Source organism: Scomber japonicus, chromosome 10 (assembly GCF_027409825.1).
Source record: "Scomber japonicus isolate fScoJap1 chromosome 10, fScoJap1.pri, whole genome shotgun sequence".
Taxonomy (NCBI): domain Eukaryota; kingdom Metazoa; phylum Chordata; class Actinopteri; order Scombriformes; family Scombridae; genus Scomber; species Scomber japonicus.
The window spans coordinates 23,792,580-23,864,668 of NC_070587.1; the positions used below are offsets into that span (position 1 = coordinate 23,792,580).

The window sequence follows — 72,089 nt, forward strand, 5'->3', positions numbered from 1 at the left end:
TACAGTTACAACCAAAAACAGAGCAGTCCTCTCTACAGTTACAACCAAAAACAGACCAGTCCTCTCTACAGTTACAACCAAAAACAGACCAGTCCTCTCTACAGTAACAACCAAATGAAAATGAACCACCACCTCATCTTTTCACTATTTTAATAACATAGCATTAGCGCTTGTTAACAGCTATCTAACTAAACAGTCTGTGTAGAGACTTTCTCACAAAAACATAAAGGCGACAAAATACTAATATTTAGTTTCAGTAAGTGAATAATATCATTAATATCATTTTAGTGACAGTGTTTGACCATCTTAAGCTTCCCGGTGTCTATCATTAAGTGTGTGTGTGTGTGTGTGTGTGTGTGTGTGTGTGGGGGGGGGGGACTTTTTTTCCCCCAAAGGATATATATTCAGTATCTGACTATAAAAGCTATTGAATTTTTTTTTTTAACTCTTAATTGAACTACTTCAGCTGAGGTCAGTGTGAGTCTGATTGTAATCAATATGTTTAACTGGAACAGGTGAATTGGCAGAGGCGATATGGGAGGACATCAGTGTAGGCTTGGATAAATGCAGTTTAAGATACATAAGCTTATTGAGGTCATTTGTAAGTAGGAATCTATTGTTAGACGTTTTTGTCCTGTGATGAGAAAAACATGTATATTGAGAGGATCAGCTCTTTTATTTTCAAATATTTTCTGTTTGAGAATTATACTTATCGCTGACTCTTTTTCTATTTTTTTCTTGCAGTTTTGATATTCCTTCATGGTACTGTTCAAGTTGTATCTAAACACTACTGCATCTCCAGTTTGAATGGTATTAAAATCATTCATTGTTCCCTAAAAAAGTTTTTGGAAAGAACATTTTTGGCCCCAGGCTCAGAGCAGAAGCTGACACTGAGGTTGTGTAAAGTTTTCTACATGCTCATTCCAATATTTTTTAGACTCATTTACCTTTAAACTCAACAATACTTCAAAAGGATTCATTTACCAGAATAGTATTCCTGGCAATGTGAAGAAGCTTTCAGTATTTCTAAAATCCTCACTATAGCTGTGTCTGAGCAGTGACAAATGTTCCATTTGTTATATAACTATATTAGTTTCATAATGTTATATAAGATTTATGAGAAGATGATTGTCAGATCTGCTAGGGTGCTGAAATCGTGCAATAATGGATAATCAAGATCATGTCATAGTAAAAGGTTACAGGCACAATCATAAAAAATATCCTGCATGGTTCCTTAACATGATATAGAAAAAATGTGCAAAGTTACACATTTCAGCAAACATCATCATTTCTTCCCTTTTCTGATTTTTACAATGCTCATGTGTTTTGGGAAACTTGGACCACAAAACTGTGATCAGTGCCATTAGGGATATTTTTCCAATTCTCCGTCAGAAGATCAACTTTAGTTGTTTTTGTTACTTTAGACCAAAAATGGCATGGGAAAATAATGGTTTCAGTAGATTTGTATGAATCAGTAGAAAATCTATGTCATAGGTGTTGGTGCAGGCAAGTACTATTATGGCACTCAAATTGTATTATGGTTTTAAGGGGGAATTATGAATTATTACTGTGCACGGCACAACTTAAACTTCCAGTGATATAATTCATGAGAGTCTGTATAATAGTCTTTGTCTGTATATGAATGACTGCACCTCTACATGCTCCTCTGTAAAGCTTCTCAAGTTTGCAGAATTTGTGTCCAGAGTAGACAAGTGTGGCTATCATCCTGTAGAATCAATAAAAACCTTGAATTAATACCCTCAGGACAGTAGAGTTGACAGTAGACTTCAGGAGAGGCAGTGTTGATCCAGTTCTACACTGCCATCGTCCAGTCCATCCTCACATCTTCCATCACTGTTTGGACAGGGCATTCAGAGGCTTTAGAGCATCATTCGCTCATTGGATCATTGGCTGCAAACTCCCTCCACATTGATCAGCTGCACTCATCCAGGGCCAGGCAGCATGCAAGCAAGAACACCTCTGACCCATCCCACCATGGACACAGACTCTTTGAACTTCCTCCCTCATGAAAAAGAGATGAGAAATCCCCACCAGCAGACACAGCTTCTTTTCCAGAACTTCTCACATTCCTTGTTTCCCTGCACTGGTCACTTTCATATATTTCATCAAACTGAATTTAACAATTCAACCTCCACTGTTACATCATTTAATTGTTTATTACATGTAACATTCAATTTTTGCACTTGTCAGCATTTCTTGCTCCATAGCACAGTCTATATTTCCTTTAGGCACAAAAAAGATTTTATTAGGTTTAGGGAAAGATTGTTATTAAGGTAAAACAAAAAACTGTCCTGAGCAGGGTTCATCTGCAGTCTTGCAGACCTACATGACATACCCCACCTGATGTTGTCACTGTAAAAAGGATGTTACATGACACACATCTCTAATCCTAAGTGGGTGTGTCTTGTAGACCTACTTCCACCTAAGAATGAAAATGTCAGCTTATATAGACGTCATTGGTCTCATGGCATCTAATAATGACACGGATGGGTTAACACTGTCTGTATTGTTGATGACTTGCAAGTTCTTTGGTTGGTTATTTGCGTCGCAAAATCACAATAATAGTACGTAAGTTGGTCCTAGCTAGTCTGTGGATGACTGGTTCTTAAAGGTGAGTTATGATAACCAGTGGTAAGGGATATTTTATACAGCCCACATTTGCCTTTTTTTCTCTCATTATTCTCACATGCATGATCTGCCTTCTGTTTATATAATTTGTGTGTTACATACTCTGTTACATGTGTGATTTTGTCTTAGGCTCTTTATCCTCTTGAAATTAATCAAATTAATCCTTCCCCCCTGTGGATGAATCAGTCTTTAGGCATTATGGGTCAGGCTTTTGAGGCATTAAAGCCAAAAGCTTTGAGCGTGACAAAGTTAATGGATGATGTTTTATACCAAACTGGAAACAAAGTGTGCTTTGTGTATTGAGGGTCATCCATTAGTCACCCAAACACCGGAGTTAAGAGAGGGACGGATGAAAGGATGAGTAGATGGATTGTTGTTTGGAGAGTTTTGTTCATTCTGTCTGAGTTTATCTTTCGCTCCAACTTCAGAATTCTGCTGGTATAAAAATCAATTTTGCTGCAGATCTTCTGAACATAAAGTCTTTAAGTGAATCAGAGACAGCGGCTGGATTTGGAATCAAACTCATTTTGACGGGAGTTGAACATCCTGACACTAATTTGAGGTGAGTTACAGAACTTTTATGAGTACAGCACAATAGCCGATATCTTGTCATGAATAATATGGAGGTTTGAGAGTAAAACATTAGTGTTAAGTCTCCAAATATTACATTTTTAAATCACTGTCAACTGACAGCCCATAAGCAAAACAGAACTATCTAAATAAAGAGTTACTTTTTGATACAAAAACAGAATGGTTAGAAATGTTACTTTTTCATCTGTTTTCATTTATCATATATTGAGATCTTTACATAGTGAAAGTAAACTCACACAATATCTGTTATCAGTGTGATCTTCTGAGATTAAAATAATTAAGTGAAAATGTATTTAACTAGCAAAATGCCATAATGGTGAAAGGCAAACAAATACAAGTTCAAAATAAATACTTTGAAGCTGTGTGTATTTATTTTTGGCCACTAGGGGGCAGTGGAGCAGGATGAAAGCCTTATGAAATAATTATTGCTAACTGGTTGCCAATTTACAATCCCATCAGATTATAAATAGGCAGTTGGAACAACATTAGCATTCATTTTCATGCAGTTGAGTTCTCAGAAGTTCTACCAGTTTCTGAGAAGAAAATATAGCTTGCTTTTCTCTAATTTTGTCTGTCTGTTGTCTGGCAAGTAGTATACAGTACAGTGTCATTATCAGAGTTTTTTAGATAAAACAGTAGCCTGTTTTAACTGAGAGTAAGATTGAAGAGAACAGACTTTGCAGGCCAGAAAATCTGAAATGCATCCATGAGTAAAAAAAAGAAAACATCTAATTTAAACATTTGGGTTTGCATGTAAACTAAAACAACTGAAAACAGCAATCTGAGTAACAGTATATTCCATAATGTCATGGTTTCCTCCAAATATTTACTCAACAGGTCACAACACCGTAGCTACACTACAGTCCTGTCCAGCACCAAACTACCATGCCTGTCACTGGAACTGGCTTCGATGACCAGTCCCTCAGTAGTGAAGGCAGTCTCAACCAGTTTTTAACATACAAAGAAAGTGCCGCAGTCAAAGGCTCATACTTCAAGCGTGCTCAGCTGCTCCGTGACCCAGAGGCCTCATGCCAGTCTCTTGATCCTTCCCAGCAGGCCCTGATCAATGTGGGGGGCATCCGATACGCCTTCCCTTGGAGCACCCTGGAGGATTTCCCCACGAGCCGCCTGAGTCGTCTGCGCTTCTGCTCCACTCTGCAGGAGATAGCACAGTTTTGCGATGACTATGATGAGAAGCGTCATGAATTCTTCTTTGACCGTGACCCTTTAGCTTTTCGGGCCATCCTCAACTACCTGGCAAATGGGAAGCTAAGGTTGGTGAACGAGCATTGTAACATAGCCCTGCACGCTGAGCTGGTGTACTGGGGTATTGACGTAAGACAGATGGAGTTCTGCTGCCGCCACCGCATGATGTGCTCCGTAGAGGAGATGGCCGAGCACCAGCGCAAGGAGGACGAGAGGAAGCGCAAGGCGAAGGTGTACAGGGCTCCCGTGGTGAAGGGTGGCCTGTTCTACATGCTTGGGGAAGCAGTGGATAACCCTCATTCAGGCCTAGCAGGAAAAGTGTTTGCCTGCCTGTCTGTCATCATGGTGGTGGTCACTGTGGTCAGCCTGTGCATCAGCACCATGTCAGACCACCAACAGGAAGAAGCCACGGTGTGTTTGAACCATGAACCAAAGAAATGCTGTGCATGAGCTAGAGAAACAAGTCAAAATGCAGAGCATTACCAACCCAGTCCTAAGCACATTACATCATTTGTTAAGAGTATTGCAGTCTTATGCTTACATTCTGAGCCCACCCAATGCAAAATGAAAGAATTACATTAAATGGGCCACAAGTAGTGTTTCTACATATTACAGGTATAAGTGCCTTAAAGTTCCCTGGAAATGTAATCCCCATGCTTGTGATGTTAAAGATGTTAAATGAACACTACAGCTACCATATTTCATCTTGTGTTGCCTCTTGGTGGATAGTTAATGTCTGAAGTAGGTAATGCGATCTGTCTTGTATTTTTAAAAAGTAATTCCCATGTTTTTAGATGTTTTAGCCCATGATCATTTTTCAAAGCTTGACGTAAGTTTCCAGGTGGCCAGCTGTCTTAAGCTAACTTTGGCACCCTTAGCTGTATTCTGGCATTGCAGGATGAAATAAGTAATGGCTGCTAGATTTAGGTTGGTTTTCAGGGCACAGATTTGATAGCAGCACATTAAACGAGCCCCACCCAGTTTGTGCCTCTCATGTATTAGCATATGCTCAGGTCACAGAGGTAACCATCAATTTCTCTAAAACCCTGATCATTTAAAACAAATTCACTGTTGCATTGAAGGATTTCCCTTGAAACTCTTCAAACCATCAGTAAACATTGTCTTTGTTTTCTCTACAGGGTGAATGCTCCCGAAAATGCAGCAGCTTGTTCGTGGTGGAAACTGTCTGTGTTGCTTGGTTTTCCTTTGAGTTTCTGGTGCGTTTTTTCCATGCACATAACAAGCTACACTTCACCCGTGACCCTCTCAACATCATTGATGTGGCTGCCATCATGCCTTACTACATCTCTCTGTTTCTGGAGATCAGGGATGAGTCTGTGCAGGATATTGTCGCCAGTGCAAGGAAGAGCACCATGGATAAACTGGGCCTAATCCTACGTGTGATGAGGGCCTTACGTATCCTGTATGTGATGAGACTGGCCCGTCACTCTCTGGGTCTGCAGACTCTGGGGATGACCATCCAGCACAGTATGGCGGACTTTGGCCTGATGATGCTCTTTATTTGTGTCGCTGTGACTCTTTTCTCCCCATTGGTCCACCTTGCTGAGAGTGAGCTGGTGCCAAATTCCGGCAAATCCCCGGAGTTTAGCTTCAGTAGCATCCCGGCATCATACTGGTGGTCCATCATCTCATTGACCACAATTGGGTATGGCGACATGGTGCCGTACAGCATCCCCGGCCAGCTGGTGGCGCTGGTCACCATCTTGGCAGGCATTCTCATTCTGGCTTTTCCTTCCACTTGTATCTACCACACCTTCCACTGCACCTACACCCAGATAAAAGAGGAGGAAAATAGGCTGTGGAAGGAGAAGAGGGGGGCTGAGCTTGCAAGTGAGGCTGAAGAAAGAATGAAAGAAAGAGAAATGTGGCCGGACGATTGGCCAGAAATTGACCCTTTTAACGGGTCTCGATGATCCTAATTTTCATGAAAGACATTACAGAGGCTGGCTCAGAGCAAGACTCACGAACCTCTACTTTCTCCAGTAGCTTTTTAAGTACTAAGAAATAATAGACTTTATATGTAGACTTTATTTGCAGAGCAGGGAGAGGAGAGAAAGTCCTTGGTTTACAATGTAACATTACATTAAAGTTGTCATAGCTCTTGTCTGAAAAATGTTTTTTGGTAATGGTTTAGAAATTAGATGTTTCAAAATCACATGTGTATGTTTGTTCAGGTGTCCACATATTTTTGGCAGAGTGTATCACTCCATTTTTCACATTTGTAATATTGGAACATATATTATTAAGTCAGGCAGCTAAGGAAATTGCATTGATGTATGTGAGCGCTTCATGTGTACAATAATACTGTATATGGTAAATTATTCAGGGATCATCATTCTGTGTTCAGCTGTTCCTCAGTTCCTGTCAGGCAGTAAATGTATTAAACCGTTATTACTATGCAAACATTGCATGTTTCAAACCGCTGCACACTGAGTTTGAATATATTTATGTATGAATGTTGCAAAAAAACAACAACTTTAAACCAAGAATTACTTGCCTGATGGGAAAAAGATAGCAACAATATGTTTATCATGTCAAGCCACAAGCGGCAGGCTGCTTTTGAACAATATTCACAGGCTAAAAAACACTGAGGCAGCACTTTTCATTGAAAATCAATGTTGCTGAGAAGAAGCACATTAGTCAAAGTCTGACTCCTCGCTGTGTTTTATCCACCAGAGGGCACACAAGTCCTGTCTCTTAACAGTCATGATGCATTGGAAAACGCATTTAAGAATAGGGACCATTTGTTTCCCCACAGACTGCAGTAAAATAATACCATGGCAGTAATTGTTTCAGTGATTACACCCTGAAGGAAGACATAAAACTCAAACTTGGATGCGCCCATGTTGTTTTTGTTCCATGTGTTACATTTGCTAAACACCGGGTGGAAAAATGAAGTAGTAATCCCATTTCCAATGTCTGTGCCAGGCAGGTGCAGCACACCTGGAAATAATCTGCAAAAGCAATGACTGTTGGATTCAGATTGCAGTGATTCTAAGACACTGAGAGGAGAGAGAGTAGGGAGAGACAAGCCTGTGGAATACATACAACACACTGCAGTGCTACTGATGGTTATAAAAGAATGGAAAAGAGGCCAGGAGTTAATTCTGCACACAGGATGTTTGCCCCTGAGGAGATTCAGTGATGCCAGGAATATACCAACAAAATCTGGGCTTTAAGATGGAAAGAAGAAGAGAGAGCCAGAGAGAAGGAGGAGGAACAAGAGAAGGGCAGTGGATATATACATGAGTTTGTGTGTGTGCGAGTGTGTGTGTTTGTGTGTGAGTCTGTGTGATGTGGTAGCCTCTGTTCCCTGTTCCCTGGCCAGAGCCGCTCCGTGGGCTCTGCAGGTCTGTCATTACATTTCACTGGTACAAACTCTGGTCTCCAATGGAATGTCTGCACCACACACACACACACAAACACACACACACGCACACGCACATGCACATGCACATGCACATGCACACACACACACACACACACACACACACACAAACACAAGCGCACACACTAAGCAGATCTCCGTCTGACTCACCGCTCATTCCACAGTAAACATCTCCACGCTTCACAACACACTTTCAATTAAAAAGGGTTAGTCCGCTCAATTGACCCTCACTGGTTATACTTAGAGTTAATGCTGCTGTTTATTTTGGAGTTTTCTCAGAGTGAAGATGCATCGTCACCCACCTGACTGTGACAGCAGTCATGCTCCAAATCAAACTGGTGCTAAACTGTCCAAATAAAACTCTGAAATGAATGTTTTATCTTTATTCTCTCACACCCTCACACATAAAGTTCAGTGTAATCAAATGTGAAGCAGGGTTGCAAAAAGTCAGACTTGAAACTTGATGTAGATTTGACAATGGCAAGACTTATTATAGAGTCACTGAGGACTCATTTTCAGGCTTAAAAGCAAAAACACAAACACATTTTTTAAGTCCTAATCTTAATACAGCCCTCACATGCTTATATGTCTATTCTGGTAATTGTTCCTCCTCTTCATACTGCCTGTGAAAAGATCCCTTTCTAAATCAACTCCAATGTAAGCGATGGGGGATGAAATTTGCATTCTTCTGCATTCTGTGCAAAAAGTCTATTGCAAAGTTCAGTTGAAGCAAATATGAGGCTTCAATTCTCTAAGTTTGACTCACCAAGAATTCATCCTTCAAAGTTGCAGTCTTTTTTGTACAAAAATCCCCCTTTGTGTTTTCTTAAGAAGATTTCCTCACAGACTGATGGGGCCTCATATCAGTATTAGCAGAACCTTTGACACATAGTTAATGAAAAAGGAATGGTTTGGATTTAGCCCTCATCACTTGAATCACATTAGGAAGGGATCTTGTATTGTGTAATTATTGGTGAGGACAGACTTGAAAAATTAGCCTAGTAGTAATAATGATATAAAAACATTTAATGACAAGCAGGTGTCTCTGTATTGAAATGAATCCATCTCGGTTATGGAAAGCACTGTTGACACCACTGTGAAAGAAACATGTTCAAAGCTGTGCTGTTTTAATAGTCAGCATTCAGAGAGAGTTGACTTCCAGTTTTCTCATTATGACTTGGATCCTCTATAACAGACGTCAGATTTGACTCTTGCTTTGACTTTAGACATGATTTGGACTTGCCCCAACATGATTTTTTGTTATCTAAAGTTCAGATTTCCTAGTTTGAACAGTTGCCAAATTTACACCTTCTTATATATGAACATGTTTCAATAAGTAGAAGCAGTGAGGAACATTATTGTGCTTACACATTTTTTTCACTCCATTATTGTACATTCAGTGTACCCTGCATATGTTTCAGAGCTCAGTTTAGTCTCCTGCTATAATAACTCCAAAGAGTCTATAAAGGGTATCATAGACCGATAATGCGTAAGTATCATAAATGTTTATAAGCCTATAAGGAGATCATGTAATCTTTCCAGTGGAGTTAAAACATAAAAATCACCACAAGTGCAGCTGACAGATTGGACTTGGACAGCAGTGATCTGTTAGATGTTAAGCCTGACTTTAGAGCTCCCTCTTCCCTCTGACCTCACGCCACACAGCATTTTAAAAATAAAGTTTTATGTCTGGTATCATTTCTGATGTGTGTGGATAACAGACTGGGGTGGTGCACTTCCTATGGAATTCCTCGAGAGGCCAAAAAGGCGGAGAAGAGGAATGCACAAAAAGAAAGACTGAAGAGAAAGAGAATAGAAGCTAAGAAAGAAAGGGAACAAAACATAACCAATCTTGAGCTGTGCCAGAGTGCCCAACAACAAATAGGAAGCCTAAAATGAACTCTGAAATGACCCAATATATCAGCTGACTTACTTTTAATCATGACCAATCGTGATATATTGAAGAAATATTCCAGAATGTGTCTCAGGAGGTGCAGAAGACCATCAATACTATTGCAACCGGCTACAGAGCTCCCTTGAAGCTGCACTAATCAATGTTTTTATCTTTATAATGGATCAAATTACTGTGTGTTAGGAAAGGGGAGTGTACTCATAGTGATAAACCCACACTGAATTATCACTTTCCACTTCTCCTCGCCCTACAGAGAGTTGAAGTGTTATAACAGCTGTAATTTTACTGTTTTGGTTTAGTCTCACATCTCAGGAGCAAACTGAACACACAGAGTGAATATTGGACTTGCTTTCATTAGGTGGCCAGAGAGACATGACTCTAAATATATGTTTCTCTGTGTCAGGTGGATGTGTTATGGGCAGCTGTTTGCTAACACATTCTCCACATCAGCATTATAAAGTAATAATAAGTCCATGTTGTATTTACAGCTTCTTCTGCTGTCCACAAGTTGGCAAAATGAATTGAATTAATGCTTTAAGATCATAAAGCAGCTTTATATTTACAGTGGATCACATGACTACCTATGTGTGAAAATGGTGCTCCATTAAAAATGTACATATTCACCATATCAACTCTTTTAATGTGTTTACAGCTTGTTGACTCCAAGTGACCCAAAAGTGCAGCTGTAATTTCTTTAAAGTAATAATGGAAATTTGAGAAAATTGATGATGATGAAAACGATGAAATAATTAATAACTTGAGTTCTCAAATGAGCATTTAAACGATGTATTTTCACTTTCATCTTCGACTTAAAAGACTGTATGAAAATGATTGGTCGATCTGACATTTTTGGAAGAGCAGTGGCCAATATTTGACATATTCTTCACCCCATATTTATATTTAATTATTTAATTCCAGCTTTCTCTTGAGCTGCAAAGAGCTGTCAAATCTGTGCACATCAAGTCGACACAATGGTGGTCATAACAGTTCACTTAGCGGCTCGAATACTTCTGTATCCTCTACATTTATGACCATTTCTCATGTGAAATCTATTTGATGTGAAAATGATTGTTCCATTCCCATACTAGGTTTAACCCTCCTGTTGTCCTCGAGTCAAGGAAGGAAGGGAGGAAGAAGGAAGGAAAGGAGGGAGGAAGGAAGGAATGGAGGGAGGAAGGAAGGAAGGAAGGAAGGAAAGGAGGGAGGGAGGGAGAAAGGAAAAGAGGAAGGGATGAGGGAAGGAAAGACAGACAGAGGAAATAAGGAAGGGAGGAAGGTAGGGGGAGGAAAGAAAGAGAGAAGGAGGGAGGGAGGAATGAAGGAGGGAAGGAAAGAAGGAGGGAGGGAAGAAGGAAGGACAGAAGGAAGGAAGAAAGGGGGGTGGAGAGGAAGGAAAGGAGGAAAGAGAGAGGAAGGAAAGAAAGACAATTTCTTGCACTATAAGTTTTTATGATTCAACATTTCTACACTGCACAGTACACTAATTTTTGTATGGCCCCCTAAAATCCCAAATGTTATCAGAATGATTAATACAGACTCAAATGAACCCATAACCATGGTTACACTATTCAGGCTCTACAAAAAATATAACACAAGGCTTGATCCATTCTTTTGATGTTGATAGTTATCGTCGCTGTCAGAAACCTTGTATGTAGTAATACAATATGGAGTTACAAGGTTTCAGCCCAACAGCAGTGATATCCAGTTGGAATCAAATAAAAGTCATTTCCAGGAAAATAAGGCTCATGATTGACTGTTTTATTTGTCAGTTTGATAGCTGGCTAAGTGATGATTGGTTTGCAGGTCACAATGTACTGTGCTGAGTTTGTATGAGTTTGTTTGAATGAGCATGAGTTTCAGTGACCTTGCCCATAACAGATGTAGAGTACTGTCTAATGAGTGTCACTTTACTTTCATTCACTGCCTCTTACAGGTGACACAATGTTAACTGGAAATGCACAAACTATAGCTCTTATAATCTAATGCCGGGCCAAGAAATGCTAAAAATCACTTCATATTAACGAAATATTCAAAATGTCTTAATCCCTTATAGGACCCCTCTGCTTTCACAGTTTACATGAACCCTCTGTGCCAGCTCAGGCTCACAAAGACCTTGCAAAATGGAAGGTGGCAGAGAGAAACTACTTAACCACTTAGCTACTACACCGAAATATAACTTCAAGATTACACGTTCTTATTTGGAGGGGAAAAAAAGGCATGAAAAAAACCCCCACTAAGACTTTTGAATGAGACAGAAAATCCATATCGTGCTCCCAAACGTGGCTGGATTACAGAATGAGTGAAACATCATCTCAGTATACAGAAATATCTTTAATTCATAAAAGATTTACAATATTTTACATATGACACATACTGTATATAAGGCAGGGTAAAATATCTTTGGCACACCTCAGTTTTTTACTGTAGATATAGACAGAAAACATACAAAATGTTTTTTAAAAAATACATCTCTATGAAGTCTTTTAATCTCTGCATTCAAAGATAAGTAGTAGGATTACTTTCCCTTTTTTCGGCTGATTTGTCTCTTATGTACAGTTATTGTCTCTATGTACATTGTGCTTGTTTATCTGGCAAACAAGTATAGCTGGATAAAAACACACACACACACACACACACACACACACACACACACACACACACACACACACACACACACACACACACACACACACATGCACACACTCTCATTCATACACACACACATTCCTTTGAATTCCTGCTGGTTAAGGCGACATCTCTGCTGAAATTTTTGGCTCAAAGTCGGACACACAAAGGCACTTTTAGGCGGAAGCTCTCCTTAACTCCAACATGTTAGAATACATGAAGATAATACAATGACAAACGTCTGTAATGCATAAGTATCACATGGTAAAGTGCACGTCAAATGTCTTTGGTTGAATAGTTTACTTCTCATTAAGTGAGTGACCTTTTGCTCAGAGAGAAGCCTGTCTGACTCTTATAAAATACTGTCTCCATGCTCAGCACATCTTTGGAAGCTTCCAGTTAACTTTGGCTTTTTTTTTTGGCTCTTTAGCTTTCTCAGCTGATTATGGTGAGTTGTTACATTTTTGAAGCAGTGAAGTCCAAAAGCATCACCCAGAGTTTGTCTTAAAAAGCCTCTTCTACTTCTTCTTCTTCTTCCTCTCTGGGTTAGAACTAGATGTGACACTGTAATGTAACTCAACCTGGCTCAAAATCCTGCGATCCAGGAGCTCAGCTCCCGATCCCCACAGTTGAGGTCTTCAATCCCATCAATATGAAATTAAGTGCCCTTGTTAAGAGAAATCTCCCTCAGGGTCCATGGAGATGTTGAGCTTCCTCTCACTTCTCATCACTCACGGAGCAGTCCGCAGCTATGATTTCCTGTATTTCTGTGATTTTCACCTCCTCCTCAGGGATCTCCACCTCCACCATGGGGATCTTCAGCTCCTCTTGGATCTTCTCTGCCGAGGAGCTGCGGCTGGAGAGTTTGTCCATCTCGTCCTCCATCTCTGAGATGCGCTCGGAGACGCAGTGGGCGGTGAGACGGGCCTCTGGGTCGTGGTCCCAGCATTCCATGATGGTGGCGCAGATCACTGCTACGCCCTGCAGAGGGAGAAGTAGAGCAGGTGTGAGCAGCAGTAAGTGACAAATGAGTGTAATTTTTCTGTTAAAGGCTTGGTTTATCAATCAACAAGACGTTTTATTAATTATCATGAAAGCAGTGCAATCAGATAGCCCTTTAAAAAATATTATATTAAATATAAACAATGGATCAAATGACTTTCCTGTAGTATATGAACTTTTTTAAGCCTATATTACCTTGTTTTGCTCATCAACCTCATTTCTATCATTTTCACACAAAAGTCTAATAAACAAACTGGAGACAACATTAACAACTAGCTGATGGACATACTGGTTTTGCAGCAATAAAGATAATTTTCTCTTTTGTAGAGACTGTAGAGACCAGCAGACCAACAGAGTTGATGGGAGAGTGAATATTGGAGTAATAATTATCAGGTGACCAGAAAAATGATCAATGTTAATGTTGCTCTGTCTGTTCTAAAGAGGCATCTGCTCAGTTTTGTGCCTCTGAGGAGTCAGTTTATGCAGCTTTGAGTAAATATGTGAAGAGATGTTTAAAACACTGTTGGCATGTATTCTAATGACTGACCGTCTGAATGCACACATCATCAGATCACTATTCTCAGCGCTGATGTACAGATTTAGTTTTCCCCTCAAATATATATGCAGAAAGATCAATAGCTGTGGTGTCTCCCTCCAGTATGTCCAGTGCAATAATGTGACTGACCTGATGCCTGAGCCAGGTGTCAGGGATCTCAGGTCTTCCTCTGTCTCTCAGCACGTTGTCCTTCATGCTCTCCACACAGGGGTGCTCTCGCACTTTAGAGCCATAAGCAGGCTCGTAGTCCTTCACCTCTGCAATCACAAACACAAACTGTGGATCAGATATGGACTGCAAGTCATCACCTGTGTCTCAAATTAAGCAAAATCACATTTTCCTTCTTCGTGTCATGTTGTCTGTTGCATCATGTGACGGTCATTTGCAACACTTCTCTGCAAGTGTGTGTGTGTGTGTGATGAGGTCAGGGACACTAAACAAGCGTGACAAGGTTTCTGACACAGTCACTTGTCATGTTATTACATTTTTAAAACAATATGAAAGAGGAAGACAGAGTGAAACAGGTGGTGTGTTGAAGTGTGAAAGCATCCTGGTATGAGGTCATCCTACCCCAAACCACTGGGCAGTGATTTTCTCGTGACCTGCCAGCTCTGTGCACTGGCACCAGTAATGCTGACAGAGGGAAATAAAATGGCTTTTATGATGTCTCCATGGGAGGGAAAATGTTAGCTCTGGCACTTGAACGATGATTGTTTCTAAAAGCAACAAATCAGCTTCCGCTAACAAGCAATTAGTCGCAACCTCAGACCATACAAAACAACAAACTCATAATCTGTGTTTTTTTGTTTTTTTTTCTTACTACAGAAAGAAAGAAAGAGTATAACGTCAAAACCATGAAAAATGAAACACAAAGTTCCGGGATTTGGTCCAGACCTCATGAAACCGAACTCACAACAGCTGCAGTCTGTCTCCAGGCCCGAAGAGAAAGCTGTCAAGATCTCACAGTTGCTGTGAAATGAGACACTAGTCACTGCACAGTCATCCTTGTTTACCCATCTGGGCCAGAAAATGATTCACAAATATTTCACCAAAAGTAGAAGCATCATGTTCAAGTACCTTCTCTCCTTCTTCCATGTAACAGTTTCTACTTCATGTATTTCACAACCTGTCAAACACTGAGTATTATTCACTTAGGTGTACTTTTTGGGTCGTGTTATATTTGGCAGCATCTGAGACTTTTTTGGGCATGTTCACTAAAATATCTTAAATATTTACTGTCAAGACAAATAACCACTTGAACACTAGAATACTACAAGTACTTAGTACTGTAAAACACAGCTGGTGTTCTGGTCCTTCCATCTGTGTGCTCGCCCACATAAAGTATCTAAGACTAAACATTACAACGCATACACCAACTTCAGAATTCACCTCCAATCAAATCAAACTTCCACTAGTCTTCAAACTTTACTCCTGACCTTGGGAACAGCCGTTGAGAAAATAATCAAGCCCCACTGGACATTTAGTCGCTGTTGTGGAGCTTTTAATCATATCACACCATCATCAGCAGATGGAGTTCGCCAAGTTTTCAAGAATAGACTTTTTGCTGAACCCCTCCATCTTTAACCTCTATGAATTCTACATGGATGACCTCTTACAGGGTTTATTTGTTATGAGTCAGTGAGAGCAATTTCAACCAAAACGTGGAGCTGATGTCAATTTAATTATCTATCAAGTTAAAACTCATCAAATCTGCTAGTGACAATTCTCATTTCAGCCAGCAAAATTAGTTGTCAGCAAGAAATGAGAAGCCTGCTTTCATTTCCACTATATCAAATCATGAATCACTTACTAAGAATTTCAAGTTGTAAATTTGTTACTGGAAGCGGAACATTTGCAGTAAAAATGTGGATGACTTGATAGGTGTTGCGGTTAAGGTTTAGTGAACAGGCTTTGTAGTTTATCAAATATCCATTATTTTCTGAGCATGTTATTTCATGGATCAATAATTCCATGATCATGTCATATGAACAAATGCTCCAAAACTGCTACTACACTGACCTAGACCTCTGCTTTCTCAGGTGCAAATACCATATGTTGTTCATGTCAATTAGCATTAAGATGTTATGATGAGTTCTAGGAAAAGGTGCAGTAGTTTCATATTAACCAGGCCTCTCTGGCCTCTGACGCTGTGTCTTCAAACACAGGAAGTGGGAAGGTTGGAGTGGAACCCCCGGACAGGAAGTTGGAAGGCTGGGATCGGGGCTGTGCAGAGAAGCTGACTCTACAGGCCCACACTTCCTGTTTTTGACATGTGGAACTTCCCCCGTTTTTAGCATTTTAAAACAGGACTGAGCTGAGCCCGGCCCATTCCCCTGGAGGTTATTTATGCCAGGGCTAGTATTGTGCTCTGTTCTCTGCTGTTTAGATCTCCTGCTGTGGAGCTGGTATAAATACCACACATTTTCCTGGACTCCTTACAGCTGAAAGAACAGCAGAGGGCTGATTCTAAAATGAGAAAGTCGAAAACAGAAATAAAAAGAGGTGGAGCACTTTTTAAACATCAAGACATGATGGATTGTAGAAATCTCATTTCATGCTCTAGTTGATTTGCCTATTACACACTTGTCCTCATGTCCTTATAAGTGATATCTGGGGCATTAAAAAAGTGGACACAGGGTCTATCATTGCAGTCTATGAGGTGTGGCCTGCGTCTCTTAAGGAGTTCTGGACATTTGAAAGCTATGAGAAGAATTTCATCTGTGGTTTGAGAACAGATTTCACAAGAGACTGCAACCAGAGCCTCAGTCTCACTTTTCCCTCGCTGTCTGGGGCCCGTAGTTAAAACCCTGGTATATCCAATCTAAGGGGCGGAAAGTGGTTTACGACAGTTTCCTTTTCAGATTATCTGTCTGAAACCTTTGTGGCCTGGAGGTTAGCAGAAACCTCTGTGGCTGCCTACACTGTCTGGGATCTGCTATCTCAAAAGAAACAGAGCTCTATGTTTGGCGTTCAAGAGATCTTAGACCCTCAACAGGCGTATAACATCAGACTGATCCCACACTGATGCAGAACATACTATGTCCTACATAGAAACGAAGCAGCAAAACCTCTAATGAACCCCACTCTTTCATCAAAACAAGATCACCGTCCAAACGGGGTATCCGCCCATCTCCAGAGAAGGTTTTGGGCTGAATTCCTGTGGCAGGTTTGTGGCTAACACATTATGGTGCTGTGAAAGTTTAACAACAGCACCACTAGTTTGATGGGGCTTAAATAAAAGTGGGAACGCCTTTGCTGCAGGCAGGTGAATGTAAATTAGTTGTATTTATGCCCATGCCTGAAAATGACTTCATATAGTTGCTGTTTTAAAAACTGTTTACGGCAAGTTCATTTATGATGCTGAACACGATTGACTCCACTCCTTCTAATCTTTTGTGCATGATCTTGAAACTTGGTGGTGAGGTGTGATGTAAGCAGTCGTACCTGCTTGCTTATGTAACAGGAGGCAGTGGGTACAGTGCTGTGCAGTGAGTAAACCTCATTCCCTGACACCTTAAAGGTGCAGTGTGTAGAATTTAGTAGTGGCTAGTGGAACAGGCTTGGCAGAAATGGAATATAAGATTCATAAATATGTTTTAATAAGTGTATAATCACCTGGAAATAAGAATAGTTGTGTTTTTATTACCTTAAAAATGAGCCTTTATATCTATAAAGGGAGTGGGTTCTTTCCATGTTTCACTGCCATGTTTCTACAGTATCCCAGGACAGTCAAACCAAACACTGGCTCTAGTGAGGGCCTTTCATGAGGGAAGGGGGAGGGGAGAGATATTCATTAGGTTGCAATCTGCAGCCTCACCACCAGATGCCACTAAATCCTACACGCTGCACCTTTAAGAGACATGCTGGCTACAGATGCTAGTAGCACCAATAGGTTTTAGCCTCCTTGTTAGTGCACCCGCCTCCCATGTCCGGGGGTTGTGAGTTAAAGGCCAGAGTTGGACTGTGCTTGTTTACATAATGCAGGTTACACTTACCTGTTGTAATTTTCTTGGTTCCCTTGTGTTTTTTTCACACTACTGTTCTGATGGTATTACCACCTGTTGCACTAATCATGCACTAATTATTATATGTCGCCGTGCTTTCACTGCTCGCGCCGTCTGCACGTTCTTTGCATTGTATAAATTGCTTGCATCATATGTTTCCTGCTATGCACAATGGTTGACATTCCGTTTTTTAGATTTTCATCCTGTTTACTTGCATTTGTGCTTCACTCGGCTTACCCTGTTGTCTGCTTTATTGTTAATGGCAAAATATACATATGAAAATTAGGCACATAGCTAATTTGAGCCACATATAGTGATGCTAATTAATGTGGTTTGTCTCTGAAAAAATAAGGGAGCAAGTGGTTTGACATTTTGGGAAATGAACTTTCTTAATGTGACTGAGACTACAAAACCACATCAGTTTCATGTCTGCATTAAGTGCAGCTAGAGGCAGGTTTTTTGCCTAGCTAAGCAGAAAAATTTGACAGGAAAATAGCTAGCTTTGCTTTCCACAAAGTTAAATAATCTCTACAAAAATAAAGAAGCAAAGAATTCGACATTTGGGGAAATGAACTTATGTCCTTTCTTAATGTGATTGAGACTAGCTTGGCTTTCTACAAAGTTCAATAATAAGGCTGTGAAAGCATCTAAAGCTTACTAGTTAACACACTGTATCCCATTTGTTGAATCCATATTCAAACACAAGTGCAAGAACATTTTGTTTTTGTCAGTTTGGGGGAGTTTTGTGCTTTAACTCTATTTTTTCTGTCTGCCCAGCACTTCTGTACAGGCGGCCTTAGGAACTCAATGTGCCTGGCTGTTATTCACCAAGAAATTGTTAGGCTACAGGACATGATTTCCATTAAATTACAAATTGTTGTTTTTACATTTCAGTTTGTGCTAAATGCTTTAATATGTTCACAATCTAGTGTATTGTCTGAAAACATCTGTCTGCTGTGGATGAAAAGTAAGCTATGAAAACAGTGAGAGTGAACCAAAACAGTGAAATTGTAGTCTACAAAACTGGAAGACACTATGAACCTCTGTGGGACTACATTACACAGTCATTTTATGTATTGTGACTTAAAAAAATATCGATTATTGCCACGTTAAATATGTGAATGAGATACAACATGTTAACTGATAACTGACTTTTGACAGAGCCAGGCCAACTGTTTCTCCCTGCCTTCAGTCTTTATGCTAATTAAGATAATTGTCTCCCATCTCCAAGAGTGTTACAGAGGTGAAAAGTGTCCTCTATCTCACAGCCCTTACACCAGCAGGATACTGTACAACGATCTCCCCTTCACCAGCTGTTGCCAGTGGGTGTCTCCCTTCGTGGACCGCAGGCCTTTTGCTTGGCACAGTCCAAACTCTTCGTCCCGCTCCATTACCCTGCATAACCCTCAGCTCAGACAGAACATACAGGCCCTGCCTCGCCCTGCAGGCTAATTCAGGATATGTAAATAAAATGCTCCGGGAGAATGTACTATAACTGACCACAACAACAATGCCAGTGCTGGGTAGTATTTCTATCCACCACTCTGCCCCCTGTTGTTGGGGTGGAGACAGAGGACACACACACACACACATATATATACACACACAATCCCAGACTGAGACATAGAAACAGAGCTAGATGAGGGCGTACCTTAATCTCTCTTCCTCTATCTCTATGTACCTCGCTCTCTGAAATAAACACACATACTAGACACATGTTGGAATGTGACTGTCTAGTTCTAAATGTCTCAGACTGTCTAGAAAAGCCCACTAGACTGAGGGAAGGAGGTGGACTGGAGAGACTCTCTCTCTCTCTCTCTCCACTCTCAGGAGAGCAAATCATTTGTGTGTGTGTGTACATCTATCTTTGTGAGGTCCAATTTGAGAATGAAGACTTGGGACATTTTTGGAAAGCGAGAACATTTTGTCCCGTTCAAAGGTTTCTTTGAGGGTTAAGACTTAATTTGAGGGTTGAGCGGTAGGTTTCAATTTTTTAAAGACATACAGTACTAAGTCATTGGTTGCTATAATCAGTCCAGCTGCCTAGATTGACCATGAAACAAGCCCCTCTCAGCAGATATTCAAGTTTATGAGTCTTCAGAAGTATTAGTTCAAGTACTTTTGTATCTTTGTTGTGGCAGTCAGTCGTTAGTGGCCAGTTTTTTGTCCTGAAAACAAACTTATATCACCAGTACATACCTCTGCTTTGCTTTTCTGTGGCATTTTGTACAATGCAATACTATAACTGATTTTGGCTAATTTAGACCGCTGAGGACTGTGATTTTCTGCCCACTTCTTTTACAATGAAGTTGCATTAGGAAGGGATATTTTCACAGCTCAACCCTGTCTCCCTCTTCATATACAGCTAAACTGCTTTCCCAATTACTTTGCACTGCCATATATTAATCGCTGCCTTATGTTCACAGGTTTTATGAATAATTGAAACACTACATTTACATATATACATATATATATATATATATATATATATATATATATACATATCACTCTGAAGTCAGAGGCAGGAGGTATGGGGTGGATGGGGAACATACAAGATGCAAGACTCAGGTTTAGGTTTACATCTTCAGTCCCATGTGTGTTCATGTTAGGCAACAAAATCCCTGTGGTTAAGGTAAGTGAAAGTTTTTTGGTTTCGCTTCAATGTGCATAAACATGTTGAACAAGTCACTGCTGACGTTTTTCTGCCTAAACATAACCGAAAAAATGATATAATGCTGTAGCTTCTAGCGGATATTGTACCGCAAGATCAGATGTTTTGATAGGTATGTTGTCCCTGGCTATGTGGCTCATATGTTCATTATTCATGTTTTTACAACTTGCCAAATATGTTAATTAACAAGATTTTCTCATTATGGTGAGAGAAAGCATTTTTCAACCAGCATTCAATTTCCAGCAAGACTGTATTTAATTTGCATACAGAACAAATTGGGACTAATTTTGTGCTTGTTCAAATTTGTTCAAACTTCTCTAAATATTGGGCGGTTGGGGTTAAGCATTTAGCTATAATGAATATACTTCCTATTATTGTGAGGACATTAATGCCTCATGAGCACAGACAGTCTCTCTCTCACACTCACACTCACACACACACACACACTGCTGAAACAGGTACAGTATCAACTCTCTCCCTGATTTCCTGCCCAAAGAAGGGCAACAGCAGAGTTTAGATTGTCTCTCTCACATATCAAACATTCCACAGATTCCCGCCGCAGACCTGGAGCTGAGGTCGAGGTGCAGTCCAACAGACAAGACCATCAGCCTCCCTGTTGACACACAAACTCTCATTCACTGCATAACAGGAAACAGTAGGCCTGTGCCCACTGCCTGCACTATGTAGGTCACAAACACACGCTCACACACACACACACACACACACACACACACACACACACACACACACACACAGAGACATTCAGTAGGCGCACACTGTATTGTGTGGAAGCAGTGGAAGAAATACTCTTTTCTTGAGTAAAATGAAAAATATGACAGTGTAAAAATATTCCTTTACAAGGAAACTTCCTGCACTTGAGTTAAGTTTCTAAATGAATCATCATCTCGAGAAAAATTCACAAGAAGCTGAGGCCAAGCAGTCGTTTTTATCACATGACATTACAGATGTTACACAAGCTGCCTCCACTGCTTCATATGAGCACTGATCCATAGGTGATACCTGACGTATACCTTTCATTATATGACAAAAATATCCCCTGGACAACATGACATCACCGCCGTCCAATCTGCTCGCCTGTTGAGCTTGTTACCTCCTGCTAACCCCAAAACCTTTGACATGTGTTGTCGCTCTTGCGTCATCTCGGCGGTTGACACTTAACCTCAGAGTGATTTGTTTTGTGCTACATGTGAGTGCATGTTTCGCGTTGCGCATGACATCACACTTCCTGGGGCTTCAAGGCAGGTAATTACTACGCTTGCATGTGTGCGCTTACCTCCAATCGCTTCACACCTCGACGTCATCTCCCACAGCACCAGGGCCATGGAGTAAATGTCAGTCTGTTTGAAGGACTCGATGTTCTCCAGATTGAGCCGGGCCTCCAGCACCTCTGGAGCCATGTAACGCGCCGTGCCCACCTGCGGTACGGAGACAAGAGGAAGGGGTTAACACACAAGAACTCACACATTCACACAGCATATTTAAGAATTCACTTTCCGTTCTTATGGCCTAATTAGATAGACAGAAATAAAATACAGGATCTTGTGATTTACGGTGCTGTTGCAGGAGCGGCCGTCAGTGACAGTAAATGTGACTCACTTCCTGGCTTCATTTATTATTAGATGAGATATTGGACGAGATACAAGACTACACTGGTAACAGGTTTCTTTTTAATGTAACTTAATTCTGACACCGCTGCAGTTGTACTTCAATTTTCAAACATGACTTTCTACAGTTTTCATGTCTGTGTTGTGTTGCAGTGTGTTTTGGTGCCATCCAGATGAGAACCTTGTATCTGTGAAGGGAGTTTAGCACTTGCAACAAGAGGTGACATAAAGTCATTGGGCCTCATGTAAGAAGTACTGTACTATAATATTATCTCTCCTGTGACTGCCACATGACTTGACCACCTCCCATATTAGTCACGGACCAATTTGCTTTAGAAAGACACTTGCTTTTTTGGCATCGAACCATACGTCGAACCATTCCCCCTTTATTTCTGTCACAGTACAGCATCACTCTGATGACACACTGCTGACTTTTTACTATTAATATTTTTAACCCTTACATTCCGTTCCGGTCAAATTTGACCTGTTTTGACATTTGACAGTTGTAAAAACACCCCAAAAGTCTTTTATCCTGATATTTGATTACTTTTCTATTGCTTATATTTTCATGTCTTAGGTAAAATAGGACATGACAATCTACAATGTGTAACTCTTTTACTCTTTGGAAACATTTTTGTGAATGAAACTTGCTCAGAATTGGAGCAGAGCATGTAGCATAATAATGGCATCTGTAGGAGCTTCCATTATATTTGTAATGAAATATCACAAAGGCCCACCTCCTCATGTACAGGTGGCTTTCATCACAGTGAAACAAGTGATTTATGACAACCTCAGAGAAAAAAGAAAGATAAGGTTTTGATGACGTGATGATGCTCGTGGTGGTTATTTCTACACTTCCCATAACAGCTGTTAATAATCACTGTGGTGGGATTTTATGTCTTTGTTTTTATTGGCCTGTCAGTCACAGTGAAAATTAAGAAGTTGTTTGTATTGTGTTGGCCAACGTCCAATTTCCTTTGGTTGGTTGCAATAATATAAATGTAACACTGATACAGTACTTCTGTAAACTGAGATTATTGCAAGCTTTTATTCAATAATCACGCATTGGCCTCCACTTTAAGCTTGGGGAGGATATCAAGTGAAGTCACGAGTATGGTTGAGTGACAAGTCGGTTTTGATTTTGCCTTAAGAGCAAGAAAGTCCTGCCACCCTGGCACAGAGTTTGGTGCCTCCCTTCTCCCACACACACAAAAATGCTGTTTAGGTTGATTGGTGTCTCTCAATTGCCAGTAGGTGTGATTGTGAGTGTAAATAGTTGTCTGTCTTCATGTGTCAGTCATGTAATTTACTGGCGACTTGTTCTTTTTACCTCTCACCCAGTGTCGGCCCCCCCTGCAAAACCTCGACAAAGACAAGTGACTATAACTAATGGATGGACTGCAGATTATAGCTTTGAACTTTTTAATAAATGACATTTTAATGAATCCACCAGGAACCAGGAAAACTGTAAACTTATGGTTGCTCATGTCAGAATTAAGAAAGTATGTAATTAAAATTTTATAAAGGCATTACTCTAACTGTTGGTTTCCAGCACTGCATGACTTCAAATCTATGAAAATACCTCTGTGGTTGTACTGATAAAGCTGAAAAAAGCTCCCTGCCTGTGTTTGAAAAATCTTATTGACATAACATCTGCTATTAGATGGGGAACACAGTTTTTGGAGCGAACTGAAAAAAGATCATGGTCACTCATGTCAGAATTAGGAAACGAAGAAACTAAAACATTGTAAATGCTCCACAGTATTACTTTTACCGCTGCTTTCCAAACCATCAAACAACTCTTAAGTTTGACTGTCAACATTGCACAACTTTAAATCCATCAAAATACCTTGGTGGTATGTGGTTAAACACAGAAAGTTAAACAAGATTGTTTGCTATTTTTGCAAAGTATTTTCTGACATAATACCTGCTGTTGCATGCCGAACACAATTTTTTTAGGCAGCAAAGAAAATTTTGTGGCTGTCCGTATGTTTCTAAACACATTTTTTCCCGAGCTGGACCCGCTCTTGAACACACACAGAGGTTATAATTACAACCTCCAATCTGGGAAATTCCAGCTTCCAATTGTGAAGGGGAAAACACGTGACAGGAAAGGATCATGATTTGAACATTTGAACGGATAAACTGATGCTGCAAATAGCACAGGAACAATTGTAGAGTATTGCACTGTTAAATTAACCACATGGTTTTGTTACACAGGAACATCTGAGAAGTTGTCCTTGGAAACTGTTGGTCACAAGCGCATAACTCAACGCCTGACAAGGATGGGCTCTGGCAGGATCTTGTGATGTTGTTGATCTCACCGGAATCCAACTGCCTCGCAAGGTAACTGCTAAACAAGAAGACTGGAGGCTGGCAGTAGTAGATGTGCAAGATCAAGAGCCAGGTTTTTCTGTGTTTGAATTGAATGTACTGTATGTGCGGATGTGTGAGTACAGGGTGGCAAATAGGGGTCACAAGTGTCTGTTTAGCAAGTTAGTCGACACCCTATCACCTGTCACAGTTGCATCTCCAGCCAGGAAACCATAAATCAAAAACAAATGAGGACAAAGTCACACGGACTGAGAGTGAGCTGGGATCTGCCTTGGGGACTTTGCATGTCACAACAAAAGCCTCTCTCTTTATCCCTTGATTGTCTGTCTGTCTCTTTCAGATTGCTTGTGTCAGCAAACAAGGTGTATCCCATCAAAACACACTAATAACAGAAGGAGTTAGATATAAGACGGCAAAACAAACACAGCCAGTTCATACCTCGCCAAAAACCCAGACCAAAGCCCCTCTAATGCAGGGCCTTGATGCCAAACAGAGAGAGTTACCATAACAGCAGATAATATGATTTCCCTACAAAAGCTGCAGCTTGTAGCCACAGATTCAACACCTGACAATGTTTGTAACTACTGCTGCTAAAGATTTACAGAGAGCTGTTCCATTTATACCTGCCAATATTTAGGTTTCTAAATACAGGAGACAATTTATCACAAAAACACATATCAGTTCATATGAACCCTCCTGTTGTCTTCCTGTTGACTGTGCAACTCAACACTGACCTGGTTTGACAGCATATCATCTAAATGTGCCAACTTCATTCCAACTTATTACCACAAGTTTTACACATACTTTTGGAAATTATGCTTAATAGGCCTCATTTAAATGAAATAATACCTCATATTTAAGTTAATGCATGTTGTCCTTGTGTCAAAATTGGCCCAAAGACGACAAGGAGGATTAACTCTATGATTCCATGAATATTATATTAATAAATGTGTCTATCTATGCATTTGCTTCTGCATCATGTGTGTTGTTGTTGTTGTGTGCTTGTAAGTATGTGTGTATAAGATAAGTATGAGCGTTTTCGATTTTTTAGGTGGAGCGCCATCCAGCACTGACATTTTTGCAACAGCTGCGCACACGCCCTTGGAATCCGGTTGTCGGTTGCCAGGTTATGGTGACAGATAAGTTGATGTATGTAGTGTGTGGATTGTGTAAGTGTAGATTGTGTTTCATAACTTGGCAACTTGGGACAAACACACAAAACTTATGGTTCCGTGTCTATGACGATTATTCATAATAACGTTTGAAGGCCGTGTAGATCACAAGATGGCCTTGAAATATGGGAGAAACACAGGAAAAATGGGAGTGGTGGGAGGTCTGGTCCCACTACATATATTCGTAACAGTAGTTCCAAACTTGTCATCTGACCTGTCCGCTGTTGGCGAGGTCATCCACGGACAGGGTGCTGTCCAGACGGAGTCCCAGTCCAAAGTCACACAGGCAGCAGGACAGATCGTTCTTCACCAGGATGTTGGAGCTCTTCAGATCTCGGTGGACTATGGGGACCTTCAGGCACAATCAAAGTAAAGGCGTCAAAAGTGCTAACTAATTTTAATTTTCAAAATAAAAATAAAAAACATGGTAGACATGAAGTGCACACAAATAGCATATACACACATTTTATGTTAAGTAACTGGCCTGGAATTCGCTATGGATAATTATCATGTGTTTTGTTGACCCCACCTGACCCTTCTTTTAGCACCACTGTCAGTCAAGTTCTGCCAGTGCAGAGGGAAAATGAAACTCTAAAGGGCGGGTTCCCACGTCAAGCGTCTGTCAAGCAGCCAAGAAAGTCAGACAAATACTAACCGCCGCAGAAAATAACTTTAATTGCTTCCAAGAGCCTGACAGGAGAGAGTGTGAATGCATGAGTGGGTGTGTTACAAGCTCAACTCAAATCTGACAGATAGGTTTTTTTTCCATTTTCTGTCTTATAATCAGTTGCGTCTTATGTTTGGGTCGATTTAGCGTATAAATCATCTAACCCTAACCCTAAACCATATATCGCTCAATGACAGGCATAGAGAGCACACAGATGTTCACACAGTCCTACCTTCGGGCGTCCACAGGGGAGGCGGTCACTGTGGAGGTGGGCGACACCTCGAGCCAGAGAGCTGCCCAGCACCTGCAGTTCCTCCCAGCTGATCACATTCCTTGTCAGGTGCTCCTGGAGGGAAAAGGGATGATGAGATTGGGAGTATTTTGAATTTTGAGAACCTTTCCTACAGTCAAAACCTTCAATTTACAACATAATAGTCGGCGTTACTAACTTGTAGGTTTCCTCTGGGGTGGAAGGCGGTGATGAGCCAGTACTGTTTCTCCACCTTCCTCTCCTCAGCCGTCAGGAAGTGGAGGATGTTCTCATGTCGGAGGTCTGTATTAGAGAAGATGTCCTTCTCGTTCTTCCATGAGGCGTACTCCTCATAGGGGAAGATCTTCACAGCCACCGTTTCAAACTGATCTGATGTGGTCTGCTTCAGCTTCCCCTTGTATACCTGGGCAAAACGACCTTTTCCCACCTGGGATAGAATCAAAACATTTTTGTTAGGATAGCTGAGAGCAGAATAGCTCAACATAACAACTCGAAAATACTACTATTGCTTTGTACCAGTAGATCCAGGTCTATAGGCAGCGGCTCAGTGTTGTGGTTCAGATTGTTGGCGTGCGTCGAGCTGCTGTCTGATCGGTCGTCATCCATCATGATGGCACAAGCATCGCTACAGTCCAATCCACCACCTTTTGACTTGCGCTTCTTAATGCTACTCTCCCATTCTTGGTTGAGCATGCGCCTCCGATGGGCTCGGTACCAGTAGAACATGCCCACAACCACAAAGAACACCAGCAGGAGTGGCAGCAGGGTCACTAGGATCACCGACACCAATGGATTGTCCGGAGTTGGATCCACAACTGGAAAAGAAGGAAAGAAGAAGAGATCAGTAAAAAGGTGGCAAGAATACCAAGAGGCTCAAATGGGAGGGTTAGGGTTAGACAATACTGGATTGTTAATTCAGAATAAAATGGGTTAATACGTGCACAACACGATGTAGTGAAGGGTAAATTTAACACACCATTCATGACATGCCAGAATTATATTTAGTTACTAGTAAGTTATAAAATTTACACCATGCAAGAGCTGAAGTACTTGTGTGTTCTTGGTGACATTAAGACTCACTTTGAACTAAATGTCACATGTCAGCTCTGAACATGTTTATGATGTAGCATGTGTTTATTGTGGTGAAAACTGCAAGCATGAGTCATAATGTTTTTTTTCTCATGCCCTTTTTTTCACCTAGATACATTAATGCTTGCATATGCAGGATTTCCCCTGCAGATCTAAAGTTAAGGTAGGCTGACATAGTGAGTTCTATAACCGCTAACATGGGGGCCAAGAGCTGCTGATGAACAAAAGTAGTGGTCATTTTGGGAATATTAGTGGGCTGCGATCTAAGCAAAGTGGATGCCTTGATGTAAAAGCAAGTAGAGGAGAAGAGATTATGGTTTTACTGTGAAGCAGCTGCAGGACATGTCAGGCTAGTTAGAAGTTGAACTACAGTTGCTTACAGAACTGGGCTAACCTGAACATCCAATGAGCAAGAGCTCTTTACAAGGGTGCCGCGAGAGAACCATGCCCAGAGCCCAACACACCCATTCAAAATTAAATTAACTCTACCTGTGCATGCTTGCAATGCCAAATATATTGCGTTTCCTAGGTGCGTGTAAATATACAATAATAATAATAACAGCAATGTATTTTATGTAAGGCGCCTTTCAAAGCACTCAAGACCACCTTACAAGACACACATGTAAACAACAACATTGCATCAGACATCATGAAAGGCACTTTACACATAACTTCCTTAAGGTCAGGGATCTTTTTGTTTGCTTGCTCCAGTAGTTCACCATCCATATCTGGCATAGTTGGCAATGTTGTTTTGGTTAGCTTAGCCATTAGGCTGAAATGTGTTATATATCTATGCGTGTATACAGCTGTATTAAAGTGGACAGCAAAACAGCAATGCTGGATTACATAGTAAGCTGTAGGCCTACTGATTCCTGTAAAGCTCTCGTACACGTGAAGGCGATTTGATTCCAGCCCAGTTGTGGTGGACCCTGCCATTAACAGCAAAAACTACTATTCAGAAACGTAATCACTGAATTTAAATTCAATATAATTGAAAGTCTAGCGCAGAAAAATGCCTAAATTATAAGGATTGTAACTATAAATCACTGAAATTATTTTAAAACAAGTTGTAAAGGCTGCAAACCACAAGTTACTAAAGAAGAATAAACATTGCCTGGATTCCATTTTTGCCTTGATAGTCCCTATTTTATCTGGTGGTCGTAAACATTTCTAAGGCTACCTCCCACTTCTTCTAAAAGAAGCAACAGCCCACTATTTCCACATATGAGTAACTGAAAGAGAAGGTAGTGATGTAAAGATAGGTCTTCAGAGGACACACAGCCTAATTTGTGTGCTTTGGGTGCTGCATGCAGCAGCAACTCATTGCAATTTCCTCTCGCTACCCATACAGTAACAGTCCAACACAAGCGAGGCCACCACAGGAAGGTCATTTTTGAATCCCATGCTATGAAAAAAATATGCTATTCCCCACTTCACAGAGAGCTGTAAATCTTGACCTTTTCAATGTAACAATGAGTTTAAAATACACAACCTATGAGTCTGTATATTAAAGTTTGTGATCTCAGTAGGGAGCTGACTCAGTACTCAGTCAATAGGCCTACAGTGGACACTGCCAACAGTGTGAGCAGCTTTTACAGCTTCATGAGCTATAGCATTAACTACCTCCTCTGACGCTGACTGCCAGCCTGGACAGACCGGCAGCCAACCCTCAGAGCTCCAGTGGCAGTGAGAAAACAGTTGAGAGCCTGTCTGCCTCGGCTTGGCCTGGCCCGGCCTGGTCTGCTCTGGCTGGGCACCTTTTCAAAGAGTGTCTCACTCAGTCTCTCAGGGGAACACTATACCCTCCTAAGCAAAGCTGCCACATTGGCAGGATGCAGGAGCTCCGACCAAGAACTGACCATTGAAGAAGTCTCACCACTCTGCACCTTTTATGAATCAGTACTTCAGGATTATCCATGTACATGACTCTGTAGAGCGACAGAGCACACATGCAAGAATGAAACATCTGTAACAGCTTCAACTGATACCCATGCTGCAACCTGTAATTGTCCAAACAGAGCTTAACAGCCATAATAAAGTACTGCCTGTCTGTTTCTCCACATATTAATGTGTATAGTGCTGTAATAGGAGCAATATACATTTGACTTCTAAAAGGAACAGAACAGAACATTCCACTCATCAGCTCTGTGAACATTTACCGAACAATACTTGACAATGCTGGGCAATGATAACATGACTATGAGTCAGTCATCAGGATAGAGAAATGTACAACTCACCACTTTGGAAACTTCCCTCCTGCCGACTTTGCTACTTGGCCGGACGAGGTTTTCAAATGTAAACATTGGAGTAAGCAATGTAAATATCGAGGAATGAGAGGAGGATAAACACCAGCTACGATAGCAACCACAGAGGACAGCAAGACCATCTCATCCATCTCAACATCAGAGGAAGCACAGGGGAAGACATGGAGGGTTTAAACACCAGCTCCGGTCACAGCCTCATGGATCCACTCTGCTAAGCATCCTGCTAACTAATGTACAGGCGTGGGATAATAAACTGGATGATCTCCAAGCTCACATGAGTTTCTAACAGCATATCAGGATCTCTAATGTTCTTTGTTTCACCGAATACTGACTTCACCACAAGGGGAATAAACATTGGATCACTGTTACATGCCATTAAAATATGGTTATAGAGCAGAATCACTACCTACGTTCTAGAAGATTGACCATGCAGCAATCTTGCTGAGGTAAACACACTACAAAGCACGTCAACGATGCCAGAGGTAAGGAAATGGTCGGGCCAATCAGAGGCCGCTTTACAGTCTGTATTACATGATACAGGCTGAAGCAAATACCAGGACATCACTGTTAATACCACAGATGACAAACAGATTCACTATTTCTGTGGTGGATGTAATTTGTAAAAGAAAAGAAGTACTCTACGCTACATTTAGATCATTGCACAGCTAGCCACCAGGGATTACCAGAACCATCCAGGATGCAATTAAACACACGCACTGCAGCCTACAACTATGCACTGCGCTCTGGAAACCTTAACACAAAGCAGCAGCCTACAATGTAAATAGGGGAGTAAAGGAGGCAAAAAGGGGACTGTGGGAAGAAAGTGGAACTACAATTCCAGGCAGGCAATCCCAGAAGCATTTAGCAAGGTCTAAAGATTATGTCAAGTGCTGATGTACCTCTAGCAAGCGTTTTGAGACCATCAGCAGCTAGCCAGCAAAAACAGCTCAAGCAGAGGTTAATGCATGGGCAGGTACAACTTTCATACCTATCATCCTTTCTGAGCATGACGCCAGAAGGGCTTTCAAATGTTTAAACACTAAAATGGTACCAGTGGACAGGTCCTCAAATTATGTGCTGACCAACTACTGCTGGTGTTCACAATGATATTTGAGCTGTCCCTGGATCAGTCTGTCATACCCACATGCTTCAAGGAGTCCAACATCATTCCTGTGCCCAAGAAAACAGGGCCAGCTTGCCTGAATGACTGCTGCCCAGTGGCACTCACCCTACGGTGATGAAGTGCTTTGAATGGCCGTCATCTGCCCGTCACTAACCAGCACACCGGACTCACTACAGTTTGCCTACCATCTCAACCAATCAACAGAAGTGGGTACAGCACACATTCTCCTCACCACCACATGCATGAGAAAAGGAACTATGTGAGATTGCTGTGCTTTGACTGCAGTTAAGCATTCAAGACCATAGTTCCCTCCGGGCTCATCACAAAGCTCAAGGATCTGGGATTAAACACTTCACCGTACATGTGGATTCTTGACTCCCTGACAGGCAGACACTAGGGGGTTTGGGTAACACTGGAGTTTGCTGACAACACAGCTGCAAATACCTCGGTGTCCACATCACTGCATCACTGCATACCAGCTCAGTGGTAAGACAGGTAAGGCAGGGACTGTTTCACCTCAGATGCTTAAGGAAATTCCAGGTATCTTTCTAACCCTGAACCACTGACAGCGTCCTCGTTGGGAACATTACTGCCTGGTACAGAAACAGCATGGAGAAGGACTGCAAAGCCTGCAAAGAGTGGTTCATTCAGCTGAACATATAGTAGATTGTGGCCTACTCTGCCCCCGCCAGCAACAGTTGTCATGTTAGCCAGCAAAATCGAGGGTAGATATGAAGCCTTCATTTGTCTACTGTACCTTTGTCTGGAATCAGAGACTCATAGTTTCAAAAATGACTAAGTGTGATGGTAAAACTCCTGCTGGTATCACTGAAAGGTGGATGTAACCTGTGAGAATGGACAGCTTTATAGGTGCAGAAACAATAAGCAGGCATTAGCAACAAGAAGAAGCAAAGTCTGCCCTACTGTGTGAAATAAACACATTCTCAAACCTTTATTATAATGATTGCTGTAATAGATGTAACTATTTTGAACTGCTGTGCCTAAAACAACAACTGACATAAACTTATACAGCCTTGTTAACTGTTAAGTACGTCTGATTCACATGCTTTAAAGTCTTCTTTTCTATGAAGATGTATTGCCTTTGAATACATCATCTCTTTATGAATTTACTTTGGGCAAAGCGGCGGACGCAATAAATCAAAAATACTGAACACAAACACATGCACACACATGAGTTTTGCACACACTTGAGACAACTTCAAAAGTCTGCAAGTGAAGTGGGTTGCGAAATAAGACTGCCAGACAGTCAGACACTACTTCTCAAATTCCATGTGTCTGTACATGTGTGTATGCTTTAAGGGTTTTAAGATTGCTTAGAGGTTTTTGAGGTTTTACGTTTATTTCCTTGCTGTCTTTCTACAGTGATTAGAGTGTGTGTATGAGAGCTAGAAACTCAGCCAATCAGGCAGTGCCAAGACAAACTGGTAATAGGACTCATGTTACTGCTTTCCAATCAGGATGCCAGAGTGTTCTCATGCACTGTTCAATGGGGTTTGACACATCATTTGGACTAATAGAGCAATCCTCGCCTTCGGTTTGCAGTTACACACATCATCAGTATGTAGAAGTGTGTGTTTCAGGATGTATATGCTAGGATTTTGAATCCTGCGACCACTAAATCTATGACTCACGCTCTTAATGCTCTAACCAGTTGCTAATTACTTGGATCCTCACAGTGTTTTGTGAATAACAAAGTTGTGAGTTGGATATTAAAGAGGAACTTTTCCCCCTCGGAAAATGACAGAGCCAGACATGATTTCATGTTCGAAACAGGTGATGGATGAAGAGATGGAATCCATTATAAACAGCGCAGAGGTTGGAATCACTTCCAACAGGTCTACACTGCACCAGTTTGTCTGTCGCGCAACTAAAAGACTTTTAATAAGGGTTTTTACTATCATTACTCATGTTGACTGGAGCAAACATTTCCATTCAAAGGTAATGGTAACATCCTGATGTACTATTTTGTCAACTGTCCTTGGTCACATCATAGGGAAAAGACTACTTGTATTTTAATTACGTTAGATTTTTGGAGTTTCTGACAGTTAATGTGCTGTGAAGTCTTCTTCATCTTTCAAAACATAATGAACGTCTGTTTGGCACTTTACTGCTGCACACCTGGGGTCAAACAACCGTAACAGTGATATGGAGATAACAGCTACCAGGTGAAGGATGATATCATGTCTAGTGCACGACAGCTTTATGATCATGTCTTAAAAATAGTTGCTATTTGCTGATAAGAACCACAACAGTAAGATAACTGACCTTGTGGCACTCTGATTTCCCGAGATTGTTAATGACGTGCATAAAAGTGAATGAGTAGAGGCTAAGAGGTTCCACGTCAGTATAAGAAAACTACAAAGTACACATATTTCACTCAATTTTGCACATATGCTCTGAGATCTGCTGAGTGTCTCATTGTTGTGGTTTCCATGCCTGCGTATTTTGTTTTCAAGCAGCAGCAGCAGTAGCAACAGCAGCTGTTTCCAGTGAAAAAGCCACTGATAAACCCACTGCACACACTACGAGTCCAGCACCAAACAGCAGACAGACAAAGTGAGCGACTTGCTGTCATTTAGCAGCTAAAGAGCCAGATGTTTTTTTTTCTCAGGGGTTGGTTGCACTGTTAAAAAATGTGACTGAATCCTTATTAAATCATTTGTGTGATGTTACTGGCATGGCTGATTTTTTATATATTTTAAATAAAGATTCAAATTTACTTCATAAGATGCTTTGTTTTTGTTTTTTTTAAATAGAACACTTTCTTCTTGATTTTGTAGCTCTGTTTAATATTTGCTGTTGGATAATCTCCAGTTTATCTCCAAGCAGTGTTTCTTGGGGTAATGTTTGCAATATGTATGGGTTTTATTACAGGATAGAAACCTCACACTGAAGAAGCTTAACATCAATAAAGTTGTTTACCATCTTTCTCTCTGGAGGTTTTACCCTCCTAAATGCATATAAATAACCTGCCTTTATCCAGGCTGGTATCATATTATGGCGGAGCGTGGAGGAATCCAGCCGCAGGGAGGCTGCTAGCCCTGACTAAAACTGAATATCAGTCACTATTTACTTGTTATGGTAACGGAAAGCCTTTACGACCCAGACTACTTCATTAACATGGCTCATATCTCTCCGGCTCTCTCCGTCTTTCCATCGCTGTGTCTCTCATCTACTTCCTTCATCTCATCTCTTTGTCCTGGACACCGTGCTGTTGTTTTGCCCTCCTTTTTATGCATCTTCAAGTTGGCCCGTCTGACTCATTTCTCTATAAAGCGGTCTGCTGTGTGACTGAATGACTGATGTACTCTCTGACGGCAAGCCAAGATTCCACAGTTAAGGAGGAACTGTAAAAATAAGAAAAAAAAGCAGCTTTTGGAACATGCACAGACATTTTTTTCCCTCTATATCCATATCTGTCTCCTTTGCCTCTTCCTCTTTGCAGGCTGCACACAAGAGGTGGCACTAATTTCTTATTTGTATCTCTTGTTCTTCTTTTTTAATCATCAAAATAGAAAGACCCCTTTGGCATCAAAAATCCCCACTTCTTCATGTCATGAGGAAGATTTCATTCATCATAACAGTGGCCAAAATAACCCATGAAATAACTTGGAGGAGATCAGGCGACATCTGTGCGAAAAACACCAGACAGTACAAGTGATGGAATCCGCGTCAGAAATGAATTACCTACATCTCATTCCTCACATACCGTTCCTCCGAGCATGTAAGACCGACTTTCACGAGAGCACAGCCATAAATACAGCACTAAAACAAACAGCATGTTACTATGACAAGGCAGCATTTACTATCAATGCCTCTCTTCCCACTAAAACGAGTTCACAAGCTCCAAAACACATGTGGAACTGACACTGGCTGAGAGGCGACATGAGCCTGCCCCAAATCATCTTTACAGCTTCTTAATTGGAAACAACTGCTGTGTCACTAATGTGGTTAGATCTGCCAATGTGTCAAATGAGATTTTGTCCAATTCTGTTTTCGCTTTACTTTCTACAATCTTGCTGTCCATATTAGAATTCAGAGTCAATAACAAACTAGAAGGCTCATACACACCTCCACTAAAGACACATAATCAACAAAAAGACTTGCACATGGATCCAGAGTTGCTTTCAGATGACAACTATTCAAGTTGCAGTTGTGGCATTTCCCACACTGCTTGCTAAAAAACAGATTTGGCTTAAAAAGAAAAAGAATGCACCATGAACATCTCCATAAATGCTGTCTGGAGGGTGTAATGGCTTGTCCCCAGCTTTGAAAAATAATCATTGTTTGGCCTAATTATGACACCAAAGCAATTCACCATTTAATGGGTCATTTTCATTAGTGGTGTGTGTGGTAAAGCACAAAAGTAATCTAGTATAAATAAATAGTGAACTCAGACCCAAGACAGTCAATTACTCAATAACATCATGCTGTGTGTTACATTGGTACTGCATGATTGTTAAGCAGGGTAACAGAAATTTACAGAGCTTTAAGGACAGTGTCACAGTTTTTCAAATCTGTCTTAAAATAGCAGTTGGGAGCTTAAATTAACATTGAAACCTGATTTTCTTGCTGTAATCATTCCTCCTGTTCATACTGACCATTAGAAGATCCCTCCATAATGCACTTACATTGGAAGAGATGGAGGACAAAATCCACAAAATTGTATTTAAAGTTGATCTGAAGCTAATATGAAGCTTCAGCTGTCCAAATGATTCAAATCAAGTCTTCTATGTTTCAACATTACAGTGTTTTTAGTGCCAAAGTTCCTCTTTTTGTTACTATACTTCCACCACAGCTCAACAGGGAAACATTAAGAGGGAATTTGATGCTAAGAAGACTGTAAATGTGTCAGATATCACTTGATATGACTAACTCACACTGCTGAAGCTCAATAGAAGCTGATCATCTACTTTTAAATGAGTGTGTGGACACACTGTGGATTTAGTACTCCATCACTTCCATTGAAAGCACATTAGAAGGAGATCTTTTATGAACAGGAGGAATGAATATAGCATGTCCATATGGACACCTCAATGCTGGTTTAGGACATGACTTGAAAAATTGTGAACTTATTTACATTCAAAAATAGCTTTTTTCAATAGCTACATCTCACACAACTGTGCATCCAGCCTTGAGCTGATTTGATAAACAGCGGCTACAATTTTATCACCTCGCTGACACAGTGACAACACAGCCCATGTTTCCCCCCCGTCTGATTATCTAACAGGCTTTCACTCTGCTGTCCATCAAACCACAACAAGCCCTGTTTGTGTCTGCCGCTGTGGGATCACAATGTTCACCGCCTCAAGAGTGACATTTTGCTGCACATGTTTGGATGGACAAACACACATACACACACACACACACACACACACACACACACATACACACACACACACACACACACACACACACCAGAACCCGCAAGTGTGACTCCCAAGCAACAAACCACATGCACAAACACTATTATGGGAACGTCATAAGAATGTAATGCAGGGGAAGAACAATGCAAGGCATTTGTGGAGGAATAACCCGTGGCACTGGTCCAATAAACAAACAGGGACTTCCTGCTGCATGTGTCCTCAATGGGAGGAAGGAACCACAACCCTTACCCTTAGGCCAGAGAGAGTGTGTGTGTGTGTGTGTCCCAGTAAGAGATACAGAGAGACAAACACAAAGATGGATTATAATTTACACAGACTAAAGTACACAGCCTTAATAGAGCTACTGAGATTGCCAAATTCAGTATGAAGTGCTGTTTTTTTGTTTGTTTTTTTGTTCCCAGACTTTCTTGTGACAGTACATCTGGTTTTTTGGTGTGTTTTTTTTTCTTAGGCCAGTGTTGTCTTGTCGACTCTTGTATGGAATCAATAACAGGAAGATCAGAGTGCAGTGTCAGAGATGATGGCGATAATTTAACAAAGTCAGAATTCCAGCTAACTGTGTGTATGACACAGCCTATTGAACCTGCCTACCAGTGCGAGTCAATGCCTATGCATATTTCAGTTACAGCGAATGTACTGCCCTCATCACTATTTGAATAATCGTAGCATGTAGATTCTTTAAAATGTGTCGCAAAGAGGATCATTTGGTAGCTGCGTTCATTATCATGACACTGATCTAAGAAATTGCCTCACTTGCCACAAGCAAGTGAGGTAAGCAACTGAGGATCAAAACATAGCAATTATAAAAGGCGGTGCAGAGAGCAAGGGTGCCACTTTTGATGTGTCAGTTTTATAGCTAATGTGTGCAGTTTACTCGTGTAGTGAGTAATGAATAGGGTATGTGGTGAATATGTACTTGTTATTTGTATATATTAAGAGATGGTGGTTCACTAAAATCACAAGACACAGACTTTCTCAGTTACCGCTAATGGTACCTACTGTACAGTATCATACAGGAAAGTGTGGTTTTATGTTTGTTATGGCTGTGAGACTTCTGCGTCAACCCCAACACGATGCAGTTAAGAAGAATTTCACGTGTGGTGCTCACAGCGTGGATAAATGACACTGGAGGTGAAAGTCCCCTGGTCGCTGTGAAAGCAGACAGTACTAAGACTCAAAAACAGGACCAGCTCTTTCCTCAGCCTCCCAGGAACGCTGGCCAACAAGACATTAGGGGAGATTTCCAAACTCACCAGATCTTACACCACATTGTACAAACAGCAATGATAGGGGTAAGAAAACCCCTCAACTCCTGCATGGCCCCTAAACCAGACCACCAACCCTACCTAACCTTTGACCCCACATTTCACACAACAGTGTGTGGTGATAGCCAAACTTGGGTAATATTTTTTTAAGAATTACAACATTTATAAAATTGAAAAGCTGCATGTTCTTGATTCTCAGGATAATCCACAGACATTCATAGGGGCTAGGGCTGGGTATCAATATCTTCAAGGTATCGACCGAATCGATACCAAGTATATCACAACCTCTCTCCTATACCTGCAATCGATCCTTTTTGCACCCAGAGATAGAAAATATGACTATTTATATGTATTTGCTCACAGCCAATCAACGCAAGTGTTCTTGGATTTAATGCCACATGTGATTGGTCCACTGCCACAGCAGCTACAACCTGTCTACGGTGGTGAAGTCGTGGTGAATTTGAATTAGCACGCTTAGCAGTTCAGCAGTCAAGATGCCACCTAAACGCTCTAAAGTGTGTCTACACTACACACCTGTTACATCAGATAAAAGCAAGTGCACTAAATGTGGAATGAATATCGAATGAAGTACTCAGTTGGTATCAGTATTACTTTAAGGGGAACTTGGATTGGTACTCGTATTGTAATTTTTTTAACGATGCCCAGCACTAATAGAGACTATTCTTTCAGCAGTATTTCCAATAAACAGTTGTTTGTGGTGAGATCTGTAGATTATTTAGAGTTATATAAAGTAATATGACTTAATATAATGGACAGTTTCTACTGCTGTATGTAGTTTTCACTGCTGTGATCACCACAAATGAAATTCCCCACTCACCTTCATTGTATTTGGGTGGCACCAGGCATTACCAAACAATCACAAACCTATCTAAAAGCTAGTTGACATTAGATTGACCTCAGATTTAGATTACTGGTTGCTTTTTTATCAGGCCTTAGGGTGGTGGCAGTAACCTTGGAGACAGATATCTCAAAACCCTGATAATACAATCAAACTTTAGCATAGCTTGATACCACTAGATACAAGTGAGAAGCCATGCCTTTTGTTTGAAATGCAGTGCAGTCAGTGAATGTTGATCTCTAAGCAATGTTGTCCAACCGTAGGCGTTAAAATGGCCACCCTTCAACCTCCCGTGTTATTTACAGAAGATATGTGCAACACATAAACATTACAGTTTAATCAGTGGGCTGGGGAAAAAAGGAGGAATGTAATCTGCTTTAATTATACTGTAACACAGAAAGAGAATAAATTACCTAACCCAAAGAACAACCCACTGAGTCTACCTCACTGTCATTCACTACTGAGGTGTTCTGTATCTGCAGGGCCTGTTCACCATGTGCTGGAGATGTTTCTGATTTGAGTTAAACACAGACAGGAAACCATGTGTCTGAGCTCTCCAGCGTGGCTGCCCTACGCAACCGCACACACATGCAGAGGCAAAGACAGACACCCAAATTCTTTTTCCCAGCACTGCATGAACCAGCAGCCAAAACACGCATGCAGTGTAGAAACGCCCCCAGCAGCGTTGTCAGCGACCACACTTGAGGATTCCCCCGAATGATGTTTATGTGTGATGCAAGCAGGTTTCCACTTCCTGTTTGTGATGATGGTGCATTCTGCAGTCATTCCACAAGACCACAAACAGTAGTGCAAAAAAGAAAAAAAGAAAAAACCCGCCCACAACAAAGTCAGAATTCTGTCATACATGTGAACACCTTTAGGCGTCAAAATACACGTAGTTGGAGAGAAAGTCAGAGAAGAAGGAGGATGGTGAGGTATGAAGATGACCATGAAGAGGAATAATGATTTATTGATGAGTGAAAGAAAGAAGTGATGATAAATACATTTACAGTTACAGAGTTTACTTACGGAGAGGCAAGGAGAGACAGAGCAAACACTTGGTTACTCATTTACAGCTGAAATATGAATATTGTTCTGCTAGGCTTGGTGGCTTCTGATAAACTGTACAACTGCCTTAACTGATAACCAACTGATGTTATAGATGGTTAGTCAAACATGCAGCAACAGATGTAAAACGTGGGTGTGATTTGCACGTTTTGTCTGTTTTCTTCCTGTGCAGGCAGTTGCATCAAATACATTCAGAACGGCTGTGAACATACAAACATACTGTATATACTTATTTTATTTTATAAAGGATTAGGCCAGCAATATTCCATATGGTTCATACTGTCATTTAATTAACCCTTGAATTTTTGTGTGTGCATCCAGATCCTGATAATATCTTATTCCTCTGAACACACTATACTTTATTTGGATTCAATCCCACTAAATGCAATAAATGCTCACTAGTGCACCAAATGTGTATTACTCCACAGCTAAAAAAAATAGTCCCTAACAAGTGCACAGTGTGCTGCTGTTTGGGTAACAACTGTACTACAATGTCGAGCTGTTGTAAGAAGTTGTGTTTTTAAAACATGAAACTATACATCTATGAGCTGTTTTAAAGAACAACGTCTTCAGTAGGAACCTATAGTCTTAGGGCTGTTTTGGTCTTTTTTATTGGCAATATAATATATATTAAATAACCAGCTTTAATCCTGTTTTAATTTACTTTTTTGGCCATTTAGGGGCATATTATCACCTCCTACGGGGAGGTGGTAGAGGCTTCTTTAGATGCTAAATCTTCCACTATGTTCCCCAGCTGGTCACTGACTGTGTTTTTCAGTTGTTTGGTCCTTTGCAGGTAGTGTAATTGTGGGTAGCAAAACCTCAACAATGAATGAAAGATGCTAAAATGCTCCATAGAGCTCACAGGGAACTGCAGCTGTAATTCTCTGTGGGTTGTATCACTACTACAAGTGACCCATTTCACATTACGCTTAGTCATTTGATCCATGGTTAAAATAAATGCACTCACTGGGGGAGAATGACACTTTGTCGTTACACTCCTCTTCAGTACAGGAGCAAAAGTGAGCCATCCCACTTGTTGTGTTCTTCTCCGTCATCACACAGGTGGTGCTGTTGTAGTCCTCCAGCATAACGCCATACAGTGGCTTGGATGGGTCATGGCAGAGGGTTTCAATGGAGAAGCTGGTGTCATTTTTCCTCCTGAGACAGACAGAGCAGAAATATAATGAACAAACAGCATACTCATTGTGATAGCTATGTAGTAAATCGCATCTGTGAGATGATGAAGGCAGTTTTCTGTTCTCAGGTACCTACCAGATAGAAACACAGACCTCGGGGCCGTATGAGCAGGTGGATGTGATGGAGCAGTTGGACATGCAGGTCCCTGTACCACTACAGGAGGAAAGCTCCAAATCGCAAAACTTACAAAGCTGATGTAAGGGAAATAACTGGGGGAGGCCTGCAGAACACACACAAAAGCATCAATCAGGCTGGCTTCATGTTTCAACAGTGACATTTACTGAACATATTCATACAAGGAGAGAAATCCCACATGTTTTCCTTAGAGCCACTTTGAGACAAACTTTACAATTGTTGCCCCGCTATTGACCCCCCATCCCCCCCAAAAACAAATGTTCAATCATGGCCAACTGTAACAAGGCGAGGCAGGCCTGTCAAGCATTTGATTTCACAACATGTTGAAGCGGTGAGCACGGGCCTGCAGTTAGAGCAATACTCTGTTTATAAAGAGTTAGGATTGCAATTCCTTTTCTAAGCCTTTCCAAAACCAACAATACTGTAATATGAACAAATATGATAATACGAACAATAAAGCATACATTTGACTTCTTGCTTGTCCAAGTATGTAAGTTAAGTGTCTAAACAGGGCTATGTTAGAATGAAATTAGTAAGTAATGCAACCAAAACAAAGCTACCATGCTAGCTTTTTGCTCCCGTTTTTGCTAGTTAGCTTCTGTCTTTTAGCACAATATTGTGTATGTGTGTTTGTCCTCGCGTATCCTTTTAATGAAATATAAGGAGAAGCATTTTAGTTCAGTATACACAAGTGCTTTATTTCATTATATCATAATATATCACAGTATTTAAGACCACTTTGGGTTCTCATCTTAAAATAGTAAAATATTTAGTAAAATATTAAAAATTAGCCAGAGACTGCTTTCCTAATCAACTCATGGAGCTAACGTTTAATTAGCTAGGACCCTCGCCATTTCAGCTAACAAAATCAATGTTCAGTGGCTAGATATGAGAAGTATGAACCCAAAAACCCACTGTTTCAAAATTCACTTAGAGTTTCAAGTGGTAAATGTGCCACTATTACCACTGGAACTGCATTATATGCTGCTTGAGAAGGGAAAACTTGACAGGCGTAGCAACAGTAAGTGGAGGCAGTGAACATGATTATGCGGTTGGCAAGATTGTCAGAAGTCATGCAGTAGATTATGACACAGAAGACACAGGTTTGCTACGTCAAGCCTATACTGGAGCCGCGATCACACACTGTACAGCACCATCAGCTGCCGGGATCCAACCAGGTCAGGGCCATAAACAACTGTCAGCACAGACAACCGCAACCGGGTCAACACCTCCACTGAGTTGCATTGCCTGTGCTTAGATCGACCACCTCAAATATACTCCAAGAGGCCAAAGGAAACCATCGAGCTATGCTAAAATAGGCCACGACCACACTAAACCACCGGCACAGACGACCACAGCTGAATCAATATGACTGTGCCAAGTTTTAGCAATTTCTTAGATCAAACCACTTCAGATACATAACCAATGCCTTTAAAATGACTATGTAAAAAAAAAAGTGAATTTCTGAAAGGAGCAATAAATCAAGTTCCTTCTTTTTAAAAATTCACTTATGCATCAAAGATGGACTGTGGAGTGTTTGCTAATCTGTTTTACTCTTTTGAGTGCTGCAGGGTTCCTAAAAGTGGGAAAGATGAATGGTTAGATGTGTAAAGTGTGAAGTCGAATCCATCTAACAAATGACTCACAAGATTCCCAAGAAAAAAACCCATAAAAACATGACTAACAGTGGATAATTATAAATGTAGGCACAGACTTAGAAGCGGTAACTCCACATGACAATTGTTTGTCATGTATCATTTTTTAGAAATGTCACAAGCACCTGCCATTTTCAGCCAGTCCTGTGTTTATTTTTATTATTAAAAGGAATAATCAGTCCTCAGATAAGGTCGCATTGCCAGATATCATCGCTCTGGCAGCTTGGAAGGTATTGCCTATGGTACACAGTAGGTCGCGTGCTGCGTGGGCCGGCTGCATAATCAGTCAAATCTTATCCCTGTCATTCTCCCTAGCGCGACCCGAGCCGCCTACGCCTCTCTGATCTCCCAACCTGTTCAGACCTGCCTCTCTGCCTCTAAGCCCCCCTGACTTCTGGCCTGGGAGAGGCTGTGGGAAAAAAAACCCCAACTAAGCCACGTTAACCTGTGTTAGTTTGAAGTTTGCACAGCTTAAACAATGCCTTTTAAACTATGTTTTTTAAGATAGAAGGGGAAGGAAGGGCAGGAAGGGTTGCACCATGAGGGCTTTTGTGTTTAAATAATCCTGACTTGCAGGGTGGCATAAAGACGCCGGTATATACAGTAGGGTTTAGGTGTAGCAGGGTGGTTTCAGAGCTATGGAAACCCTCCTTGAGCTGGGAGGTCTGAGTTTAAGCCTCCTTGTCGCCAAGCATCTGCCCTGGTTCAGCTTCACTGAGCAGGACCTTGAATTCCTTCCAGCTTTGTCCCATTTTCATCAGTCTTACCTACAGTTCTGGCTTAGATGGGTGGCAATGATGGTTATGTATTCCGGGGATGGCATAATAGAGAAAAGTGTCGGGTTACAACGACTATTAATATGATTGGATGTTACTCGTCAGCTGGGAGCCAAACTGCTGGTGAATGAGCCAGTGATTGTGAGGCATGAATGAATCTGCTGATGCTGATCAGTGAATGCAAGAGCTCTGACTGAACTACTGTCAGGTCAATTTTAGTAAGCTGTACTAAATCCTAATCAGCTGGTCCTTTCTTATGTTTTTTTTGCCAGTATCAACAGCATTAAAAGGTTCAATGCAAAGTCTTCAGATAAAGATATGGGTCACAGATTGCAGGTGAAATATATACTCAGACGTCTTTTGACTTAAGACACTCTGCAGATTTAGAAACGAAGGATGTCTGATATGGCAGATAACCACGTCACCATGACAAAAAAGGCCCCTCTCTTGCAAAAATATCAACAACAACAGTCTGAACCCAAGATATAGACAAAACATCTGCATGAGGCGCAGTCAGTGCTATCGTAGCATCGACTGACACGGCACCACGACTGCAGTCAAACGGGTGAAACTGAACAACGGGAGGGCTTCAGGTCCGACACGCACGAACGCTCATTACCCTCCGTCATGTCGTCAAAGTCCACCGATTCTCCTTTCAGACCCCAGCGCCCCCCTGATACAGTGTGTGTTTATCTGGGTGTAGGTGTGTGTGTGTGTGTGTGTGTGCTTATGTGACACCTGATCATAGTCTCATATAAGCCAGGTTATTCATTTAACAGGAAGCATGGTTAATATACTTTCAAGACACATTCCGTCACACAGACTCCGGCTTAGGGGCAGGACAGGGAGCGTGAAATAGCAGAGCGCTAACACCCACACACAACCTCAGAGAGAAATAAAATCTTGCTGATTTAGTGCAGCAAAGTGCTACAGAGTGAATGGATATGAATGAGCAACAGGGTTAGAATTACCCTCTGTGCAGCCAGTGAGTCTTTTATGGTGCTGATTAATCTTTATTGTATTGTTGTGCAACACTGATTGCACATCAAAATCTCATTAGCCATTAGCTTTTTATTATTAGATCAATTATTGTCTAGAAGAATTAGAGGAACTCAGTTTATTTGAAGCAAGAAAAAAGAAAAACACATATTTTCTAGATTTATGATAAAATAACAGTGCCGCTGATATCAAGATAGTTAGAGTCTGCAGCTTTACAACCTTTACTTTGAAGTTCCAGCAGATTGTGCCGGTGCAGAAAGTTAAAGGGCAACTGCGCATAAAGGTCTGTGGAGGTATGTGGGTCATTATTCCAGCTGCTAAATCACTTTGACTTTCTCTCTCTCTCTCTCTCTTTCCTTTTTTTTTTTTTTTTTTTTTACAACTGAACTTTTCCCTGCTGCAATTCCATGTGTAGGAATCATAGTATGAAAACAAGAGTGACCCCAGTGCGTCAAAGGAAAGCGTGGACCGTCATTAACCGCGCTCTTGATGGCTCCTGAAGGGGCTGTAATTGAAAGCTGAGATTTCTTTGTGCTGCTGTTACTGCGGGAGGGGAAGTCATGCTACTGTGACCGGGCTTCCGTCTAGCCGTCAGACCAAAGAGAAGACGTGATAAATACATGTCTTCAGCTTTCTAGCACCAGCAAGGGGAAGAAATGTGTAAAGACTGGAACCAACATCATCCTCTAAATATTAATGATGGTGAGTCAATGGAAAATAAGGGTACATTTTTACATTACATTAAAGAAATCATTGCTGCAAAGAGATAAAAACTGCCCCAAAACATTTCGAATGATATAAAATGCATAATGTGCATGTGCTTTTTTATAATGGGGAATGCATGCATGGTCAAAATAACACTGACTAATTTTCTATCCTATTTGCTATCACTTTCAATCCACACACCTATAGTAAACCCCATATGTATGCCATTAAATTTGACATTGTGAGACATATTTGACCTCATATTTACTGTGCAGACATGTGAGTAATATTGATATCCATCTAACTTCTTTGATTGCGATTTTTAAAAACATTTTAAATGTTTGGTATTGACATATATGACTTTTTAACAGCCCATAAAAACATCATCTCATCAAATCCTATATCACTAATAAATCTGTTGCCAAATTCAAATGCAAACTGTATTCTTCTGCAGCCTCTGTAGAGCACAATCATGCATATCAGCATTGAAGCTCCACTCTGAAACTCCAGCTCGTGTCATATAAAAAGCTGACAGAGCACCTTGTCCCATCAGCTGAAATACCATCCTCTGTTTCCGCCCCTCTCTGTCTTCCCCTTTCCCTCTTTTTTTCCGAACCGTTGAGAATGTGAGCTCGCAGTGGACGGGGCGTACAGACAGGAAGCCTGACTGCCGTTTATCACCCGCTCACAGGAAAAGACGGCTCAGGACTGTTCAAATGTGAATGGAAAAAGTAAAAAAAAGAAAAAAAGAAAAAGAAAAATCTGCATACCAGGCAGGAATACTACTGTATAGGCCAGGGTCATTCAAACAGAAGGTCAGGTTACAAAATGAGCTGACACTTTTTGGGAGTCAAATAAAAATCTGACAGTATCGCTGTGGAAATAAGACTCCTTCTTGCTATTGGGTCTCCTTCTGTCACCAAAATGAGGGGAGACAACTGGCAAGAGGCTGCGCGGGGCTACATAACTGCCACAGCGGGAGGCTCGGCTCTCTCCCTCTGCTCCTGAAAGTTATCCTCCCACCTCTCTAACTGCCTCTTAATCCACCTCTCTCCAAAAACTCGCCGCTAATCCTCTCATTCCTCCTTTGTCTTTATCTTCCTCCTTTAACTTTCTTCTCTTCCCCTCCTCTCTCTCTCCTCCTGCCACCGTACGCCTGTTGTTTTGACCCGGCGATTCAGCGAAGCGAATTGACACGGGGGGAGCTGGTATAAGGGGAAGTGGGCTAATATGGTAAAAATCAAAGGGAGACACTTTTGGTTGAGGTTAAAGTGGGTGACCCCTTCTTCTCTTTTCCATTTCTTCTTCTTTTAAAGCCCAGTGAAGTCAGTGTAAACACTATATGGAATCGGGGCTTTGCAGAGCCCACACACATGTACTGCTTCACAGTAAGAAGGGCTCTCTGAGGATGTAATCTAATTCAGCTTCAATAATATACAAAGGAAACTCTTATAAAGTCAAAGAATCACCCAAAATACAAACAGGTTTGTGGACTAACCCATTTAAAGTCAAAGCTCTCCTCTCACATACTTCCTACTGTTTTCTCTTCGCCTTTCATTTTTGAGTGACACCTTCAAAACAGCTTGTGTCCAGCACTGTCTTGGCTATAAGCTTGAGAAGTATGAAACACACATGCTCACACTCACACTCACACTCACAGTGGCCTCTGCCCTGACACAAGAGAGGGAGAGATTCCCTGGAAAGGAAGGAAGGAAGGAAGGAAGGAGGAATCTTCCTGTGATGGGCCCAGCGAGCGGATGGTTATCGACATCAATTGAAAGCAAAGAAACGAAGAAGAAAAGATCAAAACGACAAGGTCCGGCCCCCGGTGTTTGGATAACCAAAATGTCAAGCTGCTCAGGCGCTGGGAGAGTGGTGAGCAACTTCCTCTGTCCCGAGGTGCTCTTACACTACACAAAACTTGAGGCTGGAATAACACGGAGTGTGTGTGTGTGTGTGTAAAAAGTGTGTGTATTCGTATTTGTGGGGAGCATGGGGGCATGTGGGTGGAAGTTTGTATGTGTCAGTGTGCATATGTGTGTGTCAGTGTGTGTCAGTGTGTGTATGTGTGTGTGTGTCTATTTGTGACACATACAATGCAGCAGGACCACACAGTCCTTTCGGTATGTGGGATTTCCAGGTTCAAAATAGGCCGCACCGTGGGAGGAGGGCAGGAACAAACAGCAGAGAGACAAGGAAGAGAGGGCAGAGGAGGAGGAAGAAGAGGAAGAAGAGGAGGGGGGAAAGTCAACACATGATGCACATTTGGCTTTTCAATCATGTGTCAAAAAAAATTGAGGGCATCTCTTTGATTATTGAAACAGGAAGCGATATGTGACAGATATAAAAAAAAGAAAGAAAGAAAAAAAAAAGTTTGTGGTATATGCCCACATCAGGTGTGACAAAGCAGGTGCTGGACCAAATAACACAATTTGTAAAAGCAAGAAAAAAAGTCCAAACACAGAAGCTCCCAATGCAGGTATATTTAACAGGATACCACCAGTGACATTTCAAGCTCAAATCTAACTGCACTGGGAGCTTTGGTGTGCAAACTTTTCTTTCTTGTTTTTACTTTATGACACATGGAGATGAGCCAAGTCAGTTCAAAGCACCACTGTTAAAACACACACACACACACACACACACACACACACACACACACACACACACACAGTATTACAGTGCACAGGAGGGAAAGTGGACAGCTGCCTTTCAAATGACTCACAAAGAGACGTAACAACATTACCACAAAAACATTTCTGTCACTATGTGTTACTTTTTATTACATGCGGTTTAATTCTCACGTATGCACCGATGAGACAGCTGTGCACCCACACTTGGTTCTAATGCACAGAGAGCCTTGTTTTAAATTCAAGTAAGTAGAGATCCCATCCACAAAGATTACACCGATAACAAATATGCCAGGTGAAATGTGTATAAAGACACCTTCTCTTAGTCTTAACATCATGTAGCTTCAATAAAGAACTGCAGCCTATACAGAAGATATACAATGCTGCAAGAATAAGGCAAAAGCTTAAAGGGGCAACTACATGATTCAGCAGTGAAGTTTCATAAAGCTGGGAGACTTGCAGGACACAGACTTGTTAAAAGAATGGTCAAAATCATACAATACTACAATTCCCATAATGCAACCCAGCAATGCTTTTTTAAACTCCACATCCCAAATTTGTAACACAAGCTTTCTGTTAAAAAATGTACCTCACTGACATCAGTTATTGTTTTTAGATTTTAAGAAGCTCCTCCAGAGTCACAGCAGTCATTATACTACCATGTATTCTCTATGTCACATGTAAGTTGATCTCAAAGTGTAAAATTGTCCTCAAACTATTTAAAATGACATGTAAAAATGACACTATATTGGACAAATCTCATGGAAATATTAAGATGAATCGTTTTGGTTGGTGTATTATTGAGATGTTGTTTACATTGAGTCTTTACTGCAGCAGTGGAAGTGTTTGATATTGAGTTCATTATTACACCATATCATTTCATTTAACCATTCAAAGTTTTGATCAGGCTGCCGTGGTGACGTGATCATGAAAAAAAATGACTTTCTCACAAGTGTAAAAAAACCCACATGTGCAGCTTTAAACAAGAGACAACAGTTAGGTAACGTTAAGAGGAGTCAGCAGTGAGGAGCATAGCTGAGCTGTGTATCAGACCGCTGTATGAGTCACCTGTTGCGCCTGGCTGTTCGCTGCCCTCCGGAGAGCCATGCGTAACGTCCTGAAAGGAAACTTTCTCATGCTCATAATAAACTACAACCTTCAAGTTATGGTTAAATACACGGAAACTGTCAAGAGGACATGAGTGTGGTGAGTGTGGTGACACAGAAACAAGCAGAGAGACAGCTAAAGTTTTAAGATTACGCGTAACTCACCGGCAACTCCGGGTTCAAGCAGCGCCGTAAAGAAATATATAGTAGATAAAGCTCCCAGTAAAGATAAAGAACCGCGCTGTCGCTTCATGTTGCTCTGTCTTCTGCCCCAGAGATTCTCATTCAGATTAAACAAGTAAAGTTAAACCACAGTCCAGTGGAGGAATGAGTCGGGTTTGTGTCCGCTCCACTCCGCTCAGCAGCTGGAGACTCACTGCTGAACCATCCATACACACACACACACTGTATACACACACACACACACACAAGACAGGAAACAGGAGGGAGGACTCGCTCTCTCTCTCTCGCTCTCTCTCTCTCTCTCTGCCTGCCTGTGTGTGCGTGTGTGTGTGTGTATGTGTGTGTAATTACCTATCCAAATACTGGAAATCGGAACAGTAAACAGCTCTGTACACATTTACATAAACTCAGGGCAGTGAAATATTGCCAGCACAGCTTTCTGGAATAATATCACAGTACCCCCACAGATTTTCACTCAGTGTAGACTTACAGTTAACAGAGTCCCAGCCTGCAGGAGAAGACATTTTTCACTTTCATAGCTCAGAATATGAGTGATTTATTTTTTGTTTGGTTACATACAGTGCAGGAATTTTAAAAGCCCCATTAATTATTTTATCAACATGGAATATTTTGAGTGTCAAAAAAATCTATAGAGCATGTAATTGAAGACATTAGTGGTAGGAGTCTATGTCCAAAAGGGATTTTTAGGGGGTATAGTATACACGTTTCTATGACAGTAGACTCAAACTTGCTGAATCAGTAAAAATAGAGATTTATTCTGCCTAGTGTGACAAAACAAGTGTGACTATTAAAGTCTCTGTATTCAAAAAGTAATCTAATTTAACTGGATTAACTCAGGATAACTCAAACTAACCTAACATAATCATGTACACTGTCATCCTCTCATCCCTGCTCTCCCTAAACCCCCTTAGGCCCTCCAATCTATATGCAGAACCATATTTCTTCCCTTATACCAGCTGACATATAACAGTGCTACTTGTATTGGTCAACAATGTTTATAACAAAACACACCATCAGTCCTCATTATAAGCCAAAATAAGTACATATTTATAGCCTACTAAACAAAACATTAACCAAGTAAAATAAATCCTCTGGAGACTTGTTCTAACCCGTGACCTCACTGCTGATGTCAGTGAGAGTATCAAAGCAGGAAGTCAATAGGGTGGCTCACCCTGTGTGTCCCCTGGGTGCATGGTGAGTAAGGTAAGAAACACGAGTGGATTTACAGTATGACTCAAGAAACGTAGGATTTAATGTAATAAACAGTAAGTGAATTTAAAGACGTGCCTGTCTTGATTAAACCAACAATGCAGGTGTGAATGGAACACAATTCTATATATACAGTACTGGCTAAACACACACATGATAAGTGGAAAGACACCTAAAGTGTAATCAGGGCATATGGTGACATCACAACCACATTGTCACAGAGGAAGGTTTTTTTTTTTTAGATCAGTATTGTATGAAAGTGTATATGTGTTACTTTCATATTGCTACTGCTATTGTTGTATCCATATTATACATTTGTCATTTATGGACGATTTTACAAAAGATTTTAAATAAAGAGCTTCATCTAATTCTTATATTTTCCCAGCAAGGCCTCCTTATTGGAAATATTTGATTTCTATGTGAATTTTGAAGTGATGAAGTACCTTAATTTGATATTTCATTTGCAGGACTGAACAAAAAGGTTATATGATTCCATTCTTTATATTGTCATGTGCTGTGATGTAAACTTATATATATCATGATAGTGAAGATAATCCATATTACCCACCCTTAGTATACTAATCTAGACACAGTGGAGATGCATAGTTCATCCATGTCAATGTTGACCAGTGTAACACAATGTCTACATAGTAAAAGAAGCATGCTAGCATATCAACTCTGTTTGCACATCTCTACACGATGCATTCAGGCGCAGTATTGAGAGTAGATCACCTGTGTTTTGGCAGGTTTCAGAGATCTATATGCAGCCTGTGAAACATTTTGTAAAGCTTGGATTACAACCCTCTGCCATACTCAATATTTTTACAAGTATGTAAGTAAGACAGTCATTTGAACATCTGAATGACAACTGTGCACATTTCAAACATGCAGTGTGGAGAGACATGCTCCAATCCTTCATCATTACATTACATCCACAAAACACATTCTAAAATAACACCTGAGGAACAATTGGGACACTGGCTTGTGTGCATATGTGATGGATGAGATTGCTGACTGATGGCAGTGCTGGCAGTGAGCTGAGCTGTATTTTGATGGCAGCACAGAAACTGAGCCCATAGTGACAAGATGATAATAAAGTCGAGCCTGCCTGTCTGGTCATATGAGGCAGCAGGTCTGGACATGCCGCTCTTTACCAACACTGGAACCGAGCCACGCACTCTCTAGAGTCTCACAGCCCCTGTCGACCCCTCTCCTCAGCAGCCCTCTGGAGCCTCGCTCTTTCAGCCGCAGGTCAGGGACCAGCGGGCTGGAGCCTTGTTTGGTTTTGGGTCCCACATGACAGCTGTAGTAGAATATGTTTTATGACCCGAGACTTTAAATAAACTGAGTTTGGCTTAATGTCTAAAAAGTGGAATCCTTTTATATTAAGCAGGAACTGCAAGGAAAATTCCCGGGTTTACAACCTTGGTCTTATTTTGGTCTTAAAATAGTAGCCTATTCTCAAGAAACTTTGGAAGTTTCTCATTCCTTGGAACCACTGAAGAATTTGTGTATTTTAGTATTTTAGTATTGCCTAGTGTATATGTAGGTCTGGCCACATTTGTTATGAAAACATTTTATTCACCAACTAAGTGCTGGCATATGGTTTCACAGAAGTTCCAGCTTTATAACAGTCCACATGTAATCACTAGCTATCAGGCAAGTTATCAGGCAAAATTTCCAGAAATCCAATGTAACCCTACTAGATGAATGATACTACAGGATATTTTAATACAGTGTGTACACACATACATACACACATACAGTTGAAAAAAACTATATTATATAATCATTTAACTCATACTGACTCCTTATGAAGCCCCTCAGTTCAGCCTCTGTCTGAAACAGGCCGGTTTAGCTCCTGTCTCTTTAAGGGCCCACCTTCCAAGAAGCCCACCCTTCTCTTGCCACACATCTGCTGGTTTGGGAAGCCATGTCAACAAACCACGAAACAAATGTGGTAGTAGGATTTCACTACTTTTTTCTCACTCTTTACTTAAAATATCAACTTCTCAAATACATCTACGGATACAATACGGAATCTGATCCAGAGCGGACAACGTAAACAACATATGGACAAATCTTAGTAACAACCTCAGATAGCAAGGCTACAGAGCAGATGTCAGCTCTATGGTAAGATAGAAAAAATATTGCAAACAATTTGTTAAGAACTGGTTGAAGCCCTGCTTTCTGACTTGCAGGCAACATTTCTACATACATTCATATTTTGGAACTGTGTAGTAGTGTGTAGTAGCATAGATATTCAACATCATAATAATAATAGAAACAAAGAAAAAGATATAGCCCCTTTAAAGGATGAAGCTGGGCTTTTGTCCCCAGATTTGACTTTTTGTCAACAATTATAATTAAAAAGACAAAACCAACAATGCACTAGTGTGTTACTCTGTACTGCTTTACTTCCTACCCTGTCTGTGGCTCTCAGCCTTGAGCCAATTGGCTCCTAACTCTTCACAAAACAATCAGGAATATAAAGTTTCATTATAAAAAATAAAAAAGTAATTTCCCCAAACACCTGCACACTGTAATCCTATCCTACAATTGGAGAGTGGGATGTTGTTCCGTCCGTCCGTCCCTCCATCCCTCCGTCCGTCTGTCCGTCCACCTTTCTCCAACCCTCTGCATCCCCTCCAAGGCTCAGAGAGCCAGCCATTGCATATGGCATTTTTTTCGCATTTCATTTCATGTCAACTTCTATTTCAATGTTAAATAAATAGTCTGCAGTTATACTTTTTATTTACTCGGAGCTACAGCAACCTGGGACTATTTTTTCAGCCTGTGGCGTAATTGCGTAGAGCCACCGTACGTAGGGGCGTGAATGACGGGAGGAGAAGATCACAAATCAAGGAGACAATTATTCACAGTCACGGACATTTTCAACATGCCTAACAAGAGCAAATCATTGTTGGAAAACACTTGCGATGCCGTCAAACGCTGCATGACATTAAGGCAAGGTGGCAAAACTATAGAGAAGTCAGGTAAGACACCACAAAACACAATCCACACCGTAGCTAAGGCTACAGCTAATGCTACTGTACAGCTACAGTTTGGTAGTTACTCACCCATACATAGACTATATAAAAGAAATGGATGTAACATCCTTGACGTCACCCATTGGTTTGTGGACCGCTGCTCGGAAGCCAATAGTTTCGGATCTAGGCAGCGCCATCTTGAGAATTTCAGGTGCATGCTGGGAAAAATAAAAACACGGATTCAACTTATATGGGCATGAGGCGGGGCCATGGGCGGAGCGGGTAGGTTGCGATTGGTTGCGAGGGCTGGATCTCGAGGACATTGGTCAATCAACCTGTCAATCAGGACATAGCCACGCCCTAATGCATACCCTGCTTTATCGTCACATAAAAAATCAGGGAGGCCAAAATGTCCCAAATGAACATCATACTGCATTGAAGAAGGCTTTAAACTAGCGATTGAGACCATAAACACATTTTGAAAATGTTTACTGAGGTTAGAAATCAAGTGAGAAGTTGGTGAATTCTCCATTGACTTGTATTGAGACGGAAGTCCTTTTGACACCAAAAGGGTCGCCCCCTGGTGGCCTTTTGATAGAATGCAGTTCTAAGTTACTTCCGCGTTGGCTTAATTTCAGAGGGCCATAACTCCCCACCTACACCCATACAGCCTTCCAACCATGTAATTATCCTTCCACGACATGAATTCACATATTATGTTCCTCTTTGTCTCAGGGTTAAGAGTCGTTTTGTTCCAGAGTTAAATAATAACTCGCCTAACAAAAACTTCAACTGGTTTATGAATGGGTCTGGGATTATGTTGTTAGCACAAATAAACAGGCTGCGGAAACACACACACACACACACACACACACACACACACACACTTCTGGCGGTAGTATTTTTTTGGTAGTTGGATAATGCCGGTGTAGTGCCGAAAAGAGACTGCTTGCCGAAAAACGACATCAGTTCAGAGGAAGTGAGCGTAGGTCTACTCGTAGATATAATATACGGGTCAGCTGGCAGGCGCAGCACCGAAGCACAGAGAGAAATGTTTTTTTTACTGTGCAATAGAAATGTCCTGTAGCCCAAGTGAAGAGGCTATGGAAAAAGAAGAGGTGGGTAATAATCAGTTACATTTACTTCATTACATTTACTTAAGTAACTTTTTGGATAACTTGTACTTTTAAGAATATAATTATGAATACAATAATGCAGTATATATAGAACTGTAACTGTAACAGATTGCCTTTACATTCTGCATAACATTCTATGTGTTTGCCAGATGCATGTACAGTGAATTTGGTTAATATCACTCCTTACAATTAAGAGTTATAGGGTGCAGTCACTTTGCCTTAAAGTGACTGCACCCTTTAACTCTGGATTGGAAGGGGTTACATTATCTGTCTTTTCAGCATATTAGAGGAAACCAGTTGCATGTACAGTGAATTTGGTCAATATCACTCCTTGCAATAAAGAGTTACAGGGTGCAGTCACTCTTCGGCAGGAGAAGCCCTGCTGAAAAGTGACTGCACCCTGTAACTCTGGATTGGAAGGGGTTACATTCTCTGTCTTTTCAGCATGAATATTTGAGGAAACCAGATGCATGTACAGTGAATTTGGTCAATATCACTCCTTGCAATAAAGAGTGCAGACACTTTTTGGCAGGAGAAGCCCTGCCGAAAAGTGACTATAACTCTAGATTGGAAGGGTACATGGTAAACCATGGTACATGCACCTGGTTTCCTCTACTGTTCATGCTGAAAAGACAGAGAATGTAACCCCTTCCAATTCCTTCTCCTGCCGAAAAGTGACTGCACCCTATAACTCTTTATTGCAAGGAGTGATATTGACCAAATTCACTGTACATGCACCTGGCAAACACAGGGAATGTTATACACAATGTAAAGGCAATCCGTTACAGTTACAGTTCTATATATACTGCATTATTGTATTCATAATTACATTCTTAAAAGTACAAGTTATCCTACACACACACACACACACACACTTCTGGCGGTAGTATTTTTTTGGTAGTTGGATAATGCCAGTGTAGTGCCGAAAAGAGACTGCTTGTATAACTCTTTATTATAAGGAGTGATATTGACCAAATTCGGCAAGCAGTCTCTTTTCAGCACTACACCGGAAGCACAGTTATTGTTGATCTTCATTTTTTATGAGAGGCTGCATTCATGTTGGTTACCACTAAACAGCCAAGCTGCTAAGTAAACAATCACTATATCTATAAAGTATATATTTCGACAATCAACACATTTCCTTTTCAACTGTCTATTAGATTAGGGAGGACGTGAGGTCTCCACTGAGGTTAAGGTGAATTTTAGGTTTATAAATAACTTCTTCAGCAGAGAGCTAGCAACACAAGTCATCATTTCTGACGGTCACAGATTTTGGTGTGACACCGGTTAAAACAAAGGAAAATATATTTTTTCAGACAATACTTAGACAAGCCTAACCTTTCCATGCATTGGGTCCACTATATTATAATTTAGTCTGTGTGTCATAGCCTATATAAACATTTTTCAGAAATCCTATTATCAATACATATTGACTTTGTTAACCAGTGGTGTGTCATCATGCATTATCTCATTTAAACAAACTGTGTTGACTTTTCAGCAGTGTGCTGTGAGGACAACTGCCACAGAATGAGACAGCAGAGGTCATCGATCCACCTGAGGCTACAGGTACTCATACCTTCTGATTAACACTTTCATGTCTATATATACACATATTTCAGTTAATGTACAAATACACATAAACACACTGCTGCTTCACTTTCTTACCTACCTGCTAGCATTACCATGCTAATAAAATACCTACCTATCTAACTAATTCTCATTTACATACACCACCTCATTCACACATCGCCTAACATGTGGATCTAATTTCAAACAACTATCTGACTCAGTTACACTCATGGATTATAATTATCTCAACAGCATAATAAACGCATTTGAAATATTTACTTTTCAGCTGAGCGATGTGAGAACGATCGCCAGCGAAAGAGACTGAAGAAGACATTGGAGCCACCTCAGGTTACAGGTACTCATACTTTTTGATTACCTCAGCTGATTCATCCCACACTAACAACATTAACAATGATCATTTACATACACAATCTTATTCAGGGCAGGGCCAGGGCACAAGTGTGTTTGGGACACATACTTCCTGTGACCTTTATATACAAATACATTCTTCTCACTGCTTTAATCTATGAGCGTGTGACTTTTGACAAGTAAACATGCTGCAGCGCCCAATGGCCGCATTGTTCTCGTTTTTAACAATCAGGAGGAAATACTGCATTTGTTGGGGACTATTTCCAGGTGTGGACTGATACACATTTGGAGCTTTATTAAGTATTTCCAGCAGGAGGAGAGTGTATATGAGATTGAGCCACAATAAACTAAAGTGAGTGTGTTCATAGTAATGAAAGCACATGTCATTCAGTGCAACAGTGTGGTGCCTTGATGTGTTTTTAATAGATTTTGGACAATAATGGAGCTCCATGGCGCAGAGGAGTAAGATATATCAGACTTTGGATACACACACATAACTCAGGATCACTGAAGGGATTTATTGACTGTAAGGAAAATACAAAATCCCTATACTTTATCCATTAAGTTGGTTAGATAAGAGAGCTGGTTGAGATAAGAAACCTTTTTCACCTGTTGGAAAAGCACAGGTGTCACTTATAACATTAACAATGGCTTCGTTGTATGCAGGTGTTTTCCCGTAAACCATGATAATGAGTTTGTGAGCCAGCACGCACAACAACAGGACCCTGAAACTGATAAATGGAACTCAGCCATCCCTCCTTTTTATTATTTACATGTGTAGTTTTCCCCCTGTGACATGTCAAAAAGGCCTATTGTCTCTCCTGTTTAAGTATTTTGGATGTTCTGTGCTCTCTTTTGAAACGCTGAGTAAGGTAATACGACCAAAATCATGACAACACAGACCGATGTTGCAATAATAAATAAATCCATCTTTATCTCTGAGCTGTGCTGATGAAAGCCGTCTTGATATATTTAGACGTTGGACGGCTCTTCTAATGGAAAGTAGAGCAGTTTCCTATTAGTTTTATTTATGAAAGCCAGTCACCATGTGGAACTAAACAATATCTTGCAAACTTTCTTGGCCGTTTTTGGGCAAAGCCTTCAGTTCACATTGACTTTGCATGTACTGTATATGTGAACTGATAAATAAATAAAAAAAGCATGCATTCCAGTCTCAAGGACCGACAGATGACACTTAAACCATGTGTGTGAGAAAGTACACCAATGCTAAAACCCTTAGCAACTGGATTTTTCTAATGTGCGTGAATTGGTAAATGATACCATGACCGCTAGATTTAACACGATTTATGATAATTGCTGGTAGAAGGGAGTAGGCTGAACGCTGCAACATTATATCTGCTGTCATTCAGTAGAATCTGAAACCATACAGCAATTTATTTCTCCTGGAGCTTCCAAGCGTGGATCGGTCGAGGTCATAACTGCTCCGTTGAGATCATGGGTGTTACAGGATGGATTCAGGATCCAAATGTAAGAATGTTTTATTCTAAAGTAATTCCCATGAACACCCACATTGAATCGGACTGATTTATTACATGTGTCAGCGTGTGTAGGTGTGGGCGTGTGTGTACTTACGTCAAAATCAATTTTAGCTGTCATCGCCAGTGGTTGACCATCTCTAAGAAGCACAGTCAGCTCTGTGCTTAACACCTGCCAACTGACTGTTCAAGTTTCTGTATTCACACTGGGACTAAGTTTGTCATGTTTGTCCCGTCCTTGATGTGTGTGATGGTGCACAGTCTCCAAGCTCTCCAGACCATCGTATGAGACTCTGTTTGCCAGGGGAGTTTCACAATAATGGAAACTTGGACACAGATGGGAGCGAGCAGCAGACTTTTCGCTGTCATGTTGGCTCAGTAAGCTATTAAAAGAATATTTTATTTTGATTCATGTGGTATCTGTTTTGTTTCGTGGGCCCTGGGAGACGTATAAACAGATACACCATGTTTTAGGCCGACTGTCTGGGGGACAAAAATCATCCCCAGATCCAGTGTTGCAAGCTCACTCATGTCTGCAGGAGCGGCTGTGCCACAGCTCCGTCGCTGTTTTAACGTCCGCTGGAAACCTTTCACAGAGCAGCCATGTTTTCTCATATGTTTGAGAGATGTTTTTCCAGACTTTTCTTCTTGTTTTGCAAGCATATTCGATACACATTTGTAGCTTGTTTAGATGTGGTAACAGATGCTGAGGCTGTATTTCAATACGACAATCCTTTGTGCCTCTAGCTTCCTGTGTGATCACTCATTTTACATGACATTACAGCTGATCTCACAGAAAAACAGCTGCCATCAGCCTTTGTTTTTCTTCTTTCTGTCAGACGCCAGTGATCATATCGAGTTTATCAACAGCTCATGACTAGTGACTAAAATCTAGCCACAATCAAATCTCATATCACTTCTGCTAACAGAAACAGAAAGAGAAAAACATGTAAATGAGATCAATTACATTGTGAATTCAGCTGCATTAAAACAGTGTATGTGATCACATGGGTTCAAATGACACCTGTCTCCCTCACTTCTTCTCTCAATCTTCCTCTTTCTCTAATTACAAACACAATAAACTAGCTTTGATGCACATGTGTTAAGACAAACAAAGGAAATTCAATGCCTTTATTGTCATTGCAAAGCAGTACAATTAAATGATTTGTCCCCAGAGGCTGATAATGCATACAAACAGGAACAAACAAAAGTCATTGAGACACATTAAAGACACTATGGATAAAAAAGAAGAACAATATATAAAATGTCAGTAATTAAATAGGAATAAGAGCAGGAGTGTAGAGCAGCACATTCAAGGTGCATACACAGTATACACTGTTGCACAGTTGATGAGTTTATAAATGCATAATTAAAGTCATTTTAAGTCAACTGCCAAGTAATACAGGCATTTGAGTTCATTCACAAGTAAACTTCATGCTGCAGAGGTATGAGCCAGTAAATAAAAATAAGGGGAAGAAAGACCCAGTAGATACACACACAACAGCTAGAATGGCAGCAGATCGTCTCTGGCAGCTGCAGTGTGTGTTCTTGATTATAGATTCAGATATTTTGAAATAACCATTTCTAGGCAAGTATAATCCTCCTGTTGTTCTCAGCTCAGTTTTGACCCAGGAAGACAACAGTTATCTCAGAAATAAGGTGTAATTTCTTTTAAATGAGGCTTATTGAGCATCATTTCCAAACAAATATGTGTAAAACTTGTGGTAATAAGTTGGAATGAAGTTGGCTAAAAGATCTAACATAGAATTGGGTGAAAATGTATACTTTATGTTTTATAAACAGTCATATCAAGGTGAAAAGTTGCATTGTTGATGAAGAAGAGGAAGACAACAGGAAAGATAAGCTAGAAATTCCATTCATATGCAACTGGACAGCATTAGGTAAGATACATGGAGAAACATATTTCAATATATCAGAATGTTCATATTGTAAACAGTGATGGGCTGCTACATAATAGTCATGTTTGACTTTTTTGTGGCTTGCTGATGTTAGCCGCAGTTAGCCTACGCCTACATTCAGGAGTCTCTTGACACTAGTCGAGTTCAGAGTTGGAGGGTGTGTGAATAATGCAGCTGAGGTCAGGACTTCCAAACCCCATCCTGCCTGCTGGTTCAACCACAAACATCTCATTCTCCATTTTTCTACATGTTAAATACAATAAGATGCATCGTGTCACTGTGGATGACTGTGTATGAATGGCTGAGTAAGAAAGGTCAGATAACAAGTGATGTAAGAGGTTGCTGCTAAGTAATGAGTTAAGTGTTATGAGTCAACTTTTTTAATGAGTACCTTTTAACCTTGAATGACTTGGTTCAAGTCAACGATTTCTAGTCACAAACTATGTTGTTAAGGTGGTATTACCTTTCAAATGCACTTCAGGACATATAACAGTAAATCAGTCTCATCTTCAGTCTGTTGTGAATCCAAGCTGTCACATGTACAGTATTTCACTGCAAAAATAGCCATAATACAGACTTATACATGATATTTTATTTACTAAAGTCATGTGTCAGTATATGTAGTATTTTGGTGGTCTTTCTTTGGGCATAGGTATAGGTTTAATAGCTCAACGGGTTTGTGTTGGCCAAGTCTCCCTCAGATCTATCAGTCAGAGTGGCCAAACCGCTACTTTTACTTTCCTAATTTTTCTGTTTCCCAACTGCTTCTTACGATGTGCTGAAACCAAATGTTTATAGTAGTTCTAAACGGCTTCACTCAAAAGGTAGAGCGAGGCGCCAACCGTCACAGAGAGTGGAACAGGTGGAACTCTAGAATTATTGTTCCATACACAGGAGGAAGTGGATCATTAAACTGCTTTGAAAATAATCGCTTGGGGTCACGAATAAGACTGCACGTACCGCTACACCCCTAGGGGAAGCCAATTAAAGCACAAATAACTAACGTGTGAATATTGTATTTCTGCAATGTCCGTTCCACTCGATTGTGCACAAGGAGAAGGTGAATCACAGCTGAGCTGACAGCGCTGCTCTTAGTCACAGTGATGATTTCTCCAGGTAAATGCTGCATGGTTAGGGAGAATGCTGACTCACTATAGTCAGATATGTTGATAGATTTGTTGGTACATGTATGGAGCACCTCCACTCTAGCACATTCCACACATTTACAGTGAGTCAGTCAGTTACTTACAAAGCCTTTAAAGAGTGGAGGATTAAAATTAAGCTTGTAGTAAAAGTGATTTCTTTCTTTGTTCGTCAGCTATTTGGTGCACAATTGATTTAAAATTCTAAACATTCACATATAATGTTTCCTCAAGTCATGTAAAGGTAATAATAATAACACTTTATTTCTATAGCACCTTTCAATACAGAGGTTACAAGGTGCTTCATGCAATACAATGAAAACACAATAACATACACTACATTACAATAAAACTAATAATCAAGCATACATAGATGATACATTAAACAATAAATAAAACAACTAAAGAATTATATATTAATACAATATTACAGAAATGCCAGTCTGTACAAGTGGGTCTTTAAAAGCTTTTTAAAATGATGCTGACTCAGCTGATCTGGTACTGAGGCAGAGTTTGTTCCATAGAGTTGGGCCTACAATACTGAAGTATACATAATATCATGATAGAAGTCTTTCTCTGGGCTTTGTTACACAAAGGTGTTTTGCTATATTTACCATTTTCATGTCTTGTTATTTCATGCATGATAGGCCAAATATTTAACATGATGGGAAATGAACTACTTATTATCTAACCTTCCTGTTGTCTTCCTGTCAACCATGCAGCGTTTGTCCTCCCAGTGTTATCACCCAGTTCTGTGTTAGACCTTTTTAAGCCAACTTCATTCCAACTTAACGCTTATTTGTTGGAAATGATGGTCAATAAAGGCCTCATTTAAATTAGTTTATAGCTCACAAAAGCAGAAATTATAAATTATTTTAAATAATCACAACTTAACTTATCACAAACTGGTCTATATGTCAATGTTTTGAACACATGGTAACACTTGGTAACACATAATCTCACCTGTTGACAGATTTGACCCCAGCCTGATTTGACTGTTTATTATATAGCATAAAGTACAAATTATTACATTATGACATGATGTATGGTTACATAACAATGCATGTGTAATGTAAGTTTCAGTGTAGATTTTCTCCTTAATCTCTTTATTATATGTCATTTTCTTGTCACAAGGGCTCAATCTGCTGTGTGTTATAAACTGGCTCTGTCATACAGCTGTTAGCAGATGTGTTTTGCGCTCCAAAAACAGTTTTTACAAATGCTTTTTTATTTTATTGTCAAATTAATTACCAAGGGAGGTTCGCTACATGCAACTCATTCTTTAAAGTCAATGTAAAAATGATGGATGCTCTCCCTCAATAGGTCATTACGCAACAATGCCTGAGCAAGCTTGCCAAAAGAGCTTTCAGAACAGTTATCAGCACACTCCATTGTTTATTCCAAATGTCAACACTTTGTCCGGACTGAAACACTGCCAGTCACAGTTTTTTGAAGCTTCGTACCTTCACTTCAGCTATTGTCAGCTCTCATGTTCATGTGTTCATTCGAGTGCCTTCTGGGTGACATCATGACAGGATGCTGTTTTCTCAACTGCTGACTGAGGTGAAGCCGCTGGCCAAAGGGATTTCCCAGTAAGTCAGACAAATGGAAACTTGGAGCAGTGAACACACACACTGTAAATACGCTCTCTCTGATGTGACAGATTAAATACTGATTATAAATTGTATTTGTATTTTTATCATTAGTATTCAGTCCTTACTTACGCTTCCTTTTCAGACCACATGCACTATTACAGTACAGGAAACATTCACTACAGACGTCAAACAGCACAACCCCCCCCCCGCTGTTTCTGTATGTGTGAAAGTGTTGTTTCTGACCACAACTCTCTGGCTGATGCAAAGGATACGGTTTGTGGCAGTTGTGAGGTTTCTACGTAAAAACGTTTCTGAGATGAAGAAGAGAAAGGAATTTCAAAAACTCCCCTTTATTATCAAAGTTCAACCACAATCATATCTTCTTTAATTATTGGAACCCAAGGGTGTTTTTTCTTTTTCATGGCATAGTAACTATATTTGTCAGCCAGACATGCCATGTCATGTTTTTCCAGGATAAGTGAGTCTACTCAGTAATAACCACAGTTTTCCATATGAGTGGTACTAAACATGCTCTAAGAGACTTTTTAAGGAAGTTTTTATTCCCAGATATTTTCAATCAAGTACAAATATGTATGTATGAATGGATAGAGGAGATCGTTAGGGTTCAAGGCATATGTGATCCATGCCGATGAGACTCTGAGCCTTTGGACAGTCAAAAGATGTACTGATAGAGTCAAACAAGCTACAGAAATTGAAAATGATTCTATCACTGACTAATAGTTATTTATCAGTTGTGTTCTTTATCACGGTGTGCTGGAAGAACAGTGCGTGTGTGTGTGACATGTGCCTGATGTGTAAAGTCCCTATTTGCAAAACTCACAACTACTCAAAACACTCATGCCCACTCACAACTGCGCCGACACGAACCCACAACACTCACACGTTTGACACACATCACCCGAAACAACTGTGTGAGTGAGTCACACCTGCCCTCCTTTTCTCTCTGCTTCTCTCTAACAACACACGTGCATTCCTATAGGCTGTAATCACTCTGCGCCATGATGACAAGCTCAACTGAGGCCTGTTTTCAGGTTAGCCCCCCCCCCCCCCAAAAAAAAAACCCTTAATGGGGACAAATGGATGAAACCCCAGTAGACACTGTGCTTCATGGTTGGCTGATAAGGCAACACACTCTCATGGTAAATCATAGTATTCATGGTATTACTTTAAACTAGGCTGTCAAAGCCACAGTTGACCCTTGTGTACAGTGCATTATGCAGTTTGTGTGTGTGTGTGTGTGTGTGTGCTCCTGCTCCTGGAAGTCCAGCAGACTCCAGTAAGGAATGTTGAGAACAGCTGTGGACATGATTGAAAGAATTTACACAGAAACTAAACCTCATGACAGTATCACACTCACACACACACACACACACTTACACACACTCTCCCACTCACACATACACACACTTCAGTCCACGCAAATATTTAGAAGCAGAAAATGTTCATCAATCCATCTTTTTTCAAGTAGCTTACCCATGGTCAGGGAAACAGTAAGTGGAGCAAATACACTATAATAACACTCCTTATCTCTTTGTCAATCTATCTGTCTCTAAAATTGAATATGCGCCCTTCTGACCATGATTAAAAACAGTGTTGCCAAAGCTGGTTTAACTGTGCAAGGTTTATAATCTAAGTAAGTCAGAATGTGAAAAGGGAAGAAAAACAACAAATAGGACCAAAACCTAAAGGGTTATTTTCCTTTTCAGTTAGTACGTAATTCTTTTTAAATAACTCAATTCATTGTTTAGTCTGTAAAATCTCATAAAAATAGTGAAAAATTCCCAATACAATTTGTCAAAGCCCAAATGTGACATATTCAAATTCCTTTGTTTTATATATGAAATAATAACAGATATGTAATTTCCACTTCACATACTATTTTGGCTAATTGTCCTCTTTTATTTGACCGTTCTTTCACTGTGCACTCACCCCTGCTGCTGTTTAACCGAAAAGTGAAAGGGTCCCTTTGTGGTCACTAATTACACCTATGTTATACACACTCTAGTCAAATCTGTTAAAATACAACACACACACACACACACACACACACACACAGTGTTTTTCCTGCATGCCTCTATCACATGTAACGTTATACAGCCAAACACCTGCATTATTAGATCTTGTTTATTGGCTCACTGATGCTGATAAGATCTACTCCCAGGTATCAACATTTGGTAACGAATGACGAGGCATTTTTTGATACTTGACGGTATCGAAGCAATTTGGCCGGTGCCATTAAAGTATCAAAGTTCAGAACCACACACACAAACACACACACACACACACACACACACACACACACACACACACACACATTCACACACAGTTAATTGAAAGCAGCCGTTTGCAGCGTGTTGAAATGCATGCAGCGTATGTGCTGGTCCACCTGTTGTCTTATGGACTGAGAGAAAGCTAATGTTGCAGCACATGGCTCTGGGCTAAAAATGCTTATGAAACAACATGAATGCAAGGGGGGGGGGGAAGGAAGAAATGAATTCATGAATGCTGTTGTTGTTGACAGCAGCTCATCCAAGTACAGATTCTCCCATCTTAACCTCATCATCATTCTATCACATCCCTGATGGCTAAACTGGAAAAGGCTTAAGTGGTAATTTTATGTTAGACAGCACAACAATAGAAGCTTATTACCGTCCAACAATGGGCTCTTATTACTTTCAGCTGACATTTGCCATCACTGCTTGCTTTTCTGCCTTTTTTCCATGTTTTGCTTCTCTGTCCATTGTTCACAGCGCTGTTCTGAGTCCAGAAAGCAGTCATTCTCCATAAGAATATAGAGGTCATTCATTTCACATTGGCCTCAGTGGAAACTCAAGACCCTTTCATCATGTCCTCACTCAGCAGTTCTTAATGCTCTGGGAAGTACCCCCCCCTACCCCCCCCCCCCGCCCCATACCACCACCCCTAATTCTTCTCCTACCCAGTGGTATCCTCCACCCCTCAGTACTGAGGAAGGAGCATTGTTCAGACAAATGACTCTTCTCATAATTCTCTATGAATCACAATAGAAAGAGAAATCTAACCCATATCTAGCATTCCTGGTCATGGGTTGCAAATGCTTTATCCTAGATATTTTGAGTAAAAAGTTGATCTTTGGTTCTATGGGTAGAGCTAAAGGAAAAGCTGTTGAGTGTCCAAAATGCAAAGGGTCCATCCTCTGGGGAGCATAAATACATGTAATAAAACATGTTTAGTGTTGAGGAAACAATTTGGTTAGATGATAGAGCTACAAGAAAACTAAAGGGGATGGGGTTACCAGAATTGGAATCTAGCATTTCTAGATTCAACCTTATGGCAATATTGGTTTTGTGATATTTTGCTCTGAACCAAAGTGTTAAACTGGTCTACAGACATGGTAGCAGCTCTGTGATGCTGTACTTCAAATACTAAAGTCATCATAGCAACATGCTCACAATGAAAATGATGTTAACATCCTGATTTTGTATGTTCACCATCTTAGTTCAGCAAATACAAAGTGCAAATATGGGCTGATGGGAATGTCATTACTTTTGCAGGTATGTGGTCATACACCAAACATTTGCACAATTTTAGTTTTTGAGCTGATGGCACTAACTGATTACAATTAATTTTGAGGGGAACAATCCATGAATATCTGTACCAAATTGAAAGTCTGAATATGGCATTGTATCTAGCTCACATGCTACATCCATGGTTATGGATGGAGATGGAGATGGACATTGTCTGATGACTGTGAATGTCTACACCAAATGGTTATCCCTCTGATAGCTGTTGAGATATTTCACTCAAATTAAAAATATTCTCATGGTGGCCCTAGGGGTAAAGTCAAGAGAGGTAAGTCAAAATTAGTTTAGAGATAATTCAGTCCTTCCCAAAGTTCCCAATGATTGTTGAAGTTCCTGAGTCCAAAAAGCTTTCTTTGGCCCTTCCTGCCTGATTACCTTTGCACACCATGCAGATTGTGAAATACTGTAAGTTAATATTGGTGAGTCTGACAAGTGTCTTGACTAAGTCACATCATGATCATGATCTCCCTAACATAGTACACATTTCAATGCAGTGGAATCTGATCCCTGAAAACAGTAGAGAAGGAAAGTACCCAGCTATAGTAGATGCATCTATAAATTATAAGACAGAAGCTTGTCTTTACATCCAGACATCCGGATGAAGGAAAAGATTAAAAGGCCCCCAGTGAGAATATTGTATATGGAGCTTACAGTGTCACTGTCACATGGCAGGATTGATGTATGGTCTGGGAGCAGTGGAGGAAGTGGAAATGTGGAGTGTATCAGGGTCATTGCTATCACTGAGACCATCCTGTCACTGCTACACAACACCATTGTCCTGCTTGGAGGTGAGGGCCAAGAGGGCAAACACACTGATAGTACACTGATTATCGTGAGAAACCTGCACAGATCAGAGGTCAAGGATGACATTTTTGTGTGTATATATATATGCTGTATTAATCTATGTCACTAGGCAACTGTATAAGGCAGGATGCTAACTATGCAAATCCCACTCTTTGATCGTAAATAGTTGGTACAGTTCCAGTTTCAACACACATTCTTTCTGCAACTATTTTGCTCTCTGCTTACCCATGAGACAAACAACATTTAATTTTGCTTCATACTCTGACCTTGCATGCTGACAATGTTTATCCAAGGAAGAAAGTGTTTTTCTTAGCAGCAACCATCGTATGCAGGGGAAAAGCTTGGTATGCCCTGAGGAATGTTGCTGACGGGAAGGGCAAGACCTGGAGCCAAGAGACAGGAGAAATACTGAAGAAGAAGAAGAAGAAGAAGGTGAAGAAGATGGTGAAGAAGAAGAAGAAATGAACAACAGGGAGCATATTTCTAAATACTTTAAAAATCGCAAAAAAAGTTTTTGGTGCAGTTTCTTGATACTAAGGATTTATTTACAGCTTATTTGAACCAGAGAGCGGGAAATGAAGAAATCAAATGAGCTGTGTTTGGTAGGAATGAAACCTGCACGGCATATGTTAACAACACATTGAAATTCTGTTGGAGACGCCTTTCTGCTTTGCCTTTCGGGATGAAAAGTCAGCTAACTGCAACATAGCAGCTGTCTCTACAGAAACCGGGTAATCCAGGGATCATCATGTCTTCCTCTGTAGTTTTTTGATGGGAGCTTATTGGGATCAGAGCTAGCCAGCAATTACTGGATAACAATAACTGATGTATGTCAGGATGTGTTCTTATTCATTTTGAGATGCACAGGCAAACCTGTAGTTCTCTTAATCGACTGGAAATAACTCTCCTTAAGTATAATGCCCTCTAATTACAACTCACCAAGTGAACTGCTCAGATCTGGGAGCACAGTGACATCACTAAAAAGAAGTCAGACAGCGGTCAGATGGGCAGACAGGCTGTAAACTCAATGCAAGTCAAACTTATTTGGAAGCGAAAACAAAGGCAAACAGTAGAATTATTACCCAAACAGTCCTGTCATGATTCCTGCTTCGGCTTTAATCTGTTCACCAGATGCACCCAGACTTTCCTTCCTTTTTATCACCCCCACCTGCTCACCTGTTCCCACGTAATTGTCTGCACCTACTGCCCATTCTCGTTGGAGCTCCTCAGTCCAAATACCAGTCTCTATCACCCATTCCCTGCCACTTCATCATAGTTTCTTCCATGGACTCTTTTGTTCTCACCAACTTGATCCTGATCCTAATTCTGCCTCTTGCTGTTCCTGTTCTGGTCTGTTACTGCACCTGTTCCTGACTGATCCAATGGTTTAGAACTTCTTTTCTTTTTTCTACTTTTTTTACTTGTCTGCCTGCTTTTCCCCCTTTTGGATTTTGTCTATTTCAGACGCAGTCTCTGCTGACTAACTGTAAGGCTTTCATTTGTGCTTTGAGCACTAAACCTCTCTCATTCAACATGTCTGTCTGATGAGTCTGCATTCGGGTTTTTCACCTATCTGTTCTCCTTGGTGACAGCATGAACTTTTCAATATGGACCTAGCAGGCATTCACCTGTTCAGCCTGCTGTATACTTAGGAGGATTTCGGAATTTCAAGGGACATTCGCCTCAATAAAGAGCCACGTTTGTTTATGTTCTTCTCTGCCATCTGGAAATGGGACCCAGCTAACTTCAAACCTGTGTCTCGTGTGGCTAGCCTCCGGTTAGCAAGCTATCACCCAATTTCCCATTCTGCTATCTTTGGGCCTGGTAGTCACTAGCCTGTCTACAAGTCTGCTAGCCACCAGTCTGCCTTCTTGTTGACTAGCCTCTCCCTGATTCTGGCCCTGATGAGTCCCTTCTCTATGGGTCTCTTCTTGCCATTTCCCCAGGTAACGTTATTTAGAGGCCTCCACAAGGAAGCCTGATGTCAGTGGTTCCCGAGACGGTCAACTTTCACCTATTGCCCAGCACCTCTCTGCTGCACAGCACCACAACTGCCAGAGTCTTCATCCAGTTGCCAAACTGTTGGCCACACTAGATGATGCTAATCCTGTTCCAGTTCCCAAGGCAAGTTGGGAAAGTAAATACACAATATCTAGATATTAGATAATCTGGTGACACTGGTGGATTATTTACAACCTGTCTGCATGTCTGACTGCTAAGTTCTTGCCTCTACAGCTTTTCATTCCACTGTAGTTTAGTATAGTATTTAATACATCGCAACTGGGTGTGGGCATAAGTACATCAGAGCAGGTATAGGTTTGGTTCGGGTAAAATAAAGTCAGTGGTTCTTCAGCAAAGAAAAAAAGTGAACACTAGATTTAAAATCAATCTAGCAAATATATTATGAAGAACATTGACACAACAAAAATGCTTTTGAAACATTTCTGTGTTCCTGAACTTATTTACTAATGCTATATTAAATTCCTTGACAGAAACCAGATAATTCTGTTTGTCTGCATTTACCACAAAGAGCACTATCCTCAATGTTCAATTCAAGTGTCTTTTAAATGTCAATGTTTTTTTAACCCAAAAGCGTGGAAGGGGGGGTTGCATATAACATCTGCCCTGAGCACTGTCTGTACTTCCTCTCAGGGTGCAGCCCCAACAATCTACAGCGATAATGTAGGGCAGCCTTAGAGGCAAAACCCGGGGCAAGAGAAGAATGCAAAGCACTGCTGCACTTAAAGTTTATTTCTGGGAGTGCCTGCTCACGTAGGAGAACATATGAACATCTGGATCTTGGCAGCTAGGCAGTGAGAAACAATATTTTAGTTTTAGAGATTTTAGTGAGACATTCAAATTGAAATTGTAAAACTGAGAGGCACAAAAATAGGATTTTGAAAAGTTTGAGACATGCTCCTCCAACCACCATCCAAAATCTAGTGTGAAGTTACTCTTTACAGCTTAAAAGACGTTTATTAAAACTTTGACATTCTTTTCAGGTCGAGCTATTGATTCTATCAGCTATGACGACATTATAGTCACTAAAGTAACTGCTGAGAAACATGAGTAATCAGACGATTGTAAACAGACCAATAATTTACACAGATTAGTTTAGTTTGGAGATAAAACTACAAGTGAATTTACTAAAATGTCTGTACGGTAATTGACCTATTATAAGCCATTTAACCACATTCTGGGATCTCAATTACGTAGGCGAGCACAGCGTATAAACAAGTGAGTATATGGCTTGTGCTACAAATATAAAACCCAAGGTGTGATAAATTGGAGTTCACCTGTCACTTAATAGCCACGGATCATTTCAAGGGTTGACAGCTTACATTACTGTGTGTTCGTGTGAGTATCAAGGCCCTGTAATGGGACCTGTCAACTCTGCTGTCCGCTGTCTAATGCCAGTGTCACAACACCACATTCTTAACTGAAACGCTATACTGTAAATCCTGTATTTCTCTTATTACTGCCAGTCGCTCTAACTCTGTAACCTGGCCTGTAAGTAACAGATAAGCACTCTAAATGCGTCATAACCTTCTCGGTACTGACACTAGTTGGGCTTTTTTTTCATGTTGTCAGCCAGTTTAGAGTAATGAGTGACAGGAAAGAAGGAAGAGGGACTGACAGGCAAAAGGCGGAGGTGGGAAAAGACAGCCATCCCTCATTTATCAAAACCTTGAAAGGAGGTTATATTTAAGTGCAATGAACTACAGGAAGCGTGTCTCATTCATCTTCATCATCCACATCAGGAACTGTTGCAAAATCACAATTTTTCCAGATATGTTGTGTTCATCTCTGAAGAATGATTTCATTTATCAGCATGCAAAATGAAGTCTCTTGATTTGTGGTTGTGTCGTTGATGGACAACATTGTCACTTTGTATGTAACATACAGTGGAAATGAAGCTCTAGTAGTTTGACTGCTGCATCGACAAAAGAGTCAACTAATGAATCCCTGAGAGAACAGTTTTAGGTTTCAAATTCACAACCAACATCTCCTTTCTGACATGTTATGAGCGAAGAAATTAATTCGAAGAAATTCAGATTACTTATTATGCTTAACCCTTACATACTGATCATAGAATAGAATAGAATAGAAAGCCTTTATTGTCATTGTACAATATTCACATTCAAAAAGAGCCAAATTCCACCCTGAAGGGTTAAGAACCAGGATCATTTATTATCACTTCAAAATGTCTAAATATGGAGATATATACTAGAGTTTACACTGTTGACTCATGTCTGATTCCCTGTTAATACAAACAGGAAATTCACTTATTGTATACTGATGATAGTGTACTTGTGTACTTGGTGTCATATGTGATTGAGTACATTCAAGTGCTTTCTAAACATAGAGACACACTCAATAAACAGGATCAAGCTGCTAGTATGAACATATGAGTGTTTCCTGCTTCTGTGCCCCAATCAGTCAGAGGACAAACACTCATCACAAACATGATGATGTAATGACTATTTTCTGACCTGCCACCTCTATCATGAGCATTTAATGAGGCACAAAACAAATGGAATAGAGGATGCAAAAGTGTCAAAGTCACCCTTTTTTGGGCCCATCCATCCTCCCTGACCAAAATGCATCTGTGTGTCTGTGTTCATTTCTGTGAAACACTTATGGTTATCATTTTGAGTTATGATTCAGATTATTACTGATGCTGTTATTGTGTGAGCTCGAGTGCTGCATTATTCAGCTGGTTGGAATGTGTGTGCAGACAATCCCTGACCAGATGTGACTTTGATCCTCTGGATACAATCAAGACCATATTAATGAGCTGTGACACCGCTGGAGGAAATGATGGTGTGATTAATGTAACATCACATTTGCTCTTGTGCAACTTTGATGAGTGAGAGACAGTGTTGCTACGTGTGACCCTAAACCTGACCTAGCCTCCTCCTCCTCATCTTACTGTGTTTCGGTTGTTTGACTCCTTGTTGCCACCTCTGCCTCCTCCGTCTCTTTCCTCCTCTTCCTCCTCCTCCTCCTTCCTGGCTGATGGCTGTGTGAATGTGTGTCTGTGGTGTACCTCGAACATCAGATGTCATGGCTCAGCTTTGCTTTTTAGAGGTTTG

At 40.7% G+C, this 72,089-nt stretch overlaps 2 protein-coding genes across 2 annotated transcripts; one reads left to right on the top strand and one right to left on the bottom strand.

The window, feature by feature from the left end:
* The first annotated feature begins 4,125 nt into the window (after positions 1 to 4,125).
* Positions 4,126 to 6,380, top strand: LOC128366871 (potassium voltage-gated channel subfamily G member 4-like). The gene is made up of 2 exons (XM_053327639.1): positions 4,126 to 4,857; positions 5,586 to 6,380. The coding sequence occupies exons 1-2, from the start codon at positions 4,126 to 4,128 to the stop codon at positions 6,378 to 6,380; spliced, it is 1,527 nt and encodes a 508-aa protein (XP_053183614.1).
* Positions 6,381 to 12,083: 5,703 nt separating this feature from the next.
* On the bottom strand, positions 12,084 to 49,342 carry tgfbr2b (transforming growth factor beta receptor 2b). The gene is made up of 10 exons (XM_053327175.1): positions 49,142 to 49,342; positions 41,046 to 41,190; positions 40,741 to 40,931; positions 27,211 to 27,509; positions 26,873 to 27,121; positions 26,656 to 26,769; positions 25,971 to 26,108; positions 21,920 to 22,061; positions 14,080 to 14,207; positions 12,084 to 13,373 (listed from the first exon to the last, which is right to left on the bottom strand). The coding sequence occupies exons 1-10, from the start codon at positions 49,227 to 49,229 to the stop codon at positions 13,110 to 13,112; spliced, it is 1,758 nt and encodes a 585-aa protein (XP_053183150.1). The 5' UTR covers positions 49,230 to 49,342; the 3' UTR covers positions 12,084 to 13,109.
* Between the last annotated feature and the right edge of the window lie 22,747 nt (positions 49,343 to 72,089).

Bases quoted from the DNA above. Each gene is read 5' to 3' on its own strand.
- LOC128366871 (XM_053327639.1), top strand. From the start codon at position 4,126: ATGCCTGTCACTGGAACTGGCTTCGATGACCAGTCCCTCAGTAGTGAA. The intron at 4,858-5,585 runs GTGTGTTTGAAC...TTTTCTCTACAG, and splicing joins ACCAACAGGAAGAAGCCACG to GGTGAATGCTCCCGAAAATG.
- tgfbr2b (XM_053327175.1), bottom strand. From the start codon at position 49,229: ATGAAGCGACAGCGCGGTTCTTTATCTTTACTGGGAGCTTTATCTACT. The intron at 40,932-41,045 runs GTAGGTACCTGA...TGTCTGTCTCAG, and splicing joins GAGGTCTGTGTTTCTATCTG to GAGGAAAAATGACACCAGCT. The intron at 22,062-25,970 runs GTCAGATGACAA...TCCGTACCGCAG, and splicing joins ACCTCGCCAACAGCGGACAG to GTGGGCACGGCGCGTTACAT.